At 36.7% G+C, this 64,494-nt stretch overlaps 4 protein-coding genes across 4 annotated transcripts; 1 reads left to right on the top strand and 3 right to left on the bottom strand.

Moving 5' to 3' along the window:
* Positions 1-1,086: 1,086 nt before the first annotated feature.
* LOC117345387 (general transcription factor IIH subunit 2-like) lies at positions 1,087-22,920 on the top strand. The gene is made up of 14 exons (XM_033908461.1): positions 1,087-1,196; positions 8,246-8,360; positions 9,283-9,369; positions 10,348-10,453; positions 13,242-13,347; positions 13,943-14,033; positions 14,603-14,690; positions 15,074-15,150; positions 16,017-16,047; positions 16,914-16,977; positions 17,303-17,406; positions 18,629-18,737; positions 19,276-19,315; positions 22,686-22,920. The coding sequence occupies exons 1-14, from the start codon at positions 1,141-1,143 to the stop codon at positions 22,824-22,826; spliced, it is 1,215 nt and encodes a 404-aa protein (XP_033764352.1). The 5' UTR covers positions 1,087-1,140; the 3' UTR covers positions 22,827-22,920.
* Positions 22,921-24,262: 1,342 nt separating this feature from the next.
* LOC117314654 lies at positions 24,263-29,445 on the bottom strand. The gene is made up of 4 exons (XM_033868730.1): positions 29,315-29,445; positions 28,668-28,796; positions 28,359-28,467; positions 24,263-24,644 (listed from the first exon to the last, which is right to left on the bottom strand). The coding sequence occupies exons 1-4, from the start codon at positions 29,379-29,381 to the stop codon at positions 24,542-24,544; spliced, it is 408 nt and encodes a 135-aa protein (XP_033724621.1). The 5' UTR covers positions 29,382-29,445; the 3' UTR covers positions 24,263-24,541.
* A 6,703-nt stretch (positions 29,446-36,148) lies between these two features.
* LOC117344639 lies at positions 36,149-37,319 on the bottom strand. Its single transcript, XM_033907466.1, has 3 exons — positions 37,116-37,319; positions 36,468-36,596; positions 36,149-36,267 (listed from the first exon to the last, which is right to left on the bottom strand). The coding sequence occupies exons 1-3, from the start codon at positions 37,180-37,182 to the stop codon at positions 36,149-36,151; spliced, it is 315 nt and encodes a 104-aa protein (XP_033763357.1). The 5' UTR covers positions 37,183-37,319.
* Positions 37,320-39,810: 2,491 nt separating this feature from the next.
* LOC117344640 (uncharacterized protein K02A2.6-like) lies at positions 39,811-41,256 on the bottom strand. The gene has a single exon (XM_033907467.1). It carries the CDS (start codon positions 41,254-41,256, stop codon positions 39,811-39,813), a length of 1,446 nt encoding a protein of 481 aa, XP_033763358.1.
* Between the last annotated feature and the right edge of the window lie 23,238 nt (positions 41,257-64,494).

Consider the following 64,494-nt stretch of genomic DNA (forward strand, 5'->3'; position numbering starts at 1 on the left):
AAATTCAAGGCCAATTTTGCTTGCAGATTGTCTAATTAAATGTTGACCCTACATATATATTCTCAAGTCTTAATTGTTTTATTTCAATATTAACTTAAGACAATATAATCATAATATGGTATTCAGAATTGTAAAGATGACTTAAATTTTCTCAGTGAGATATACAACACTGATCAGTCGATGTGACATTGATTGTCAAGAATTTCATCATAAAATTAAAAGTTGGTCCATCCTTTCTTATTAAACAATGTTGGTATTATTCCAGTTTCGGATCGCTTAGTTGTAAAAGCTAATCAATAATATATGCATTGGTTGTCTGAGTTTTAATATAATGTCAATGATACATTTCATCAACATGCATATATGTTGCATACTCCAACAATGTTAGAGGTTTTACACGGCGAGATACTTTTGACAGCTGGCGCCTTACTTTTCTACCGATTCAGGCGATTGCAATATTTTGGGGAACGAAGCATTTTTAAATTAAGCATTTGAAAACAAAGCCCTTGATAAATAGAAGTAGCAGCACAAGAGTTGAAACAATTAAAGCCATCAACTCATTTACTGACAGCACAACTTCGAAGCCAGGTGGCATGCTACAAGGTGATGAACTGCAAGTGAAAATAGAAGAATTATAAAATTGGCATAGGGAGAGACGAGGCGTCATTTCATCATATATTATATGTACCCGAAGTGTCCGTTGAGTACCAATCTCGCCTTCAACATCTTGACCTTGTTGCTTGTCTCAACATCTATTATAATATCACAAGCTTTCGTTTCTCCATTATCTTGAGTTTTATCCTCATGGAAGTTACTTTTCTTTCCTGTCGAAAAATTGCAAAATGACCTTCACATGTAGAGCCGGCAAATTATGTTGTTTGTTTATTTTCGTAAAAAAGATGTTTTGAATAATAACATAAAGATTAAATCATATGAAGTATTTTATCCGATATAAAATTACAAATAACCATTTTGAACTCATTTTCTCCAACAAGTCTCGCTATTTACAACACAAAACGTAAAATCTTTTCTTGATTTATGCGGAAGTGACGACTTCGGGGACATAACTCTAATTTATTCTAAAGCGCGAAGCAGCAAGTTGTTGAAACTGCATGTGTCAGGACTAACCTATAATAAATTATGGCAGAGGAAGACGAGAAGGGATACAGATGGGAAACCGAATATGAAAAGACTTGGTAATATGTTGTTACAGAATTTTCACAATTCTAAGTTGAATTCAATCATGTGTCATAAGCTATCACCTTTTGTGGGGCTTGACTTTTTACTCAAATACACTCAAATATACTCAAATACACTCAAATATACTCAAATACACTCAAATACACAAAATAAATACTCAAATACAAATAAAATTCACTTCTATAACATCAATTTGTATGTAATGTGATCATTAATTTGTAAATATTACGACATAAGGCCTGATAAAAACCAAAACCAAACAAACAACTTTGCAAGGGAGGTAACTCCTTTTCCTATACAACCTATCATACCTATTGAAAACGTCAGTCTGGTTTTCTTTAATGTTTTTTAAGGCCTGACTCTTTCCTACAAATATATTTGATTATTATTATTATTTATAAGGATGTTAGTCTGCCTGTCTCTTTCTACTAAATATATCGAATTACATGTAATATTGTTACTCAATCAAATACTCTAGATTTCAATACATAAACTATAAAATGCCATGTATGCAAAGAATATTTACTCATGCACAAATATTTTTTTAGTTGAGGAAATAGACTTTTTGTCAGGTTATAGTCACTTTCAGCATTAAACTTAACACCAGTGTGACACCCTTTCATTACCTGGACAGTTCAGTTATAGCCTTAGGGGGAATCTTTCAATACACTGGTCAATTAGTGTAAGTTACACAGGCGTGTCAATCATCTCCCAAGGTGTGAAAAATTGATCTACAAATATTTTAGAAATAACATCCATATCTGTGAAAGTGTTGAGGGGGTGGAGTGATTTATAAAATCTAACTAAAATGTGGCAAACTAATATTGTCCAGTAAATAAAACCAAACAATATATCACACAGAAACTTGATCATGTAAACCATGGCCATATTATAATGTTCATAATCTAATTACTCATCACCAAGTTAAGGTAATAACATAAATTGAAGTCATACAACACAACCAATATGACTTTCAACATTCTTACATATAATATTGGTTGTATTATATCACTTCAATTGTTTTTGCGTAACCACCCTAAAGAAGATTTTCATTTCCTTTCGACATTTAATAAATGGAAAGCAATGCAGTATACATGTATTATAAGGAAATCATTACAATAATGTGTTTTGGGATTAATTTTCAAATGTTTCTAACAATATCTGCATCATCCTACAGAGTACAAACACCTTTCTGAAAATGACAAGTAATAAATATTGAAGATCTTTACAACATGATTTAGGATTGCACAAAAGATACATGATATTAATATCTTTCAAAATAAATTAAGAGATGGATGCTGTATAGCAAAAACCAATAATAGTTGTTTTATCCTAGGATACGTGAATGATGCTCAGGGACTTAACACAGTGATCAAAGGACCAAAAAGCAACCAAAAAACTAATATCAGATCAGTTGATGTTAAAGGACTAGTTAATAGATTATATCCATAAATCATCATACTGTCACTATAGTAACGCACTTCGGTACAAGTAGTATTTCCTAAAACTTAAAGAAAGGTCAAATGTTTTAAGTATTTATTTATACAAAAAATGAAAATCTATATGGAATAAAGATTTTTTGCCATCATCAGATGGAAGTACATCAACAATTCCTATTTATCTTTTAGTCTGATCAGGAAAACAAAATGGCTCTAATGCAGTCTGCCCACCATAGGTTTCGACAATTAAATCTGTTATGATACATTTCCTAAAGTTTTTCTTAAGATCTATCTTAGACTTCATATGTAGGTTTCCAATATAATCAAATGAATTCAAGTAAGAGGGGAAAGAAGGGAAAAGTAGAAAAGAGATTAATCTCAATGGTGGACGCCAAGATCCCCTGGAATCTCTTGTTATACAGCTGATGGTTTATGATTATTTCTGATGCTTTTTTAAGTCTGATTTAAACAATGATGAAATCCTGCTAAAGATACACGGACATGTTGATTTCATTTGGAAGTCGATTCTAATAATCCACCTATTGCTCTTGAGATATAATCTAAATTTGATATAATTCATTCTAAAGTTGATCAAATATCTCTTCATACTACAGGTATTTTACAGTAATATTCATATGTAATGCTATCCACTCAGTGATTGAGATTTCAGTAGACTACACTCGCTTTGTGGATATTGACAACTTGGCTATCATATTAACAACATACTACATGTAATTTAATTTTAAAATTATAACTGAAATTTTATGACAGCATGCACTAAAAGTCGTCTGGAAAATTTTTAACAGTTTATCGAAAAATTATTACGGAAAATACTAATTCATTGCCTTGACTTTAATTTTCAATGAATTAATTACTCAAAGATTGAAATATGGATTTGTGAGGGGAAAAAATTCAATAAAAATGAATTGTTTTACAAAATACCACAAATTTGACAACAATTTTATACAGAGAATCAAACACAGTATAGAAATTCTTGTAATTAATATTAAGTATAACTATCTAGTATGAGTATTTTTGCATTTGTGAGTAGATAATCCGGATTTCAGTTTTCCTGCTCCTTTTTATTTTATTCGCGCCCAATGCGTAAACAAAAATTGAGTCGTGAATGGGGTATTTTGATTATCATTTTAAAATACTTCTTGAGAAAATAAATAAAAAATATTTTACATGTGACCTCTATATATACCAAAGAATAATATTTTGGGTCCATTATATAATAAAAATATTGATTTCAGGTCCGTTATCGACCATTTCTACAAATCAACTCTGACGGCAATGGGGTCGTAAATCGGATATTTTGGCAATTATTTCAAAATACTTCTAGTGAAAATTAATCTAAGATATTTTACATATGCCCTCTATAGAAACCAAAGAATACCATATTGAGTCCATTCTCTTATGAAAATATCGATTTCGGGTCCATTATCGGCCATTTCTGTAATTCAACTCTGACGACAATAGGGCCGCGAATCGCGAATGATTAAAACATTGATTTAAACTACTTCTCGGTCAAATAAACCCCTTATGTTTTGCATATGATACAGTTGAGCATTTCAGAACAAATATTTGGCTCTGTTCTCTGAAAAAAAATGCTAATTTAAGCCCCATTTCCCAACGTTTCGATAATTCCAAGTCAATTTCGGTAAAGCCTAAATATCCCAACCGACCTAGGTATCATAGTTCGTAAGAATCACCAAGATCGTATATTAACGACCATGTTACGCACAAAATAAGGTTATGTGTGTGAAATACATTTGTATTTGAGTATATTTTTGTGTATTTGAGTATATTTTATGTGTATTTGAGTGTATTTGAGTATATTTTAGTGTATTTGAGTAAAAAGTCAAGCCGCCTTTTGTGGCATCCCATTATCTACCAAAGCCAAGGCAACGTTCATAGTGCCGTCCAATATACCTATACACTACTATTGTCAATAGACCTACACAACTGCTTGTGGTATTTGCTTTGATAATTGGTAAATCTATTGATAAATATGGACATTAGCATTACAATCAAAATCAGTTATCATTGTAATAGATTTGAATGAAATGGATCCAGAAGTAGAGCAAACGCTGTTACTTTAATTAGGGTTTGAATGGTTTAATATATCCCTTCCTTGGGTATCATCCGGTATGTAGGGCGATTGCAGAATAAGTGGGGACATATTAAGTAAAGCACTTAATCACAACAAGCTTGGGATAATTAAGTTATAAGAGTATGTCAAGTGGTTTCGCCCAAACAGAGGGCTTCATATCACAAGATGATTTGTTACTTATTTAATAAACTAATTTTATTGACTAAATAATTTTCTCTTAAAAATCTAAAAAAAATAAATAAATAAATGACCCCTTTTTTTAACTATTTTTTTTGTAAGTTTCAAGAGAATTAAAGAACAGGCTTTTAAGTTCTTCATCTATCCACCTCTCTTGTGTAATACGGACAGAGTATAATGAAAAATAACATGCTCAGCCCATGCTGGGCCTCAGATTAGTGACTTTTTGCTCTTTAAGCAGACATTCTACAACTATAAAAGACTAAAGAAAAATTCCCATTAGCCTGAGCTGGTAAATTATCAGGTGACTTCCTCTCTCCACTTTTACACATGTCTTCTGTCTGAGACTCTCATCTAGACAGCGAAATTGAAAAAAAAGAAATTGGTACCATAATCATATCTATCAAGGACCGATATATATATACATGTGTATAATTAGAAAGTATAAGGTACCTAACTAATTAAAAATATAACTCAGACTTGCAGGAATTTCCCTAGCCTAGTGGTACTAGGATGTTTGCCTTGAGAGCAAGTGGTCACTAGTTCAAGGGCCGGCACAGGCAGGGTATTTTTCATTATTCCTCACTCCATGTGTAATCTATAGGAGATTGAGAGGCTTCTTGGAGCTAAAGAACCTTGGTTGTGGTTGTCTTTGGGATATTAAGACCTTGTAAAGGAGGGGGTAGCATAAAAGAAGATAGTATAATGTCACCTTAATTACTAACTCATGCTAGCAGGAATTTCCCTTTAGTTACAATGTTTGCCTTGAGAGCAAGAGGTTGCTTATTTGAGGCCTGGTGCATATGGACTGGGTTTTTTTAATTACAACTGTACATTACACTAATTATCCATTTTTAGCCCACCATCATCAGATGGTGGGCTATTCAAATCGCCCTGCGTCCGTGGTCCGTCGTCCGTCCGTCCCTCCGTCCGTCCGGCCGTCCGTCCCTCCGTCCGTCCGTCCGTCCGTCCCTCCGTCCGTAAACAATTCTTGTTATCGCTATTTCTCAGAAAGTGCTGAAGGGATCTTTCTCAAATTTCATATATAGGTTCCCCTTGGTTCCTAGTTATGCATATTGCATTTTGAGACCAATCGGAAAACAACATGGCCGACAGGCAGCCATCTTGGATTTTGACGAGTGAAGTTTGTTATCGCTATTTCTCAGAAAGCACCAAAGGGATCTTTCTCAAATTTCACATGTAGGTTCCTCTTGGAGCCTAGTTATGCATATTGCATTTTGAGACCAATCGGAAAACAACATGGCCGATAGGCAGCCATCTTGGATTTTGACAATTGAAGTTTGTTATCGCTATTTCTCAGAAAGTATTGAAGGGATCTTTCTCAAATTTCCTATGTAGGTTTCCCTAGGTGCCTAGTTATGCATATTGCATTTTGAGACCAATCGGAAAACAACATGGCCGACAGGCAGCCATCTTGGATTTTGACAATTGAAGTTTGTTATCGCTATTTCTCAGAAAGTACTGAAGGGATCTTTCTCAAATTTCCTATGTAGGTTTCCCTTGGTGCCTTAGTTATGCATATTGCATTTTGAGACCAATCGGAAAACAACATGGCCGACAGGCAGCCATCTTGGATTTTGACAATTGAAGTTTGTTATCGCTATTTCTCAGAAAGTACCGAAGGGATCTTTCTCAAATTTCATATGTAGGTTCCTCTTGGTGCCTAGTTATGCATATTGCATTTTGAGACCAATCGGAAAACAACATGGCCGACAGGCAGCCATCTTGGATTTTGACAATTGAAGTTTGTTATCGCTATTTCTCAGAAAGTACTGAAGGGATCTTTCTCAAATTTCATATGTAGGTTTCCCTTGGTGCCTAGTTATGCATATTGCATTTTGAGACCAATCGGAAAACAACATGGCCGACAGGCAGCCATCTTGGATTTTGACAATTGAAGTTTGTTATCACTATTTCTCAGAAAGCACTGAAGGGATCTTTCTCAAATTTCACATGTAGGTTTCTCTTGGTGCTTAGTTATGCATATTGCATTTTGAGACCGATTGGAAAACAAAATGGCCGACAGGCAGCCATCTTGGATTTTGACAATTGAAGTTTGTTATCGCTATTTCTCAAAGTACTGAAGGGATCTTTCTCAAATTTCATATGTAGGTTCCCCTCGGTGCCTAGTTATGCATATTGCATTTTGAGACTAATGGGAAAACAACATGGCCGACAGGCAGCCATCTTGGATTTTGACAATTGAAGTTTGTTATCGCTATTTCTCCGAAAGTAATGAAGGGATCATTCTCAAATTTCATATGTAGGTTCCCCCTCGGTGCCTGGTTATGCATATTGCATTTTGAGACCAATCGGAAAACAACATGGCCGACAGGCAGCCATCTTGGATTTTGACAATTGAAGTTTGTTATCGCTATTTCTCAGAAAGCACTGAAGGGATCTTTCTCAAATTTCACATGTAGGTTCCTCTTGGTGCTTAGTTATGCATATTGCATTTTGAGACCAATAGGAAAACAAAATGGCCGACAGGCAGCCATCTTTGATTTTGACAATTGAAGTTTGTTATCGCCATTTCTCAGAAAGTGCTGAAGGGATCTTTATCAAATTTCATATGTAGGTTCCCCTTGGTGCCTAGTTATGTATATTGCATTTTGGGACCAATAGGAAAACAACATGGCTGACAGGCAGCCATCTTGGCTTTTGACAATTGAAGTTTGTTATCGCTATTTCTCAGAAAATACTGAAGGGATCTTTCTCAAATTTCATTTGTAGGTTCCTCTTGGTTTCTTATTATGCATATTGCATTTTGGGACCGATCAGAAAACAACATGGCCGAGAGGCAGCCATCTTTGATTTTGACTATTGAAGTTTGTTATCGCTATTTCTCAGAAATTGCTGAAAGGATCTTCCTCAAATTTCATATGTAGGTTCCCCTTGGTTCCTGGTATTGCATTTTTGGACCAATCTGAAAACAACATGGCCGACAGACAGCCATTATCGCTAAATCTTCAATTTGTTATATAGGTTCCCTTTGTTTGAAAAGTACCAGAGGGCTATTAGTAAGACTTAGAGGAAGGGAAAAGTATAGAAAAGATCAATCTGACATGGAACCTATAAAGATCATTCAATGGTGGGCGCCAAGATCCCTCTGGGATCTCTTGTTTATTGTTCTCGTCTTCACAACCTCACATAATTTTGCTTTTTCTTCCCCTTTTACCCTGTTAACTGTTGTTCCACCACTTTATCTGAAAAACTTAATTGATTAAATTACAGTAATTTTTCTCTTTTTTTCTCTTTTTTCTTGATTTGATGTCATACAACATGTTTACAGGGAAGTTATCGAAGAAGATGATGATGGTACTATCCAGTCAAGTGTTGATGACATCATACACAAGGCCAAAAGGAGACGTCTCCTGGAAAAACTTGGCAATGTTAGACTTGGCATGGTATGTTTAGGGTATAGACATCTCTATTTCAAAACAGACATAGGCGAGACACAACACAGTAATTTATATCACCAACTTATTCAGGTTTGAATTTGGGATTTTACTTATTGTGGGTTAACTTCCTTTTCATTGGTGTATCTATTACCATATTTATCCTGTAATAAGCCCTGGTGGGGTTATTTGCAGAACAATAAAATATTGTTTGGCTGTATTTCATCTTTATAACTACTACTTCCAGACACCAGTAGGCGTATTAGCTGGATAAATATGATAATAAGTATCAAAATTCAATCAACACACTGTTCCATGTAACCTAAAAACCTCATCAAATTTAGATGGATCATCGATTGATATTTTTTAAATTCCTTGGATTTATGATGCTGTTCTTATTATTCCTTACCAACATGCATCAACACATTTCAAACTTGATTTAAAAAAGAATTGGTGTATCTACACTTGATACAAATATTCAGATACCTTTTTAGTGTTTAAATTTTAGAAAAATCATGGTAAAATTGTTATTTCATTAGTAAAGAACAAGACTAAATAAAATGCACATCAGATCGTTATTGAAGTGACTAAGTGAAAGACACTTTATCGTGACTTTATATCGGCAAAACTACACCAAATTACAAGGGACATAACGAAACATTACATATATATTTACATGTATTGACCAGTCTTCACACTAAACTGATGAGCGACAGAGCGAAGTTATAATGATTATATAATGTTGACAAATATTGACCAAACTTTTCACCAAAAACGATAACTCGCTTAATTCGAACACTCGGATAACTCAAAGCTTTTTCGTGGTCCCGTCGACTTCGAGTTAACAAAGTTCCACTGTAGTTCCTTCAGTATTTAATTTCTCTCTTTTCATGTGTTCAGAATTATGTTGCATTATAAGTCTTCTTTCTAGATGCGGCATATGTTCCTGGTGATAGATATTTCAGAGGCAATGAAAGATCAGGATCTCAAACCTACTCGCCTGGCATCAACACTCAAGGTAAAAAGGATATACATGTTAACTTGTCACATTCAATGCATACCTATATTAAGGACTTTATCTTCATTATTATAACACTTTTTTTGTTTGGACACTTTAACTACCCAATATCAGTGGCTTCCCCAAGGCCAAAAATGGTACATTGCTATGCATCCTGGTTCCATATTCCAGAAATGCTATATCTTCACATTGGAAAAGCCACAGGTGGCTGTAAAATAATGATAACAAAAACACTGCACTCAAAATAAATATTACAAAAACACTGTATCAAAATAAATGTAACAAAAACACTACTCAAAATGGTGGTACCAAAAATACTATACTCAAAATGATACTAAAGTTACAAAAACACTATACTCAAAATGATAGTAACAAAAACTCTATACTCAAAATGATAGTAACAAAAACTCTATACTCAAAATGATAGTAACAAAAACTCTATACTCAAAACTCTATACTCAAAATGATAGTAACAAAAACTGTATACTCAAAATGATAGTAACAAAAACTGTATACTCAAAATGATAGTAACAAAAACTGTATACTCAAAATTGAAATGATGGTAACAAAAACATGTGCACCTTGAATACTCAATATGATGGTAAAAAAAGTCTTTCCTCAAAATGATGGTAACAAAAGCACTAACTTTACTCAAAACGATGGTGCTAAAACAACTTTACTCAAAATGATGGTAAAAAAATACTACACTCAAAATGATGGTAAAAAAGCACTTTACTTAAAATGATGGTAAAAAAACAACTTTACTCAAAACGATGGTAGAAAAACACTTTACTCAAAAAACACTTTACTCAAAATGATGGTTACAAAAACACACAATATGAGTCTGAACTAAATCATCCAATCGTCATCATTACATTTGGTGATTGGAATGGTCCTTTGTTCTCTCACCACTCTATATCATGTGACATGTAGATGCATATTCAAGATAACCACTAGCATCATGTGCTTCTTTTACAGCTTCTGGAACATTTTGTGGAGGAATACTTCGATCAGAACCCTATCAGCCAGCTTGGTATCATAACAACTCGTAACAAGAGGGCAGAAAAGGTCGCAGAGCTAGGAGGTTAGTGTATACATCAGCTTCTTAATGAGCTAGTTTTAAACTAAACACCTGACTATGTTGTAGAGCATCAGTGAAAATGAATATAAAGTCATATAACAGCAGTGTGCGAAGTTAATGATAGACCGAGTCTATTAGATTTACCATCAGTCTATGTAAGATATAAACAGAAAACCGAATGTCTATAAGGATTTCTCATTGGTGCACTGTAAATGGCCCAAAATTATATGAACAGATGTTTTCAAAATAGTTCAATCGACCAACAGGCTACATTTTCCCGTAACAATGTGATTGAGTATCAAATTGTTTACTGATTATTCGGTGACTATTTCTCCATTTTTTTCAAACAATCGGGCGACTTTGATTTTTACCGGCCGTCAATAGTAGGGACATCAAGGGTCCAAAAGCCAAACTACAAAACCAATATTTCCCTCATTGTATCAATTGTATTCTTCTATCAAGACATTTGAATGTGATTATAAGTACAAGTAACAACATTATTTATAACATATTTTACTAGGGCTGGGACGATACAGTGATGCCCCGATCCGATACGTATCACGATACTAGAGCTACGATCCAATACATATCGCGATTCATAGAGAAACCATAGATTTTGATCTGAGAGGTGATTTCAAAGCTACCCAGTGTTCGCCATGATGTTTGGTTTGTTGTGAACGAGTATTTGTCAAACGCTTTCTGATTGACCTACTGCAGCTGGCCTCAACCAATCATTTAACTGATTTCATTTTCAGAGTAGCACTCCGATTTCCCGGAAATCGATAACACTTTCGTTTTTGACAATTGTCATTTAATTTGAATTCCAAGTCTTTCCGAAGAAAATGCATTTTATGTATTAAACAAATTAACAACAAGAGCAAGACACAGGATCGATATAGGTATCGTAAAATTGCATTTGGTTCGATATAGGTATTAGTAAAATTGCATTTGGATCCATATTGGTATCGTAGTGAAAGTGATCGCGGTGCACCGGTGTATCACCCCAGCCCTATATTTTATGTTACTGGTTTATAAATAAAGTTAATCTCAATCAACACGTCTTGTTAATATGGCTCTGTTTATCTAGAATGACAATTTGTCCACCTTGGTAAAAATTAAAGGTATTTCCGGTCTAAAAAGGGTCGTTCGCAAAGTTTCCCCTCATCTATATGATAGTTTGTTTCAACTTATTTTATTTAGTATTCATAATGTTACAAGAAAGCATCTGTATTCAAGTAAATGTAGTCATACATGATTCACATAACTAGTTTTGAATACACATATAATAATGTCATATGATGACAATACAAAAATAACATTGTACAGGGCCTACTACTTTAAATTCACTTTTGGTTTAAGGTTAGCATACATATAATTTCAAGTTTATTCAAATTGTTAACATGTAGTTTTAGCGAAAAAAGTAATAGGTCTATGAAGTTTTGAGAAGGTCTATGACATTTTATTCCATAGACCCATTGTCTATGAAGATGTAAATCTAAAGTTTGTTGACTGATAACAGGCATACAATCAATTGTCATATAAGTAATATACTTGTAACCCTGGTAAATACTAGCCGCAATATACCGCTCGGCTAGAGAGATCTTCTCTTTAGCTCGATCGGTTGAGTGTAAGACTAGTAAGCCAGAGGTCCCGGGTTCAATCCCTAGCGGAGGCAGTGATTTAAATTTAATTTATCATGCGCTCTGTTACATTGGCGCCCATGTAGGGACTCAGGAATGATACTCATTGCTGCTTGCGAAAGCATCGCTGTTACCCCTGGAAACTCGAGGACGAGCTCTTTCCTGGAGGGGGAGTATGTAACCCTGGTAAATACTAGCCGCAATATACCGCTCGGCTAGAGAGATCTTCTCTTTAGCTCGATCGGTTGACCGTAAGACTAGTAAGCCAGAGGTCCCGGGTTCGATCCCTAGCGGAGGCAGTGATTTAAATTTAATTTATCATGTGCTCTGTTACATTGGCGCCCATGTAGGGACTCGGGAATGATACTCATCGCTGCTTGCGAAAGCATCGCTGTTACCCCTGGAAACTCGAGGATGAGCTCTTTCCTGGAGGGGGAGTATGTAACCCTGGTAAATACTAGCCGCAATATACCGCTCGGCTAGAGAGATCTTCTCTTTAGCTCGATCGGTTGAGCGTAAGACTAGTAAGCCAGAGGTCCCGGGTTCGATCCCTAGCGGAGGCAGTGATTTAAATTTAATTTATCATGCGCTCTGTTACATACTTATAATCAGGTCTCTTCAACTTCTATTAATTAGTTGTACAGTGGCCTATCTTTCTCTATCTCACTTCTGATCAGTACAGACTGGCTGCCTTTCCAGCCTCAGTCCGTAATGTCTGTTTGCCTTTTCACTCGTCATTCAGCATACCGGGTAGATATTCTATGACGTTATGATTAGTTAGTATCAGTCATTCTTTCCAGCTTATCAGATCTTTGGTCACTAGAGACAGCAGTGTTATCAGACAAATCATATTTCCTCTATCAATTATAAACTTATTGGTCTTTAATGTTAATTTTGTACATTCAGGTCATTTTGTTCTATCAACACAATTTTCTCTTGAGTTTTACCTTAAAGATAATAAGCTTTGGTTATAATCTATGGTAGGTATGCTAATTGAAATAAAGTGACACTAATACAATTTATAACTTGAAATAGTCTTATTTGTCAAGTGAATTAAGACTCTAAATTTCATTCTTATGACTTATTTGTAATAAGACATCCTGCTTGGGGATCACTGAAGTAAGACTACCATTTGTTTTGTGTTGTCACAGGAAACCCGCGCCGTCACATCACTACACTGCAGTCTCTTGTCAATAAAACCTTCCAGGGAGAACCATCACTTCAGAATTCTCTTGATTTAGCCAATCAGACACTCAGGTTTGTGATTCTAGCCAATCAGACTCTTAAGCTTGTGATTCCATCCGATCAGACAGACACTCAGGTTTGTTATTCATGCCAATCAGATACTCCGGTTTGTGATTACTGTCAGATTCTCAGGTTGTGAATCTGGCCAATCAGATACTCAGTTTTGTAATTACATTCAGATTCTCAGGTTGTGAATCTAGCCTATCAGATACTCCGGTTTGTTATGCTAGCCAATCATACTCTCCACTTTATATGGTTATAACCAAAAAATGAATGTATGATCATAGCTGGTTGAACTTGCATTTTTTAATCATTCTAATTAATGGTACCACAAATATCAATGATTCTAGCCAATTTAATACTGTATGTAGTTTTGACTTTTAGACTTTATAAAAACTTAGTTTTATCATCCAAAACATCTGGCAACTTCATTCATACTTGACTATATTTTCTACACATACCTTGATATTTCTGGCTATTCAACGTTAACCATACTGATGAATGATATCGCCAAATTTGTGATTTTAACCAAAGGATTGTATTTAAAAAAATTTAATACCAGCACTTGTAAGAAAAATATGAAAATAATAATGTTTTATTATTTTAGACATATGCCTAGTCATGCAAGCCGTGAAGTGTTAATTGTCCTTGGCAGTCTCACGTCTTGTGACCCAGGAGATATATCGGAGACGATACAGGTATAGTATGTAGGCAGGCACTTCCTTTGACCTTGGGGATGGGTAACTGATCTTATCACTCTAGGATTCAGTAGACATTACATTACATATACAGCAAACTGAATTTGAATGTAGCAAGATGTGAATGCACAGAAAAATCATGTAGAAGCTGAATATTTAGTAAATTTTTGTTTTAGTCTTTCACTGAAGACTACGAAATGCATATATGATTCTCCCATAGTTCACCAATTTTTCTCCAGTTTTAGATGTGAGATTTCTCTGTCAACCCCGAGGATATAACAGATTGCATACGCTAACCTTCAGAACCCGATGTATTCTGGAACTATTTTTGAGTGACATCACTATAGTTCCCAGGTTGTTAAATATGTGTAAGAGACACTTTGGTCTTGTTCAATAGAACAGCGGTCGATTACCAGTACCTCGTGTCAAATATTCTGAACTATTGCACAGACACCCATGACCATATTGTATACTATATCTTAGTGTAAGACAAGAGTCTTTCTCCTAGGTCTATATTCCTAAGTCTATACAGTACCTGATCATGCATCAAATGTTTCAACTTTTTACAGACAATGAAAGAAAACAATGTGAGGTGCTCTATCATAGGTCTTGCTGCTGAAGTCCGCGTGTGTAAGAGGATTTGCCAAGAAACAAATGGTGAGCTATGACACTTTGTTGAATTTTTTTTCAGTTATTGTCTTCAGACAGGGTATAAGTAATGTTAGAAGACCATACATTTTATGTTCAACATTTTGTTAAATTTTTATTATTTTTTTTCTAATTGACACACTATGGTATTTTAGTATTTATGAATTACACATTGATTTTTAAGAGGTTAACAGATTTATCAATACATAATAAAAAACTTTTAAACATAGGAGAAGTGTAAAATGAAAATAAATGAATGTTAAAGTGAGAGTTAAAATGAATATTGTGTATTATACAGGGTCAAAAATGTTAAAGATGTTTAATAATAATGTTACTTTTGTATACAAATAAGGCATGCAAATAAAATATCTTAATTCTATGATCCTTTCCAGGTAAATATTTTGTGATACTGGACGAAGGTCACTTCCGAGATCTCCTCATCTCCCATGTAACACCACCCCCAGCAACAGTAAGTATTATAGGAGGGACATAATTTTTTATGAAATCAAAATAATGTAAACGATCCTGATTTCATTGAAGAAACTTATTTGTCTCCTCTCACAATGGGTCAAATCACAGTAGCTGTTCAGGTGAAATTCCGCTTTCAAAATAGGCATGTAAAATGCTTTTAGGATAGAGAGGATATTGACTGGTTTCTCGTTTGATATAACATATATTTCACGAGTATGATAGAATATCGATATTTTCATGAGTGCGAAGCACGTGTGAAAAATATCGAAAATATTCTGTCATACGAGTGAAATATATGTTATATTTAACGGGAAACCATTCAATTTTCTTTTTATTGCATTTCATCAACTTAAAAACAAAATTAAAAACATAAAAAAAATAATAGTCAAAAAGTGCTGGAATCAGTAATGACGTCATCTCTTTGTGACGTTACTCCACGTCAACTTGACGACGCCATTTTGAAAGGACTGATCAGCGCAATTTAAGCGTTTTCTGCTGTTATCGGAGAATTTGTGCATGAATAGCTAACGTCAAGTGAGTATTAAGTCAAAAACTAGTCAGAATATTTCAGAAATACAGCAAAATAACCAGATTCTCTATCTCCGCTTCGATTGGAAAAATTGGCAAGTTTCAACGAGGTGAATACAAAGGTCCGCTCTGATTGGTCAAAAATGGAAAACTTATATTTTCACTACAAAATCTTATATTTTCACTGCTCATCGCTGCAGTGAAAATATAAGTTTTATTAGTTTGATACATTTCTATATTTCACTGGCAAAAATGCAATAAATGATTATACCGTGTTGATTTTCCTTTTCTTTTAATTGGTTTTGGATTAACAAACATGTTATTTTATTTCACCAGAGCAACACAGAGTCTTCACTGATCAAGATGGGTATGTACAGTATGATGGTGTTGGGTCATTCAGAAAACTCTTCTCAAGTCTGTTTAAGATAATTGATAAAGATAGGTATGATACTGTTTGGTCAACTGTCTATAATCCTACCTGATAAAGATGTGCGTTAGAGATTGGTCAAGCTGGACATGTACATATTAATTAAGAGAACAAGGTCTGGATTAGCTTTGGTACGGAAGAAAATGACCTCTGTGCAAATACTTAATAGTTAACTAAAAGTGGCCAGGATGCTTACCCGGGAAGTGATCACACAGCTAACTGGTGCCTGGTAGATTTAGGCCTAAGTTTCATGAAAGCATAACTTCTTCACTTGCTTTACTCCACATATTGTGATAAACTTACCCAACAGGGCTTATACTTATTTGATAATAAAATTATGGCATCTATAAATATCAGATGAAACTTGGAAGACATAAATCAAATATTGATCTTTTAAAATTAAATCTTAAATTTAGTTAAATTTAATCAATACACCACTCTATAATTGTGCTAGGGTGCTGATATTTGGCAATAGAGTCCCTTTTGAGTTAAACTATCCCCTGCCGGAGTTAAACTAAAAGATTTTTTTGGGGGAAAAAATAGATTTTTTAAATTTCTGGTCTTAGAATATTTTTTGTTAAGTTTTTGGTGCAAGTGTTGAAAGCTATTAACACATCACTGTATAATTGTACTAGTGTGCTGATATTTGGTAATAGTGTCCCTCTGGAGTTACACTATCCCTTCTTTGTTGACATATGCAAGTTTCATTGTTTTGGGTCGCTGTTACAATTTTTAGTTGGGGCCAGTAGGGGACATGTATTGCTATAGTAATAACCAGTATGCTTTTACTGTAATTGTAATTGTAGGGTTTCCTCACCATAATTTGAGTGGAGATAAGAGAAAGGGAGAGAAGGCTTCCATGTGTATGTGGTAAGAACCCTGACTTGTTACTAATTGTTACTAATAACAATCAATAATAACAATAAAATGTCTTTACTTGGTATTAAAAAATGCTTTTGAGAACAGTGTTAAAAAGAACATACAAAACTCCAAGATATTTCATCATTCTACATTTGATGTCCTATACCTATCACGATGTTCAGCACTTCATAGCCATGTTATAATATGACAAGTATGGACCTGTAATGTGGCACTTCACCTTTGTCTTAAAATGTCTTACTCGATATTCATGTGAGTGATACAGGCACTCTGGTACTGTTATGGATGTGTTATCAGAACATTATTGGTGTTTCAGTCATCTGGACAGCAAGGTAAATCAGGGATTTAGTAGCAGTGGGTATTTCTGTCCCCAGTGTAAGAGTAAATACTGTGAGCTGCCCATCGAATGTAAATCATGTGGTAAGTATTGGCGGTTAATTGTCACTATTACCATACTTTACCATGCAGTATGATCTGTGTAAAATCACATTTCCAGCATCACCTCTACTGAATGGACATTATGTTAAACATAAAACAAGGTTACAAGGTGAGAGTGGAAAATATTGTTTTCAATATAAATATAAATAAAAAGTCTCTGGCATAATTAAATCTAGACTTACTATCACTTTATAAGTGTTTTGTGAGTCATATCTATGTGTCTGTGTAAAACATTATCTTTAACTAATGGTAACTTAATAGGTAAGTATTTGTAAAGATATATCAGGACTATGAGTTGGACCTTAGTATTTAATAGGTTTGTTTGTAACATTTGTCATGTTTTATGCCCCGTACGACTTAGTCTGGGTATTTACCTTGATTCCATCCGTCTATCCGCAGCTACAAGAGAGATTGAATTATTTTAGCCAGTTTTTGATGACGGGCTATTCAAATCGCCCTACATTCGTGGTCCATTTTCCTTCTTCCGTAAACAATCCTTGTTATCTCTCTTTTCTGAGAAGTACATGTAGGTTCCCCTTTGTCTCTTGTTGTGCCCAATTAATATCTGATTGGGAAAACAAGATGACCGACAGGTGGTCATCTTCGATTTTGACAGTTGAAGTTTCTTATGGTTATTTCTTGTACTTAAATCATGAAAGAGGAAATGGGGAAAGAAGGGAAAAATAAAGAACGAATCTACATAGAACCAGTAAAGATATTTTAATGGTGGGTGCCAAGATCCCTCTGGGATCTCTTGTTAATAGATAAAAATCTTTTGCTTTAAGTTTGATTTTCACAAACATTTTTCAATCAACTTTTAAGGGGCTGTTTGATATCATCGAAGTGAAATCAACCTGGCTCAGTATAATCTTTGCCAGTCCGTTAGACTTGCTCTGCTCACTACCTGTTGGTATGGAGTAAGCTGTTGGACTTTAGATTCAGTTTGTGAATCTGTTACTAACACAGCTTCTCTAATAGTTTCTTGATGGATATCCTGTACTTGCAAAAGATGCTCATACAGGTACAAACTGTCCGGACACATTTTATTTGTGGGGGTGGAAATAAAACTGGATGCCGGTACATTCACATTGCACTAATATATTTCTAGTTTTCTGCATATGAAAGGGCGGCTAATGTTTTGTTTAGTAAAGATCACATGGATTTTATGGTACAAATGATGTGATATTTTTTTGTCTTATTTAAGGTTTGACGTTGGTATCGGCACCACACCTGGCTCGGTCATATCACCACCTATTTCCACTCGACACATTTGTGGAGACTCCAGTATCCAGTATACCTACAGAGTCAACCATGTACGTACGAATATACACCTTATTATTATATCATCTTGTAAATGCTCATGTTTTGCCAATACTATATTTAACAGCAAATAAGCACCTGTCCACAAATAGATATAAGGCCCTTTTCCTTATTCACAGAATCATCGATTTTAAAATAGTTAGCAAAAAGTAGTTAACAAACAAGCCCTCCCCAAAGTGTCCTAGGCCGGTATAACTGGATATAGAATGTTAAGCCCCATAAAAAATTAATCTACCCTCCCCAAACTTTTACAATGGGAAGGAGTTTTGTGATAAATACAGTAAACATTTGACAGATTTTCATCCAAATCAAATAAAGCATTATTGATTTGTCATCTGATTTTTTTTTTAATTTTTTTTTCTACTTTTGAAAGCAAACACAAATAATTTTTCAGATTCAGGAAACAGACTGATATACACATATCTATATTTGGATAGATGAGAAGCCTTTCAAATACTCCCTTGAATACTGTTTTGTATATAAAACCGAGTTCTCTGTGTATTGTATCGGGGTTTTTTCTTTCTGTTTAAGATCCTGTTATTCGTGCCAAATAGCTGTGCAAGAACCAAATGTAAGTATAGGTGAAAATATAATTGAATATGACATTTCCTAGGAAATTATTGCTATTATACCCTGTATACTGGATCAGAATCTATACCCATCATAAGTCTCACCTTGCTATCTACATAGGGGTGGCGGTTGGGATGGGGTTTGGAGGGGGTCCCAGAAAAGTCATAGAGTGAAATTTTTGACTTCAGTTTACACCAATACGCTTGTTTCTGTAAAGTCAGATATCCTTCAAGCTTCTCTATGTTTTTGTTTTAATATCTATATATATATATCAAGCTAAACTTCATAATTCAATATTGCTTTATCTAAATTTAATTTCCGTCAAGTCCGCTCAGTTATGTCAACAATTCATAGGTAAAATATGTAATTAACATCTAAAAATAGAACATAAACCAAGTTATGTCCCTGGATGATGAACAGAAAAATATGGGTTTGTTTATCAAATACTGAGAAGTTTCACTGCCAATTCATGGTGGATTTTCACGCTAGTCTGTCTTCAATTCATGTCTAACAGACTCAACTTGACTCTGTAAGTCATAGATAATGTGATTTTGCCCAATCCTTTTTTTTGCCTTCGCCGCAGCAACCAGTATGATCAACTTTGGGCTTCCGAGTCGACATGTGGCTTTGACTGCCAGTCCGCCATTCTTTAAAACAAAGCAGTTTGAGCGTGCATGTATGACATATTTTCTGAGGCTTATTTACATAGAGTGGAGCTTCCGCATAATCAGTTGGTAGTTTCCTAGTTTTGATAGCAATAATCAAAAGCGACAGTATTGATTCTCACATGATATCATCATTATAGGGTATATATCCTACCATTTAACATATTTTTGTAATTTACCCTTGGACATTGTTCCCTAGTGGTGTCATGGTAAAGAGTTGAGGTATCTAGTAGGACACAAGTTACCCGTGGACATTGTTCCCTAGTGGTGTCATGGTAAAGAGGTGGTGTATCTAGTAGGATACAACAATTACCATTGGACATTGTTCCCTAGTGGTGTCATGGTAAAGAGTTGGTGTATCTAGTAGGATACAACAATTACCATTGGACATTGTTCCCTAGTGGTGTCATGGTAAAGAGTTGGTATATTTAGTAGGACACAAGTTACCCGTGGACATTGTTCCCTAGTGGTGTCATGGTAAAGAGTTGGTGTATCTAGTAGGACACAAGTTACCCATGGACATTGTTCCCTAGTGGTGTCATGGTAAAGAGTTGGTATATTTAGTAGGACACAAGTTACCCCTGGACATTGTTCCCTAGTGGTGTCATGGTAAAGAGTTGGTGTATCTAGTAGGATACAACAATTACCCCTGGACATTGTTCCCTAGTGGTGTCATGGTAAAGAGTTGGTGTATCTAGTAGGACACAAGTTACCCGTGGACATTGTTCCCTAGTGGTGTCATGGTAAAGAGGTGGTATATTTAGTAGGACACAAGTTACCCTTGGACATTGTTCACTAGTGGTGTCATGGTAAAGAGTTGGTGTATCTAGTAGGATACAACAGTTACCCTTGGACATTGTTCCCTAGTGGTGTCATGGTAAAGAGTTGGTGTATCTAGTAGGATACAACAATTACCCTTGGACATTGCTCCCTAGTGGTGTCATGGTAAAGAGTTGGTGTATCTAGTAGGATACAACAGTTACCCTTGGACATTGTTCCCTAGTGGTGTCATGGTAAAGAGTTGGTGTATCTAGTAGGATACAACAGTTACCCTTGGACATTGTTCCCTAGTGGTGTCATGGTAAAGAGGTGGTATATCTAGTAGGACAAAACAGTTGCCCTTGGACATTACTCCCTAGTGGTGTCATGGTAAAGAGTTGGTGTATCTAGTAGGATACAACAGTTACCCTTGGACATTGTTCACTAGTGGTGTCATGGTAAAGAGTTGGTGTATCTAGTAGGATACAACAATTACCCTTGGACATTACTCCCTAGTGGTGTCATTGTAAAGAGTTGGTGTATCTAGTAGGATACAACAATTACCCTTGGACATTACTCCCTAGTGGTGTCATGGTAAAGAGTTGGTGTATCTAGTAGGACACAAGTTACCCATGGACATTACTCCCTAGTGGTGTCATGGTAAAGAGTTGGTGTATCTAGTAGGATACAACAGTTACCCTTGGACATTGTTCCCTAGTGGTGTCATGGTAAAGAGTTGGTGTATCTAGTAGGATACAACAGTTACCCTTGGACATTGTTCCCTAGTGGTGTCATGGTAAAGAGTTGGTGTATCTAGTAGGATACTACAGTTACCCTTGGACATGTCTCCCTAGTTGTGTCATGGTAAAGAGTTGGTGTATCTAGTAGGACACAAGTTACCTGTGGACATTGTTCCCTATTGGTGTCATGGTAAAGAGGTGATGTATTCAGTAGTATTCTGATTGTTCCAGTTTGTAGTGTGACTGTGATTGGAAGTTGAAATGGAGTGCTTCTGGGCTGTCTCTTTGATGTTGTCTAATGTAGCAAGGATGTTCAAAGAAATGGAATCTAAGCAAATGGATTCTTAAGTTCAAGTTTAATTCCTCAACATATTATTTTCATTTGGAGCAGGGTATCAGGTAAACAAGGATTTGGAGAATGTAGCAATCTCAAAGTCAGCATATGTACAGATTGAGTATAGTTCCCTAGAGGGGTGGGGCTCAATGGGGTAAATTGAGGTAAATCATCTAAATCCCTACTAGTCCTGAATGACCAAATGGATTTTGATGAAATTTAGTCTGAAGCATTATTAGACAAAGGAGATCTTATGATGTTTAAATGGAAGGTATGGGTCCCTTGGGGCTTGAATGAGGGGGCCTTACAGGAGAATTATGAAAAAAAATATCTAAATTCCTTTTCCTTCAAGAATGTCTGGATTTGGTCCATATTTCGTTTAAACCATAGTTGGAATTTCAGTAAAAAAAAAAAGTAGATAAATAATGGTAATTTAACTTAAAATATTTTTGCCATGATTACTGAAATATCCAGATGAGCATTTTGCCATGATTACTGAAATTTCCAGATGAGTGATATATGCCCTCTGGGCATCTTGTTACGAGTGGTACGACATATTCCAATTTAGAGACCTTTCTACTATATATTCCAGTCAAGGCTCTCTATAACAACAATTCACCAGTATTAAACTGTATCTTGATCAGTATGCTTAGTAAACAGACTCGTGCTCCTTTATAGAGTGCCATAGCTTAAAGCTGGTCTATTTTGGTTTGGGAGGCACTGGTGGTCATCTTAAACTTTAAACTGTGTCTCATTTTTCTCGAAGTGGTTTTCAACTCTAGGTGGAGTCAATATAAAACATATATTCAAGTTAATCTTTAGATAACCTTATTTTGTTGATGTGTATACTACAGTACTGTACCTATGTTATAGGTGTACCAGTGTGGGAAGTGCCAGCAACTATACTGTCTTGACTGTGACTTGTATATCCATGAAACTCTTCATTCCTGTCCCGGCTGTGCCTGTTCTAGGGAAACACAACAATCCTCACAGCAGTTTGCTGGGTTATCCTGACGAGTCCAATTTAATTTTGTTATCCCTTTTATATTTTTGTATGTTGTTAACGAACAAATTAAACCTTTGTAAATAAAAAAAAAATAAAAAAATTCTTTTGCTTTTCTTGGTGAATATTGATATTTAAATTGTAAAATATATAATGTGTACTAGATAAACATTTCACCATAGAAATCTATAAAGATTCTGGTGATTTTCATGACATGTTTATAATGATTTATCCAAAAATGAAAATCTCATATTATACCAGGTTATACACAATGTCGCCATCCATAGATGTGTTCAATTATTGATAAAGATGTAGTCGAATCTGTCAAAATGACCATCTCAATTAAGCGACTCTCTGTTCTAAGCGACCATTTCAATTCCTCCTGAGTGTTTTCGCTATATATTTTAACTCTATTAAGCGACCCTCTTTTTACGCGACCAGCAACCGCAATTTTTCATTCCTGTGATAACAATAACTCTCTAATAAGCGACCAGAAGTCTCCAAAATGCCTTCCATTACCATTTTCGCCTTGATAACACCCAAGTAGTTTTACTTTTCGTGAATAAGGACAGGAGAGGAGGCGAAGAGACGGTCTAGAATTCTGATGATTGTCAGACGTTTTGACTCATAAACTACATAATGCATGAGATATATAATAATTAAGGAATGCATAAACACTCAACTTACACTCTTTGTGAAAAAGGAGATTATGATATTGAACATACAGAGTTGATAGTGTGACTTGAACATGACTGTTGGAAACTGACAAAAAATTATCTGTGTAGACTCTTAGAAAAAGGTTAAAGTGAGGTTTATACTTGGAAGTGAATTTATATTTAGGTTTTTTCCTGATGTCTACCCCATGTGTGGACTCCAGGTGTGTCGAACAGGGACCACCAATAGAGGTGATTTAATTCAAATATCATGTGAAAGGTTGCATTTTCTCTAGCACCCATCATGCCTAGAATTTATTTATTTCTGGAGTCCTCGAGTTGGATACATATTTTACTGGAATAGCCTTTGGGATTTACCCAAAGATTTATATTAAGAAAATATGTTCATCAAAATCAGCCTGTTTAACGTTCAGCATTTTGGGAGTATAATCATAATGTGACCAGTTGGGGTGTCCTGCTGGATGTCTTTGGCAGTATGCTTAGTGAAGTAGCCATATAATGTCAGCATCAGTTCTGCACTATCACAAGGAAACAAACACAAAAACACTGTGCTGCCCCTCAAACCACACACACACCATACACATTCATCTCGCACACGGGAAGGCGGTCCTTAAATGACAATAGCTGTTGATAAGACATTAAACAATACAAAACCAAACCAAACCTTTCGTTCACATGTATGATCATCTTTGGTGTTTAGTCTCACTAGAAGCATTATGCTACATTCTGGTGTTAATCACACTGGAACTACAATACATGGAGATGAAAACCCGTTTTGTAAATTGATTAGAACCATCTACCTTAAGTAGAAATAATGGATTTTTATTGTAAAAATTAACAAAATTTCGTGATATTTAAACAAGTTGTATATAGTTATTTTATAGATAATGGCATTCATTTGGTAGTAAATTCCAACACATGTTCATGTGCAAAATTAATCCATTACAAATGAGATAAAATGGTAATGTACTCGGTATTCTCTCTATATAAAGTTCATGTAGTATTTGACAATGTACGCTCAGTGGTCAATACACCACACAGGCCAAATACGCTTACTTCACCAGGAGAACGACCAGGGCAAGTCCTGACAGGATGAATGGTAGATACACCAAGCTTCTGTTCCCTACTCCGCCATTACATCGGGGAGTACTGCACCTAGGAAGAAACACAGGGAAAACATAGAACATATTTTTTAACTTTGATAGTCAACTATTTACCATAGTTGGGCTGTTCGATCTAAGGTGATTATGAGGATAAGCAACAACTAGTTACTGTCATGCTTCCAAATGGTGATGCAGGCGTAAATCAAATCTTGCTCCTTTAGTCAGACCCAAGGAAATTGATGGTTGAGCAATAGTCGACTGGTCATAAAATTAAATATTCATTGTTATCTCTTGTTTCTGTACACATGTGCATTATACATGTAACCAAATTGAGTTTTTACTACTGTCCTAATAGTTAGACAATAGTCTCTCACAGTTACTCTTTGAAGTAGGCCTGATTTGCTCATGTTTATATAGATTATAATTCAAAAATATTTACAATCTCCAGGACTATTTTTAGCCCACCATCATCAGATGGTGGGCTATTCAAATCGCCCTGCGTCCGTGGTCCGTCGTCCGTCCGTCCGTCCGTAAACAATTCTTGTTATCGCTATTTCTGAGAAAGTGCTGATGGGATCTTTCTCAAATTTCATATGTAGGTTCCCCTTGGTGCCTAGTTGTGCATATTGCATTTTGGGACCGATCGGAAAACAACATGGCCGACAGGCAGCCATCTTGGATTTTGACAATTGAAGTTTGTTATCTCTATTTCTGAGAAAGTATTGAAGGGATCTTTCTCAAATTTTATATGTAGGTTCCCCTTGGTGCCTAGTTATGCATATTGCATTTTGGGACCGATCAGAAAACAACATGGCCGACAGGCAGCCATCTTGGATTTTGACAATTGAAGTTTGTTATCTCTATTTCTGAGAAAGTATTGAAGGGATCTTTCTCAAATTTCATATGTAGGTTCCTCTTGGTGCCCAGATATGCATATTGCATTTTGGGACCGATCAGAAAACAACATGGCCGACAGGCAGCCATCTTGGATTTTGACAATTGGAGTTTGTTATCGCTATTTCTGTGGAAGTACTGAAGGGATCTTTCTCAAATTTCATATGTAGGTTCCCTTTGGTGCCTAGTTATGCATATTTCATTTTGGGACCAATCGGAAAAAAACATGGCCGACAGGCAGCCATCTTGGATTTTGACAATTGGAGTTTGTTAACGCTATTTCTGAGGAAGTACTGAAGGGATCTTTCTCAAATTTTATATGTAGGTTCCCTTTGGTGCCTAGTTATGCATATTGCATTTTGGGACCAATCAGAAAAAAAAATGGCCGACAGGCAGCCATCTTGGATTTTGACAATTGAAGTTTGTTATCGCTATTTCTGTGAAAGTACTGAAGGGATCTTTCTCAAATTTCATATGCAGGTTCCTCTTTGTGCCTGGTTATGCATATTGCATTTTGAGACTAATCAGAAAACAACATGGCTGACAGGCAGCCATCTTGGATTCTGACAATTAAAGTTTGTTATCACTATTTCTGTGAAAGTAATGAAGGGATCTTTCTGAAATTTCATATGCCGGTTCCCCTCAGTGCCTAGTTATGCATATTGCATTTTGAGACCAATCAGAAAACAACATGGCCAACAGGCAGCCATCTTGGATTTTGACAATTGAAATTTGTTATCGCTTTTTCTATGAAAGAACTGAAGGGATCTTTCTCAAATTTCATATGTAGGTTCCCCTTGATGCCTACTTATGCATATTGCATTTTGAGACCAATAGGAAAACAACATTGCTGACAGGCAGCCATCTTGGATTTCGACAATTAAAATTTGTTATCGCTATTTCTCAGAAAGTAATGAAGGGATCTTTCTGAAATTTCATATGCAGGTTCCCCTCAGTGCCTAGTTATGCATATTGCATTTTGAGACCAATCAGAAAACAACATGGCTGACAGGCAGCCATCTTGGATTTTGACAATTGAAGTTTGTTATCGCTATTTCTCAGAAAGTAATGAAGGGATCTTTCTAAAATTTCATATGCATGTTCCCATCGGTGCCTAGTTATGCATATTGCATTTTGAGACTAATCAGAAAACAACATGGCCGACAGGCAGCCATTTCGGATTTTGACAATTGAAGTTTGTTATCGCTATTTCTGTGAAAGTACTGAAGGGATCTTTTTCAAATTTCATATGTAGGTTCCCCTCAGTGCCTAGTTTTGCATATTGGGACCAATACGAAAACAACATGGCCGACAGACAGCCATTATAGCTAAATCTTAAATTCTGTATATAGGTTCCCCTTGTTTGAAAAGTACTAGAGGGCTGTTTCTGAATTTACACAGATAAGTAAGACTTAGAGGAAGGGAAAAGTAGGGAAAAGATCAATCTGACATGGAACCTATAAAGATCATTCAATGGTGGGCGCCAAGATCCCTCTGGGATCTCTTGTTTATCAAGAGGTTTTCTTTGGACTTGGAAATGATGACCTAGATTGGCCTTTGTACATATAGGTACAAAAACATGTTTTTATAATAATCTCTGTAGAGTTCAGAGACTTGGCACAAAATCCCAACTAACGGTCCATATTATATGTATAATTGTAGTATCAACTTACTATTAATATGGACTGTGGGATAATATGGACCATGGGCTTGGAATTCATGTCAAGTTCTTATGCTGTAGCATGTAAATGGGAGGATAGGAATGAGTGCATCAGTTAGGCTCTTATTTATTGCAACAACCAAAAAAAGTATGAAAATACACGTTTATGAATATTATATTGTAAACAATGTAAGAAATAGCATTGTTCTGATTGATAAATCTAAACAATGATACAATATTTTACCTCTGACTTTGACAAATTAATCATGATATTCTGTGATCAATCATGGTTTGACTATAACATGGATATCTATTGAAATGTACAGTACAGCAGGCCTCAAAAATTGATGAATGAACAAATATCAATATATCAAAATGCATTAAACAAGATTTTAAAAATTTAGATATAGCTAGATGCCTCAAAACATCCACAACAGTTTCCCCCATTTTTAGCTCACTGGGGCAAAGTCCAGGGGAGTTTGATACTATTGATGTTGGCATCAGTGTCCGCTTCAATGTTAATGAGGATACAGCTAAGATTTTTCATATGTGTATTCCTTGTGACAAGACCTTTTCATTGGTGCTATATTTGTGAACCTGCTGACCTTGACAGTGGCCTTTAATCTAATTTTAAAAAACTTTAACCTTGGCCACAGTATGTTTACCTTAAGAGATAGGACTTTCATATTTGACTTGCGTGTTCCTTGTCACAAATAATTTCCGTGAGTACTACATTTCTGGACCTCCTGACCCTATCTGTGACCTTTGACCTACTTTAAAAAAAAAGCTAATTCTGAATTTCAACCCATTCTGTAGGCGTTGTTGTTTTCTGACAACTCTTGTGATAATTGTTTTTCTTCTTTTCTTTTTTTTTTTTTAGATACATCCCTTTTTGTTCATGATCGATCAATAATAGTTCATCAATTGTTTGAGAATTGTGATGATTGCTCAGATTTTAAAGTAATTCCCAACACTATGAAACAAGTGTTTTTTCTTGGTCATCCACATATTATGATATATAGTGATTTAATACAATTATGGTAACACATGCACATTGTAATAAAACCCACAAGGACATTTCCTTGATTGAAGTAGTCTAGCATTCTAGAGTTTAAATTATCCTGTTTAAGAACTGACAAGGCAATGCTATATTATTAATTCATAAACCAAACAATTACAATATATATTCCTCATTATGACTTCTATACTGACCTGCATACAGTTGTCACACCTTTCATTGGGATGTATTGGGAGACACAGCCTGACCCACCTGGGCTGATCACGGGGAAAGGAGACTGATTGTTTAAACACCCTCGTTCAACTTCAAAATCAAAACAAAAATATATGGCAAGATTGAATCTGAGAAAAATCATGCATGTGAAATGTTGGCCAAGATGGTACATTTCCACTAGCCGGGTACAGGGGCTTGTAAGTCTGTTAAGGTTGTAAAACAATGGGTTAGAAAACAGTTTAAACAAAATATGTGAGGAAACAATTAATCAGAATGGGGATTTATTGTACCTGTCCCTTCAAACCTTATCTTCACACAAATTGTGGAACATTCTGTAGGGGAGTAGTCATGGTTACGGAATGGGTCATCACAATCCTTGTTCTCAACTGTACTACACTGGTAACACTGAAGACCAATGGCTGAAAACAATAGAATGAACATTTCTGCTTAATTGGCCTATAGGAAATAGTTAGATGATATCATAAATTGCAGTGTGCATAAAGATTGACTCTGGCCTAACATTTCTTCAACTAAGGACTATGACTCGACGTTCAATTCAAGTTTTATTTGACGTCACTGACTTTGACCAACAGTTATTTTGCGCGAAAATACAAATGTTCAAAGTAGTTATATCCAGTGACACGTTTAGTTCGCAAGTTAGATCGGTGATGGGATGGCAGTCTTCTCCCAACCCGAAACCAACACCTGTCAGGCTGTGAAGTTAGTAATCCGAAGGGTTCTGATGTTAATATCGCCTTTCAAGCTGCCTTGTGGGATATCTACGTAGTAAGATCGTCAGAAAATTCGGTCTAGATTCTATGAAGTTAGGTACACGAAGGTCCCTAATGTTTGCTGAACCTGTGCCAATTCCAACCTACTGGCCAGTAAATATGCATGTATTGTTAACTAAAATAAACCTGAAAACAAATAATCTTACCAATGGTCGGAACAAGAATGACGAAAACCAGACTTATTGTGGCAAAACATGACCATGGTAGATGCATATTTCCATCTTATCCATATCCTACATATGTGTATAATTGCGTTACGTCATTATTTGCTGTGTATATGGACGGGTTATCTGCCTTGGTAACACTTCTCTCCGCTAGGCTGCGCTCTATAATTAATATGTCCGATTACCGTGAACCCAACGCATATATTTAAGCATTGAACGGCTTTCAGTTGGCATTCATAGTCAATATGAATGCCAACTGGACAGAGGCAAATTCAACATGAAGCGCTAGCTAGCGCTTCATGTTGAATTTGCCTCTGTCCAGTTGGCATTCATATTGACTATGAATGCCAACTGAAAGCCGTTCAATGCTTATATTAACCATCTGCGATTTTTTTATTTGTCGTGCGATTTTTTTTTTTTAATTTTCAAATTCAAATTTCAGTTGGCAGTTCATAAGCTGGTGAACTCGCAACTGAATTGGTAGGGTTATATAGTGGCAGTGCCATACAATGGTAAATATATATATATATATATATATATAAGCACCAATTCAATTATGCTTTAATTATGGTGTTCCGTTAGGGCCAAATTTCCAATATCGCTCCTTCGCTCCTTCGACCTAAACGCGAAAGAGCGAAAACACGATGGAACTTCGCTCCTTCGCCATCGTGTTTTCGCTCATTCGCCATCGTATTTTCGCTCATTCGCTCCTTCGCGTTCGGAAGTACGTAGCTTCGAAAAGTGTCCGGTTTTTTCCCCATTCCCTGATTTATGTTCAGTGGTTTCAGAAATTAGAAAAATGTCTCAAGTACACTATATATTGATATACGACATTATTTTAATGAATTAAGTTGTACAAAATTGACCTACAAGGACTACCAATTCATGTGCATACATGTATTGAATGACGTACACAACTTTAAGGTTCAAAATTATTTTTGTGCTCGACTCTTTGACTCTAAATGAGAATAATATTGAAAAGAACAGGAACAAAATGTAATCGTTCACCACAATGAAATACATGTAACTTTCAAACATTCAGAAATATTACTTTTCTAACTTTGATTTGGTCCTTAATTAAAGATATTAATCTACCTGCATGTATAGTAATAACGACCATATATTATATTTAGAAACACTGACTTAGTCACGTGACGCCACCAGAAAGTTGGAAAACAATCATTTCAGAATATCGCCACCTATATAAGTATATATATCCCCTGCAACTATAACGAATTATTGATTATGTAGTGTAAGGTAACCTTCCAGCAGCTATTCCATGCTCCGGCATCCCAAAACCTGTCCACTCCCTTCGATTTCCTCCTTTTGATATGAAGATTGAATAGTGTTTATAAATAAAGCCTTCAATACCTTACCAGGCAACCAAATTGTTAGAGTTTTACATAAAAAATAATAATTACGCAAACACTAAATTTGAGTTAAATATTGCTGTTTTATCATATAAATTCTACAAGTTTCAAAAATGGTTAATCAACACTTTCAATTTAGTGAGTTTTAAGCCCTATTTTTCTGTCGACTTTCAGTACAGTTCCCCCAGACAAAAAAAAAGGTGTTTTCCAAAAAATTCAGTGGTACATGTATTTTCCCAAATGGAAAACAGCAATAAGATAACTAACTAAGTATATTAAACTGAAAGTTAAATGAAGTGTTGGCGGAGAGAAGTTTTCATAAATAGTTCGGTTCATTGAGCCACTTTTTTAACTTTAAGATGGATAAGATATGTATATCAATCTAATTAAAATTAGACTTGTAATTTCCGTTCCTCTACGATACACTGCAATACAAGATCTAACAACACCCCGTAGGAGGTCATCTCAGCATGACCTTTGAGTTTTTAACATAAGCCAATGATAACTGTTCAATGACGTCGTCAATCAACCAATGACAAACAGCCTTATTCGAGCCTTCGGTTGCGTCTCCTTAGTATTGAAGACTCAAATTAGCGCTTGATTTGAAATACGCAAAATTTGATAAATGTAACGTTTGTCTTAGCAACCTTTATAGCCTTCCCAACGTTAGACATATAACACAACTGATCAGCTTCAGGTCCATAATCTTGTATTCTGAGGATTCCATGTGCTCTACACCATACATCGTGACGTCACAACAACATGTGCACAATACACAATGCGGTGCGTTCGATTGAATATACATTAATGAGATATCGTTACATCCCCCTTTTTTGAGATTAGTTGAAATTGTAAAAATTACCATTAAAGTTCACAAATGATGTTGAATATTGGAGATGCACGATTGGAACTTAATATGGAATATGACTGTCCGTGTGTTTAAATTGTCCATATTAAACTTTGGAAACTTATATGATTATCAACAGAATTAAAAGTTCAAAACACATATGTACGCGTTTGTGTCATGTTGTTATTTCACTACAAAACTGTTATATATCATGGAGAATACAAGTCTGAGTCCTGAGCTATATGCTTTAACACTAAAATGTCTTGACTAGAATTAACTGAGTATAACTGATTTTAACAACACTATTTACACACTGATAGCATGACACTGTCTGTTTTCACCACCAATTTGAAACGTAGGACACAAAGTCCTCCAGATATTTTGGTCGATTTCTGGGTCTTCCTGAGGTTCTGATTCCTTGTGAGACTTTGGGTGAAGGAGGCATAATGTTTCTTACGGGTTGTTTAACAATAGTTTGTTCGATTTGTGATTGTTCGATTCGCGGTGCCTCTACTTCCGGTATGTTCACTTCCGGTACTTGTACTGGTGTTTGTAGTACATTTCTATCAACTGGAGGCTCTGATTCACTGAATGGTTGAAATTGTTCTTGTGTTTTTTTTTCAAAAATTTACGGTTCCTTCTGATGTTAGTTCCGTAACTTGTTTCAACCTCATATGAACGATGGGGAAGAATGTTAACAACTTTACCGAGTTTCCAGTTCTTTTCACGTCCACTTGGTTTAATTCTAACAGAATCTTGCTCATTAAGTGGTTTTAAGTCTCTCGCGTTTCTGTCGTAATATTTCCTTTGTTTCTCCTTTCGTTCCTTCAAAGCCTTTGAGATGGTCCTTTTAGGTGAAGTTAAGGACGGTGTCAAGAGAGAGTTCGACATCGGTAGGAGCGACTTTGTACGTCGTCCGAAGAGTCGCTGATTCGGAGATAGTCCGATTCCTTCAGTCGGTGTATTTCGCCACTCTAGAAGTGCCAAATACGGGTCGTTCGAGTCCTCATAAGACCTTTCGCAGTCTTGATTGAGTTTTCCACTTTTCCGTTCGCTTGCGCATGGTAGGGCGAACTCGTAATGTGTTGCATTTCGTACTTTTGAACGAAATCTTTAAATTCTGTGCTAGAGAATGGTGGACCGTTATCCGAAACTAGCACATCTGGTATGCCGTGTCGTGCAAAGTTCAGTTTCAGTTTCTGAATTATCTCCTTTGCTGTTTTGTTGTGTAATCCATGAATTTCGAAGTAGTCAGAGTAATAGTCAACGGTTGATAGATACGACTTCTGGTTGAATTCAAATATGTCACATGCGAAAGACACGTTCCCAGGGACGCGAGTGGATCTCATGACTCTGTAGTGTTTCCTTACATTGATTATTGTTGAATGTATTGTACACTTCACATCGCGCAATGTATTCAGTAACATCTTTGTTCATATTTGGCCAATAGAGACATTCACGCAGTCTGCGGAGACATCCTTGCAAGCCAATGTGCGATTGATGAGCAGTTTCGATAAGAGGAAACCTTTCGCTTTGCGGTATGACAACACGATCCGACTTGAATATTAGCCCGTTTTGTATTGTGAGCTCTTCACGGAACGGAAAGTACACTTGTACCTGCGGAGGTAATACATTCTTTCTATCCGGCCATCCTTTTCTGATGGTTGCAGTTAGCATGTTCATTGCTTCGTCCTCCTCAGTTCTGTCCTGTAGTCTTTTCAAGCGTTGGGGAGATATCGGTAGGTTTTGTACCATGTTGACCTGTTCAAATAGTTGCTCATTCGGCGATCGGTCACTATTATGTTTCAACGGTAGATACGCTCTACTCAATGTATCAGCGAGATAAATTTCCGATCCAGGTTTGTATAAGACAAGGTATTCGAATCTCTGCAGGCGCAGTAACATCCTTTGTAGACGTTTTGGCACGCTGGTGAGACTTTTCTTTGTAATGATCTCAAGAGGTTTATGATCTGATTCAACGAGTATTTCTCGGCTATATGTATAGTTCTCGAATCGTTCCATACCGAATACCACCGCCAGTAACTCCTTCTCAATTTGAGCATAGTTTTGTTCGGTGGGCGTCAAAGCTCTTGACGCATACGCAACAGGGTGGCCATCTTGGAGAAGGCAGACACCCAAACCATGCTGCGAAGCATCACACTGGAGTACGGTTGGTTTATTTTGGTCAAAGTATTGGAGAACTGGCGCATCCGTTAGCACAGATTTTATGTCATTTAGTGCTTTACCGTGAACAGTCTCATCCCAGACAAACTCATTTTCCTCGTGTGTCAGTTGTCTTAATGGAGCCGTTAACTCGGAGAGATTTGGCGCAAATTTCTGGACATAATTAACCATGCCCAAGAGCCTCTGTACGCCCTTTTTGTCAGTAGGTGTCGGCATTTCAACTATCGACTTCACCTTCGCGGGGTCTGCACGCAAACCATGTTTCGAAATTATGTGTCCCATGTACGTCACTTCACTCAATCGAAGCTTTATTTTCTCCTTGTTGATACAGATACCTTTTTCCTTGCATCGCTGTAGTAGGTTTACTAGCTTAATATCATGATCACGTAGTGCTTGCTCGTCGCTGCCTCCACAACCGTAGACAATGATGTCATCATGTATCGCTTTCACGCCATCCAATCCTTCAAGCGCTTGGTCGAGTCTTCTCTGAAACTCCTCGGGGGCTGGACTAATACCAAAGGGCATCCGATTCCATCTGTACCTTCCCCACGGCGTAGCAAATATTGTGAGTAGGCTAGTTTCGTGGTCTAATTCCACGTGCCAGAAACCATTTTTTGCATCCAATACGGTGAACAGTCGTGCTCCTTGTAAGTCGTGTAACATGTCTTCGATGGTGGGGGTCCGATAATGGTTTCGCTTAAGTGCTGCATTCAATGGCTGGGGGTCTATGCAAAGACGAATCTTGCCAGACGGTTTAGAAACTACAACCATTGCAGATATCCAATCTGTTGGATCGTGAACTTTTGACAGGATTTTTTGTTTCTCGTGCTTGTTGAGTTCAGACTTGACCTTGGGTTTCAGTGCTAAGGATATTTTACGAGTAGGTATTTTCGTAGGTTGAACCTTGTCATCAATCTCGAGGTGTAGCTTACCTGGTAGCTTGCCTACCCCACTGAAAACTTCAGGGAATTTCTCGAAAATGTTCTCTTTAGTGATTGGAACAGGTTCATTTTCACTGATTTGATTTACAAGTCCGGGACCGCGCTCGATTACATCATCATTCACTGTTATGAAGTTCATTTCCTGTATTGCTAACGATCCTAATATCGGGTGAACATCTGCGTCAACTATGTCAAACTCGTACTCATATTCTTTGTTGTTTTTTGGATTGACTACTCTCAGTCGACGTTTCCTCACTGGTTTTGTTACACTGTGATTGAACATTCTAAGTGGCTTTGACTTGTTGATAAGTTTTTAAAGTTTTCGATCACCATGTCAAGTTCTTATGCTGTAGCATGTAAATGGGAGGATAGGAATGAGTGCATCAGTTAGGCTCTTATTTATTGCAACAACCAAAAAAAGTATGAAAATACACGTTTATGAATATTATATTGTAAACAATGTAAGAAATAGCATTGTTCTGATTGATAAATCTAAACAATGATACAATATTTTACCTCTGACTTTGACAAATTAATCATGATATTCTGTGATCAATCATGGTTTGACTATAACATGGATATCTATTGAAATGTACAGTACAGCAGGCCTCAAAAATTGATGAATGAACAAATATCAATATATCAAAATGCATTAAACAAGATTTTAAAAATTTAGATATAGCTAGATGCCTCAAAACATCCACAACAGTTTCCCCCATCTTTAGCTCACTGGGGCAAAGTCCAGGGGAGTTTGATACCATTGATGTTGGCATCAGTGTCCGCTTCAATGTTAATGAGGATACAGCTAAGATTTTTCATATGTGTATTCCTTGTGACAAGACCTTTTCATTGGTGCTATATTTGTGAACCTGCTGACCTTGACAGTGGCCTTTAATCTAATTTTAAAAAACTTTAACCTTGGCCACAGTATGTTTACCTTAAGAGATAGGACTTTCATATTTGACTTGCGTGTTCCTTGTCACAAATAATTTCCGTGAGTACTACATTTCTGGACCTCCTGACCCTATCTGTGACCTTTGACCTACTTTAAAAAAAAAGCTAATTCTGAATTTCAACCCATTCTGTAGGCGTTGTTGTTTTCTGACAACTCTTGTGATAATTGTTTTTCTTCTTTTCTTTTTTTTTTTTTAGATACATCCCTTTTTGTTCATGATCGATCAATAATAGGTCATCAATTGTTTGAGAATTGTGATGATTGCTCAGATTTTAAAGTAATTCCCAACACTATGAAACAAGTGTTTTTTCTTGGTCATCCACATATTATGATATATAGTGATTTAATACAATTATGGTAACACATGCACATTGTAATAAAACCCACAAGGACATTTCCTTGATTGAAGTAGTCTAGCATTCTAGAGTTTAAATTATCCTGTTTAAGAACTGACAAGGCAATGCTATATTATTAATTCATAAACCAAACAATTACAATATATATTCCTCATTATGACTTCTATACTGACCTGCATACAGTTGTCACACCTTTCATTGGGATGTATTGGGAGACACAGCCTGACCCACCTGGGCTGATCACGGGGAAAGGAGACTGATTGTTTAAACACCCTCGTTCAACTTCAAAATCAAAACAAAAATATATGGCAAGATTGAATCTGAGAAAAATCATGCATGTGAAATGTTGGCCAAGATGGTACATTTCCACTAGCCGGGTACAGGGGCTTGTAAGTCTGTTAAGGTTGTAAAACAATGGGTTAGAAAACAGTTTAAACAAAATATGTGAGGAAACAATTAATCAGAATGGGGATTTATTGTACCTGTCCCTTCAAACCTTATCTTCACACAAATTGTGGAACATTCTGTAGGGGAGTAGTCATGGTTACGGAATGGGTCATCACAATCCTTGTTCTCAACTGTACTACACTGGTAACACTGAAGACCAATGGCTGAAAACAATAGAATGAACATTTCTGCTTAATTGGCCTATAGGAAATAGTTAGATGATATCATAAATTGCAGTGTGCATAAAGATTGACTCTGGCCTAACATTTCTTCAACTAAGGACTATGACTCGACGTTCAATTCAAGTTTTATTTGACGTCACTGACTTTGACCAACAGTTATTTTGCGCGAAAATACAAATGTTCAAAGTAGTTATATCCAGTGACACGTTTAGTTCGCAAGTTAGATCGGTGATGGGATGGCAGTCTTCTCCCTAACCCGAAACCAACACCTGTCAGGCTGTGAAGTTAGTAATCCGAAGGGTTCTGATGTTAATATCGCCTTTCAAGCTGCCTTGTGGGATATCTACGTAGTAAGATCGTCAGAAAATTCGGTCTAGATTCTATGAAGTTAGGTACACGAAGGTCCCTAATGTTTGCTGAACCTGTGCCAATTCCAACCTACTGGCCAGTAAATATGCATGTATTGTTAACTAAAATAAACCTGAAAACAAATAATCTTACCAATGGTCGGAACAAGAATGACGAAAACCAGACTTATTGTGGCAAAACATGACCATGGTAGATGCATATTTCCATCTTATCCATATCCTACATATGTGTATAATTGCGTTACGTCATTATTTGCTGTGTATATGGACGGGTTATCTGCCTTGGTAACACTTCTCTCCGCTAGGCTGCGCTCTATAATTTATATGTCCGATTACCGTGAATCCAACGCATATATTTAAGCATTGAACGGCTTTCAGTTGGCATTCATAGTCAATATGAATGCCAACTGGACAGAGGCAAATTCAATGAAGCGCGCTAGCGCTTCATGTTGAATTTGCCTCTGTCCAGTTGGCATTCATATTGACTATGAATGCCAACTGAAAGCCGTTCAATGCTTATATTAACCATCTGCGATTTTTTTATTTGTCGTGCGATTTTTTTTTTTTAATTTTCAAATTCAAATTTCAGTTGGCAGTTCATAAGCTGGTGAACTCGCAACTGAATTGGTAGGGTTATATAGTGGCAGTGCCATACAATGGTAAATATATATATATATATATATATAAGCACCAATTCAATTATGCTTTAATTATGGTGTTCCGTTAGGGCCAAATTTCCAATATCGCTCCTTCGCTCCTTCGACCTAAACGCGAAAGAGCGAAAACACGATGGAACTTCGCTCCTTCGCCATCGTGTTTTCGCTCATTCGCCATCGTATTTCGCTCCTTCGCTCCATCGCGTTCGGAAGTTCGATGGAGGTATACGTAGCTTCGAAAAGTGTCCGGTTTTTTTTCCCATTCCCTGATTTATGTTCAGTGGTTTCAGAAATTAGAAAAATGTCTCAAGTACATGTATACACTATATATTGATATACGACATTATTTTAATGAATTAAGTTGTACAAAATTGACCTACAAGGACTACCAATTCATGTGCATACATGTATTGAATGACGTACACAACTTTAAGGTTCAAAATTATTTTTGTGCTCGACTCTTTGACTCTGAATGAGAATAATATTGAAAAGAACAGGAACAAAATGTAATCGTTCACCACAATGAAATACATGTAACTTTCAAACATTCAGAAATATTACTTTTCTAACTTTGATTTGTTCCTTAATTAAAGATATTAATCTACTTGCATGTATAGTAATAACGACCATATATTATATTTAGAAACACTGACTTAGTCACGTGACGCCACCAGAAAGTTGGAAAACAATCATTTCAGAATAACGCCACCTATATAAGTATATATATCCCCTGCAACTATAACGAATTATTGATTATGTAGTGTAAGGTAACCTTCCAGCAGCTATGCCATGCTCCGGCATCCCAAAACCTGTCCACTCCCTTCGATTTCCTCCTTTTGATATGAAGATTGAATAGTGTTTATAAATGAAGCCTTAAATACCTTACCAGGCAACCAAATTGTTAGAGTTTTACATAAAAAATAATAATTACGCAAACACTAAATTTGAGTTAAATATTGCTGTTTTATCATATAAATTCTACAATTTTCAAAAATGGTTAATCAACACTTTCAATTTAGTGAGTTTTAAGCCCTATTTTTCTGTCGACTTTCAGTACAGTTCCCCCAGACAAAAAAAAAAGGTGTTTTCCAAAAAATTCAGTGGTAGCTCTACATGTATTTTCCCAAATGGAAAACAGCAATAACGTGCAACCATCCCCACCTATCTATTTCGGTTTGGGTGAAAGAAAATTCAATATTATGCACACCAGACTAAGACACCAGTGTAGTCCACTTAAGTACGATTTGTATCGTGTAAATCTTGTTGATGATCCAGCTTGCTCATGTGGATATCCATGTGAGAATGCCTTTCACTTTTTATTTGAATGTCGCCTTTATGCTCAGGAAAGACGTATTATGCTACAACATATAAATGCCTTTGGAACAGAACCTAGTTTAAAACTTCTATTGTATGGTAATACTCAATTTTCCGTAGATCTAAATTGTCGTATTTTTAGACTTGTGCATTTATTCATAAAATCCAGCAACAGATTTTAAAATATTTATAAAGTTCTTGTGAACTATTGTGTTTGTATTAAATTTTCATAGTCATTCAAACTTTATGCCTATTTCTATATGTAATATACATGTGTTTATATGTGTAATGGGAGAAGGCCTTAGTAAGTTGCAATAACTTGTGCCTAATCCCTTTTCCTTAATTGAAATAAAATATGTTTAAAGTAAAGTAAAGCAATAAGATAACTAACTAAGTATATTAAACTGAAAGTTAAATGAAGTGTTGGCGGAGAGAAGTTTTCATAAATAGTTCGGTTCATTGAGCCACTTTTTCAACTTTAAGATGGATAAGATATGTATATCAATCTAATTAAAATTAGACTTGTAATTTTGTTCCTCTACGATACACTGCAATACAAGATCTAACAACACCCCGTAGGAGGTCATCTCAGCATGACCTTTGAGTTTTTAACATAAGCCAATGATAACTGTTCAATGACGTCGTCAATCAACCAATGACAAACAGGGTCTTCCTGAGGTTCTGATTCCTTGTGATACTTTGGGTGAAGGAGGCATAATGTTTCTTACGGGTTGTTTAACAATAGTTTGTTCGCTTTGTGATTGTTCGATTCGCGGTGCCTCTACTTCCGGTATGTTCACTTCCGGTACTTGTACTTCCGGTGTTTGTAGTACATTTCTATCAACTGGAGGCTCTGATTCACTGAATGGTTGAAATTGTTCTTGTGTTTTTTTTCAAAAATTTACGGTTCCTTCTGATGTTAGTTCCGTAACTTGTTTCAACCTCATATGAACGATGGGGAAGAATGTTAACAACTTTACCGAGTTTCCAGTTCTTTTCACGTCCACTTGGTTTAATTCTAACAGAATCTTGCTCATTAAGTGGTTTTAAGTCTCTCGCGTTTCTGTCGTAATATTTCCTTTGTTTCTCCTTTCGTTCCTTCAAAGCCTTTGAGATGGTCCTTTTAGGTGAAGTTAGGGACGGTGTCAAGAGAGAGTTCGACATCGGTAGGAGAGACTGTGTACGTCGTCCGAAGAGTCGCTGATTCGGAGATAGTCCGATTCCTTCAGTCGGTGTATTTCGCCACTCTAGAAGTGCCAAATACGGGTCGTTCGAGTCCTCAAATGCTTTCCTCATAAGACCTTTCGCAGTCTTGATTGAGTTTTCCACTTTTTCGTTCGCTTGCGCATGGAAGGGCGAACTCGTAATGTGTTGCATTTCGTACTTTTGAACGAAATCTTTAAATTCTGTGCTAGAGAATGGTGGACCGTTATCCGAAACTAGCACATCTGGTATGCCGTGTCGTGCAAAGTTCAGTTTCAGTTTCGGAATTATCTTCTTTGCTGTTTTGTTGTGTAATCCATCAATTTCGAAGTAGTCAGAGTAATAGTCAACGGTTGATAGATACGACTTCTGGTTGAATTCAAATATGTCACATGCGACACGTTCCCAGGGACGCGATGGGATCTCATGACTCTGTAGTGTTTCCTTACATTGATTATTGTTGAATGTATTGCACACTTCACATCGCGCAATGTATTCAGTAACATCTTTGTTCATATTTGGCCAATAGAGACATTCACGCAGTCTGCGGAGACATCCTTGCAAGCCAATGTGCGATTGATGAGCAGTTTCGATAAGAGGAAACCTTTCGCTTTGCGGTATGACAACACGATCCGACTTGAATATTAGCCCGTTTTGTATTGTGAGCTCTTCACGGAACGGAAAGTACACTTGTACCTGCGGAGGTAATACATTCTTTCTATCCGGCCATCCTTTTCTGATGGTTGCAGTTAGCATGTTCATTGCTTCGTCCTCCTCAGTTCCGTCCTGTAGTCTTTTCAAGCGTTGGGGAGATATCGGTAGGTTTTGTACCATGTTGACCTGTTCAAATAGTTGCTCATTCGGCGATCGGTCACTATTATGTTTCAACGGTAGATACGCTCTACTCAATGTATCAGCGAGATACATTTCCGATCCAGGTTTGTATAAGACAAGGTATTCGAATCTCTGCAGGCGCAGTAACATCCTTTGTAGACGTTTTGGCGCGCTGGTGAGACTTTTCTTTGTGATGATCTCAAGGGGTTTATGATCTGATTCAACGAGTATTTCTCGGCCATATGTATAGTTCTCGAATCGTTCCATACCGAATACCACCGCCAGTAACTCCTTCTCAATTTGAGCATAGTTTTGTTCGGTGGGCGTCAAAGGTCTTTACGCATACGCAACAGGGTGGCCATCTTGGAGAAGGCAGACACCCAAACCATGCTGCGAAGCATCACACTGGAGTACGGTTGGTTTATTTTGGTCAAAGTATTGGAGAACTGGCGCATCCGTTAGCACAGATTTTATGTCATTTAGTGCTTTACCGTGAACAGTCTCATCCCAGACAAACTCATTTTCCTCGTGTGTCAGTTGTCTTAATGGAGCCGTTAACTCGGAGAGATTTGGCGCAAATTTCTGGACATAATTAACCATGCCCAAGAGCCTCTGTACACCCTTTTTGTCAGTAGGTGTCGGCATTTCAACTATCGACTTCATCTTCGCGGGGTCTGCACGGAAACCATGTTTCGAAATTATGTGTCCCATGTACGTCACTTCACTCAATCGAAGCTTTATTTTCTCCTTGTTGATACAGATACCTTTTTCCTTGCATCGCTGTAGAAGGTTTACTAGCTTAATATCATGATCACGTAGAGCTCTTTCTCGTCGCTGCCTCCACAACCGTAGACAATGATGTCATCATGTTCGCTTTCACGCCATCCAATCCTTCAAGCGCTTGGTCGAGTTTTCTCTGAAACTCCTCGGGGGCTGGACTAATGCCAAAGGGCATCCGATTCCATCTGTACCTTCCCCACGGTGAGCAAATATTGTGAGTAGGCTAGTTTCGTGGTCTAATTCCACGTGCCAGAACCATTTTTTGCGTCCAATACGGTGAACAGTCGTGCTCCTTGTAAGTCGTGTAACATGTCTTCGATGGTGGGGGTCGGATAATGGTTTCGCTTAAGTGCTGCATTCAACGGCTGGGGGTCTATGCAAAGACGAATCTTGCCAGACGGTTTAGAAACTACAACCATTGCAGATATCCAATCTGTTGGATCGTGAACTTTTGACAGGATTTTTTGTTTCTCGAGCTTGTTGAGTTCAGACTTGACCTTGGGTTTCAGTGCTAAGGATATTTTACGAGTAGGTATAGGTTGAACCTTGTCATCAATCTCGAGGTGTAGCTTACCTGGTAGCTTGCCTACCCCACTGAAAACTTCAGGGAATTTCTCGAAAATGTTCTCTTTAGTGATTGGAACAGGTTCATTTTCACTGATTTGATTTACAAGTCCGGGACCGCGCTCGATTACATCATCATTCACTGTTATGAAGTTCATTTCCTGTTTTGCTAACGATCCTAATATCGGGTGAACATCTGCGTCAACTATGTCAAACTCGTACTCATATTCTTTGTTGTTTTTTGGATTGACTGCTCTCAGTCGACGTTTCCCCACTGGTTTTGTTACACTGTGATTGGAAATTCTAAGTGGCTTTGACTTGTTGATAAGTTTTTAAAGTTTTCGATCACCACATAAATGTTTGTATAAAGATGCTGGTAGCCCGTTCACTGTAGCTCCTGAGTCTAATTGACATTTTTTCCATTCACTTTGCCGAGCGCGTAGATTTTTTTCTCTCCTTTTTGAGTATCAGTACTATCAGTCTCAACACTGAACAAGAAATCATCACTGCTGTCAGTGTCATAATCGACCATAAAGTTCACAGACCGCTTTTTCTTGGACGGTTTACGCTTGGGCCTTTCATTCCGACATTTAGACTCAAAGTGATTACTTTTGTGGCATTTGGAGCATTTTTTACCCCATGCGGGACATGACTCTTTACGGAATACATGATTTGTTCCACAGTATCTGCATTCTTTCGGTTCTGGTCTATGTTGTGATCTTCGAGCACTTTCTTTTCTCTCTTTATATTGAACCATTTGTATTTCTTCTTGCGAAATAGCTTTCATTTGTTTGGATGTTTTCTCGGCTGCTCGACAAATATCGATACACGAGTTCAAAGTTAGTTTTGAGTCCTGTAGGAGTTTTTTACGCGTGTGATTATCGCGTATTCCAATCACAATACGGTCTCGTATCAATGCATCCTCAAGGGTCGTGTAATTGCATGTTTTAGCGAGAGTTCTCAATGCTGACACATAAGCATCAATACTTTCCCCTGCTTCCTGTTCACGCTTATTAAAACAATAACGTTCATATGTTTCATTGGTTGACCCTATACAGAACTTTTCAAACTTTTCTATTATTTTTTTCAACATCTTTTCCATCGTCCTCGTTTTCGAATTCGAAACCCTCAAAAACCTCCAGGGCCTCGGGCCCCACACACGTTAGTAATGTGGCAGCTCTGTACTTATTGTCTCTAACATCGAGGCCTGTTGCTATTTCATAATTATTCCAGACCCTCTTAAATCGTTTCCACGATTGTGAAAGATTAGATCTCATGTCCAGTATAGGTGGGAATGGAATATTATTTGAGACGACCTGGGGAACCTGAGCGGTAGCAGCAGCACCGGCCGCTGGATCATCATGTTGATTTTCATCGCCAGGCATGACGATTTTGTTGTGTGATTTCTGTTTGTCAAGAATTTATCGTACTTCGTATCATCTGACACCATGTAACGTTTGTCTTAGCAACCTTCGTAGCGAACTTAATGGTAGAGATGTCTCGGAACCCCCCCCCCCCCCCCCCCCCCCCCCCCAATATACTTAGAGTTCAAAAACTTTCTCAGTAACCGGAAACAGGAAGTCACGACAAGATCCAGTGTTGCGCAAGACTGTATTCAAAGTCACATTCTCGGGAGATAACAAAATATCAACATTTTAAAAATATGCAAATGTTTGACTTCACACTAGACTCTAGTTAGAATTTGTTAATAAAATTTTCTCGAACAATTTCTTATTTTTTTATATTCAAAACGTAACGGTATAATTTTCAACGAAAATATTTCCGGTGTTTTACGAGTGCAGCTCCGGTCCGTTCGAGTTGCATACAAGTTTACCAAATATAGCACATAAAATAAAGAGGACTTCCGATTTTTTTGATTTTTTTTTTGTCGTCTGCTGCTCATCCCGTCACCTTGTCATCACTTAATCAGTCTATTTTAAGACTTATTCTACGATTAGTTTTTGTAGTAAGTTATCTAAATCATAATTCTTGTTGATATATACTTTATTACAAACCAGTGTATAGATCTGTTGGCAATATATTCATTTTGTAACGTGGGATTTACTATTCTAGCTAGTACACTAGATTATGTGTGCTTGTTTCTCGAATTCCATGGGCACCGGGATTGCTGCGCTCTCACATAGGCCATGCCTAAAATTATATTAGCCTTACCAACGTTAGACATATAACACAACTGATCAGCTTCAGGTCCATAATTTTGTATTCTGAGGATTCCATGTGCTCTACACAATACATCGTGACGTCACAACAACATGTACACCAATACATAATGCGGCGCGTTCGATTGAATATACATTAATTAGATATCGTTACACAGAGAACAGCTTGCGCCCAGTGAAAACTGCAGCCCTTCAGGTCGACATCTGGGAATACGGCTCGGACAGCTCGCCAACATCCTACAACAATAAATGAATATATTGATAAAAACAAACAACACAAATAATTCATAAAAAATGGACAATTACGTAAGAAACTCTCCCGTTAATATACATACCGGCCTCAAAATCATAAAAAAGATGGACAATTAAGTATTATTCTAAGAACGTTTGTTGGCGAAGGACCCGTTTGGTAGTCTGCAGAGTGGTCTGGGGGGTGTACATGCGATGCTCCGCCGATCCGGGGGGTGAACGTGGTTCATCTCTGCTTAATCGCTGCACGGCACCATGACGTACGGTTCCTAACGGAACATCTCCACTGCGTGGAAGTGCTGCTGGAGCTCTGCAAAAAAAAAAAAAAAGGGGGGGGGGGGGGGGGGGGGGGGGGGGGTAAAAATAAGTTATGACAACTAGACGACTTTTTTCCTTTTGCATGTAAAAAAAAGCGTTAAAGTATCTGCAAAAACAAACAAATCATCAGTTATAATTTGAGATTTAAGCACATAATTGTCAAATATTTTAGAATGAAATGTTCTACTACTACTACTTGATTTATGTAAATGTTGATAAAGGTTCTTCTGTTATTGACAATCTCGATGGAACAATTCACATTTCATTTTTATTTCCACATACGTCTCAGATATACAGACGGGGTCGTCTTCTTTCTATACCATCAGGTCGAATGACTCGTTGAGGGACCGCTCTGGAGGGTGTGGCACGATGAAGGTCGAGTTCATGGAACGGACTGGAGAGAGCTCTAAGCTCTAAACAGAGAGTTCAATATTACTTGTAATTAATACAGTATTTTTTTCATAAATTACCAATTAATAAATATAATCTTACTTCTGGTGTTTCATTTACATTACATACACATTTTACTAAAATTCAATATACGAAAGCAATTTTCTCATGTAACTTACCTGGACAAAGGCATACTGGGAACGACAAACGTCGACTCTGTCGGGATGTCGGACATCTCTAGCATGGGGGGGGGGGGGGGGGGGGGGGGGGGGGGGGGGGGGGGGGGGGTTCGTCTAAACGTCTAAACACTTGGAAGATGGACATCTCCATGGGGGGGGGGGGGGGGGGGGGGTCTCCTCGTCTAAACACTCGGAAGATGTCAACTCTGTCGGAATGGCGGACATCTCCAGCATGGGGGGCTCGATGATAGGAGGCAAGTCCTGAAATCAAAAGCAATATTCAATAAAATTCATATTCATGGATTCAATGTTTTCGGCTTTATCATTTCATGGAGATATTATTGACGAAAGTAAATATTTTTAATAATTTTATGTAGATTTTTATGTTGTCAGAATAAATATATGTAAATATTCAAAAATTATGTATCATATCTAATGTATCTTGTCTACAACTTGCCATGGCAATCGATGGCTCTAGTACGTGCGTGATGTCGCTAGGGTCAAGAACTGGAACCACGGGTACGGCGGACAACTCCAAGACCGGCGGTGCGGCGTCGTCCGCGTACACCATCGTCGACTCCATAGCAGCGTCGGCGGACTCGTCAATCGAGATGATCTATAACAAGAAAAAATAATAATAAACCATACGAACAGTAGACATCAAGGGAATACTTACTAACATCAGATTATTTCATAGAAACTATCATATAATAGTTCGTTTTAATGTACATTGATATTATTATAGGAAAATTACTTATCGGAATATCGCATCCAGCGCAGGACCATGTGATCATGGCACCCTCATCACCGACTTATACCTGCAGGGCCGAGGTGTCCAGTGCCTACACATACGCACATAACACCGCATAACAGTACACCTGGCAGTATATTGCTGAAATATTCAAACGTTCCCATCGGTATATATATGTAGTCAATCTGATTAAATCAATTGGATATTTTCATATTATGTTCCCAATGAAATATTTACTAAATTTCAAGTCACAGAAAAAGCACATTTAGGAAGGAATGGATGCAATGTATGACGCTTGTAAACTGCACACCCCGATCGGACTTACTACAAGTACACAAACAAAGAAGAAATCTTGTCGAATAACCTATGCAGGTATTACGTCCGCTATTACGGCCTGTGGCCTTTCAGACGTCGCAGTGGGTGTTGTAGCTTTTACAATTGATTTGTATCAATAAGACATGTACTATGAACGGCAGTTGTTTTAGACCCGCGAGGCTCAATATTCCATGTTACTAGCAATGGCTATACCATAGACACGAGCGAATATGTCAGTCATTACAACAAGAGGGATGGAGCTAAACCCGATTAAGCGAAGCGCCCATCGGGTCCCTGTGCCAGTTTATTTAGGTGAATGCAGTGCGTTTTTCGTCTGACAGGCTGTTACAAGGTCTATAAACACCTGTAAGCTACATGATACCTGGATTAGCCTTCCAAAGCGATATTTCATCAGTATTTTCTTTTCTACATCTAAAACCCATAAAGTGATAAAACATATTCAAAGTAATGAATGCTCCCTTACATATACGTCCCAATATACGTATGCGTATACGTTAGCGGCTTATTTTTGATAACTCTAATTGCAGCTTCTGAATTTATGTCAAAATCTCCGTGCGTTGTTCGTCCTCTTCCCAATGTGTGCATTTTGTTTGCAGAATACTACCAAGTATGTGCGCTCGGAAAGTGTATCCTAGGTAAAATGTAAAGGCAGTTTACAAAATCACCGAACTCGTAGGGCCTACCCGTCGACAACACTTCAAGTTTTACTTCCAGTTCCGACTTGGTCCCGCATTCCACAGCTTATTTGTTGACAGTAACGGACGAGTGGACTTAATATATGTCAGCTGCAGATGGCTGTACTCCTTTCTTTTATACTTTTTAAAATATCGAACCATTTTAATTGTGTTTTTATCGCTTTCTCTTGGCCTTGACTGAGGCGGTTCGTCTGCTATCGTGGCAAGCTGTCAAATTTTCAATCACGGTCACAAATGCGTTTTTGTGATCAGGAACGGTAACTCCTAGCCTCGCCTGTCAATACATCCAATATATAATCAAGGTCAATAACTCGATCGGCATAGATAAACCACCTAATTTCAGGAAAATTGTAGTTTTAGACAAACCGTTGACAATGTGCCGCTGGTAATGGTCTCAATTGACATACAGATGTTTTTCCTTTGATTTGGTATAGAGTATATAACTATCACTAGACTTGACAAAACATCGGGAAATAGTCAGATTTCATTTAGTCGGACACTCATCTGTCCAGCGAATAACACGAAATGTCTCTAGAGAGTAGCTTCAAAAGTCAACACTACAGTCTATAAGCGATGAAACTTAGGCAGGAAACAAACTTACTTGCACATGTGTTCCTATCTAAACGTTACCCTGTTGCTCGCCCATGGCCTTTGTTGATAACGCATCACTGATCTTAAACCTCACACGAAGTCATTGAAATACCATAAATACTTCCCCAATGATTTTTGAAATAAAACCACAGTTGGAACTAAGGATGTGATTAAATTTAATATGTAAATGTCAATTTGGAGCTCTGTAAAGCAGACATCTGCTGTGTATTAACACACGATTTTCATATACACAATGCCACTATGAAACTACAGATACATCTCCCAATCATATCATACTGATCAAGATACGCCAAAACAGTTTGGCACCTGATAGACCATGACCACAAAAACTTCATATCAACTTAAATCATAGCAGTAGATCTAAATGCAAATATGAGTATGTACGATAAGCATAGCGCCGGATCTTACATGCCGTTTTCAGATGAACACGTTTAATAATTTCCAGTAACATTATCAAAGATATAATGTGTATTTCTTGCGATGATACATTATTGTATGTGCATAAAAGCTACCTACCTGTACCATTATTTAAGAAATAATTAACGATGATTCGTGTATTATTGCAGGATATACAACGAGGACGAGGATATTTTGCAATTCAATTAATAACGAAGGCCGCAGGCCTGAGTTATTAATTAAAATTGCAAAATATCCGAGTCCGAGTTGTATATCCTGCAACAATACACAGTCAAAGTTGATTATTTCTATTCTACAATGTACTGTTTAGTTCTGAGATCTAATAGAAAAACAGCAAAGAAACCCCGGGAAAACCTTGTAATTTATTTCTTGAGTATTGCATTATTTGTTGATGAAATATACAGGCAATACAGTACTACGATCAAGAGCATCTATCATATGGCATTGATTTTGAAAATTAAAAAAAAAGGATAAAAAAGAAAAGAAAAAAAGTGGGGGCCTCCGTAGGATTCGAACTCGCGTCGTGATAAAAATATATTGAAAGACTAACCCCTTAGCCCACTCGGCTATAGTAACCTTTTATGAAATAGGTGAATATTAGATATTTAAAATTGTAACAGCCGTGACTCACGAGCGTGTATTATTGGCACGAGCGCGGGTTATTGGAAAATAATACATGGTTTTTAACCAATCAAAACTGGCGTTACATAGCAAACATGGTAGAATTACCAATAATCCATCTCGATCCCTCGATGACTTAGTCTATGATCGGTCGTTTTGGTAAATAGTTCTATTGTGACAACTACAATTAGGCGACTCACCAATAAAGTCGCTGGTTAACGGTCAAGGTAAGGTTCACAGGTTATCACTAGATATAGGAGTCTCTGTGGAAACGAATGAGTTTTTGATATTGTCCTCAGGTGTCTAGGGTATGTCAGACGCTTGACAGACAAGCCATATATAAGTTCACAGCACTCCAACGTCATATTTAGATGGTGACAATTACTTAACTGACCGTCCTAAGTCAGCATCAGTATCAAGGAAAGTAAAGCCTCCTCAGTCGTCTCTCCCAAATGGGGTCTGGTCGTTTTCAGCCAGGGATGAAGTAAGAAAGGCTAGAAGAGGTTCCTCCCGTTCGTTTCTGTGAGCTCTAGAACCGCAGTGAGGTCTCCACGTATTTGAGATACATGGCGAGCTGTATGGTCTACCAGATGGGGAGCAATGCAAGGGAACTCAGGGCTGACTGGCAAATAAGGGGCATCTGTTTCCAGGAGGAGACGGTTAGCAGGGATACTTTTAACTGCCCTGCGTTGAGCATTGGTGAACTTAGCCACCATCCCTGACAGGCTGAAATAGGCGTTGGGGAAGCGCTCCACCCAGCCAGTTACTTCCTCTGTCCCGCCGAAGCAATGTAATTGTATTTGTTGCTCCGGGGTACCCATTCCCTCACTACATCGAGGCACCTCATGTAGGCTTCATGTCCAGTGGTGTCATCCCTGCCAATGTGGAGGATCAACACTTGGCGTGGTAGAATGTGGGGTAACAGACTCCTCAGTTGTTCCTCTTGGTCATACCACATGTGGGAGTGCGGACGGTGCTGTCAATCCCAACTTCTCCGAAGCCGGCAATCTCAGGGGCACGCAGCAGCTCCAAGAAAGCCTTTCTCTGGGGCGGGGTCAAGATGTGTTTAGGATGCACGCCGATCCTCACCAGATTTAGTAGATCCTATATGTCCTGGGGTGGGGTGGGGGGGGGGGGGGGGGGGGGGGGGGTCTCCTGGTCACAGAAACCTACCACCCCTGACATCTTCAGTACAAATCCTTCTGGGGGACAGGTACTGCCTCCATCAGATCGCTCACAGATGCCTTGAGGTAGCCGGAGTTTCCGTCGTGTCCGATCCAAGTGTAAGTGGCTGTCAAAAGCGTGGATCATGGGTAGAATGTCCTCCTCAGGCAACTCGACCTCGAGTTCCTCCGCGGGTTCAGGAGCCCTTTCGGAGGCCACCTCATGGTATCTGCTGTGGAATCTCCTCCGCATAGGTAGATCTCAAAATCCTGCCAAGATAGTAGATGGTAGAGCCTCCGCCATATCTTCAGGCACCGCCAATGTAAAAGGACAGCCGTGGATTTCAGTAAATCCAAGTCGAACGTCTTGGGGACCGACCAACTTATCACCCTGCTGAGATGATTCATGGCCTCCTGTTGGCTATCAGTAATCTGCATCCTTCCGCTATCAGCTGGTACCGGCGAATATGGCCACAGAGATCCTGGAGGTTGGCCCGAGGTCCCAACATGCATTTTGCCATTGACACCAGACAGGAATACCGTGTGAGTGATCCTCCGACAATTCCTTCCGCTCACAAAATACTTCAGGAATGTGTTCCTCGATGAGATGGAGCTTGGGGAATGATGTGATTTTTCCCACAGTCCTGGATATTGCAGGACTGAATCCGAAGGCCATCCGTTTTACCCAGGCTAGGAGATTTGGCTACCCGTGCCTTCAGATGCCCCTCGTGATGTCGAAGATATCTTCCTGTTCATTTCCCGTCCTCGAGGGATATCCGGGTTGCGCTCACGCCTCCATGGGGCCACAGAGCGAAAGGCGACACGCTCCTTTCCCTTTCGTGGTTTTAGAGGGCTACTGACCCGAGCCTTCTTCTGCCTGGAGGGGGTGTATGTTACAGACCATCACCTTGCGTTCCACGACCTGTTTGGGGGATCCCTCCTCTTCTGTAGATGACGAAAACCGGGTTCTTCCAGCTATTCTTGAAGGCCACCATCCCTGAAATCTGACGACGGCCTCGTCGCTCGGGTAACTCTAAAAGGTTTCACTTACCCACCGATCCGGAAACAATGTTGTCGCTGCTGCAGTAGCCCTATGAAGCCATTGGCGATTGCTTCTCCGTCTTGCAATAGCCACCTGGTCCAAGACGATACTCCCCAATGTGGCTGATGACAACTTGTCATTTTTTAAGAGATCCAAAAATATCTGCTTTGCATCCACAAGCAGCCCATCAGAGGTAGCGTTCCTCACTTGCTCGAATAAACGCCGATTAGCAGCGATCTGAGTGGAGTTCATGATCCTGTAAAGATATAAAATATATAAAGACCATGATAGATATACCATACTGCCATCTTACCACACACTGTACACTCGTATTGGTTGATATTCAACATGGTACCATTCGTCACAGTAATCGCACTAAATCATTAACTGTCCGCCCCACGGCCGTCCTACAGATACAATGCATCCAAATCGTCAGTGCCGTTACATATGAGTTTACGACTCACCAAAATAGTCGTTTGTTAACGGTCAAGGTAAGGTCCACAGGGTTATCACTAGATATATGAGTCTCTGTCGAAACGAATGAGTTATTGATGTTGTCCTCAGATGTCCAGCGGCACATGCACACGTCCAAATATCTCAGTTCAGTCTGTCTAGCCGGCTCTAGTCTAGGTCGCTCACCTGTTTGTCAGAGTCAGACGATTGACAGACAAGCCCTTCACAACAGTTCACTTATTATATTCTACAGGACGTACGCTTTTGACCTTGACGTAACCTTGGTTTATTTGCCTGTACAATGAATTTACCTATTCTATTGCAGTTCCTTTATTTTATTTGAATTCAGTAAATTTTAAACTTTAAAGACTGATGGTTTATACCAATAATATTTTTTAATAAATCTCTTCCTTAAATCTGAATACTTAGAACATATAAGTAAAAAGTGAATTTCATTCTCAACTTCGTTTTGAGTACAGTTGTTACAAAGTCTATTATTCCTAACAATGTTTCTACTTCTACCAACTTCTATAGGAAGATTATGTGCAGACAAACGTAGCTTAGTTATTGCAATTATATGTTGTTTATGTAATGACTTGGTTAAATAATATTGTAAAGTGATATTGTCTGTTAGATACTTATATAAATCACATTTACTAGAAATATTTAAAGAATTAAATATGGTCTGCTTAGCCTGATCCTCTAAACGCTGTTGGATCAAAGGTAAGAAACTGATGTCGGAAGGAGTATGTCTCATCCGTATAAAACCAAATCCCAGTTCAAAAAGTTTCTGTTTTACAAACACTAACCAGTTAGATTTCGGATAAACTTTTTAGTGTCTAGTAACAAAAATCTATAAACTTCATTCAAGATACAATTATCATGACTTCATAACTTAAACCAATATTTTATCATCCTAAGTATGGCTCATTTGCCAATGGATATCGATCTAATTCAACACAAACCATAACATTGCAGGTAGATTTCTTGACACCAAGTATATTTTTACAAAATTCCAAATGAATCCTTTCTATTATTCACAAGAATTATTTAAAACACTTCCAACAAATGTATCAAAACGATCTAACAAAGTCTTGATATTTAATTGAAAGCGGCTGCATTTGGACCGTAAAGCAAATAGTGCTTTACGACCCTGATCAGCTACATGCTTAACCATATGGGTAAACTTATTATTAAATCTAAACAGGGCGCCAATGTAACAAAACTTGTCTACTATATCCATGTTACGATCATTATATTTCCAGAATTCGTTGTCTTTTATACGGCCACCATTTCTGAAAACAACTATTTTGGTTTTATCCGTATTCACTTCTATTTTCCATTTATTGGGGTATTCATATAAGTTATCTAAAAGATTTTGAAGACCATCTATTGTTTCAGAAATCAATACTTAATCATCTGCATACAACAGTAGAAATACACTAAGTTCTCCAAAATCGTAATTAGTGGCACCATTTCAATTAAACTATTTTCAAAATCATTAACAAATAAAGAAAAAAAGTAAAGGGGACAATATTTCTCCTTGCATCAATCCGACATTGTTTGTGAAATAATTTGAGCATCTGCCGTTAATTAATACACACGACTTGACTAAAGAATAAAGGGACTTAAATGTTTTTAGAAATTTACCTCTGATACCCAACTTTGATAATTTATACCACAATACTTACCCTGTCAACGTAATCAAATGCCTTTCGGAAATCAACAAAACAGCAATATAATCTCTTCTTTTCTGACAAAATTTTTGAAATACAGTGGAACTTCGTTAACTCGAACTCGGAAAACTCGAATACCCCGCTTAACTCGAAGTACCTCGTCAGTCCCGGCCGAATTCTCTCTTTATCTTAGTAAAGAAAACTAGGAAAACTCGAACTCGGAAAACTCGAAAAACTCGGATAATACGAAGTGAAAATTTGGTCCTAACAATAAAAATCCTACCTGAAATGATCGAATAACTCGAAGTATAATGTTCGTGTCCAACAACGATCGGTGGTAAATGCTGACATTTTTTAACAGCTAAATTCCGTTTGTAATACTGAATATATCGGCACTACAAATCTACATGCTATTATAAGTGTTGCATAAATTCATTAAAGAAATTGTCGGTGGAATCTTATAAAAACAACTCTTGGTGATAAAAGTACTGCTTTACTTACATCAGGTAATTTCCTAAGGCGGTCACCGATATTAGTACACGCGATAGTCAACAACTCATCTACCCGCTCGCTCAAGCGGAACTAATCTCTGACACACCGGTAGATCTACTCGGCTGATGTTTTTACAGGTGTAGAAATGAAACAGTCACCGGTGCCTACTAAATCTTTAAACTACTGAAGCAATAGTGTAATTACTGCCGAGGTGTTCAGAGTACGACGGTAACGGTCAGCGCTGTCTATTAATCGGATAACATGCCAACTCAGTAACAGTAACATTTTATACGCACATGCGCAGCCCAACTTCCGGTGCTAATACACATGGAAATTGCGTGGTTATCAATAAAACGTAAGTAGGCCTATCAAACAGCATTTTATATTTCCAATATAAGGTAATGGTTCTGTTACGTTTTACATACGATCTGTGTTAAACTTAAACGGTTATTTGATTTGACATGAATAAATTGTTATTCTGTCGAATTCCGTTTTATCGTTATTCCTTTTGCAAACATGACTTGCACATCAGATCGTTATTGAAGTGACTAAGTGAAAGAAATGTTATCGTGACTGTATATCGGCAAAACTACACCAAACTACAAGTGACAGAACGAAACATTACATATATATTTACATGTATTGACTAGTCTTCACACTAAACTGATGAGCGACAGAGCGGAGTTATAATGATTATATAATGTTGACAAATATTGACCAAACTTTTCACCAAAAATGATAACTCGCTTAATTCGTGGTCCCGTCGACTTCGAGTTAACGAAGTTCCACTGTAATTGATTGAAAAGCAAAAAGAACGTCCACAGTACTAACTCCAGGACGAAATCCAAATTGAGCGTCTGTTAAAATATGATGTTTTGTACATACGTCTAAAAGACGTTTATTTAGTATAGAGGTAAAAGGTTTACATAGACTAGTTATCAAACTTATGCCTCTAAAGTTAAACTCAAACATCTTCGACGCTAAGGACCCCCACGACGGCTAACTTCGCGATAGCTTGGCAACCTAATTTTAAACTGGATAACGCCATCTAACGTGGTTTCGCCTCTCCCAATGGCATGTATGGTAGGCCCGTCGACAACGCCAATTACATCCAATCCTCAAATAATGCACGTGCCCGTTTAACTTCAAATTAAAAATCCGTTTATGAAACTAACATATGTCTTTTAATATTATCGCCTGCGAGTGAGGCTATTTCTGTTTAATTTCTCTACACTTAAATACTTTTCATCATTAAACGTTTGATAAAACTAGTGTCGTTTGTTTGTTAAAACGGGTAATTTTGGGATTGTTTTAGTTTTAAAATTTATTCGATTTTCAATTTATATATTTAGCACGTTTTTGTAACACGTAGGCAAATGTAGATATACACATGTATACCCTACAATGATGTAATATAATTTCTTTGTTCAATGTAGAGAAATAATTTTTGTCATCATTTGTATACCGAAAATGCAAGATTTAACCGTTTGTTTAAATGTATTGTTGTACGGAAATATTTCAGTTCAGCATTTAGTTTCTGCTGAATTATTGCTTTTTTATATATATATTTTTTTCAAATACCATGGATATATATTAACAAACTTGATTATACATTATAAAAGACTTACAGTGAGGGATATACGTGTAGCATATATTTACGTTTAACCAACAACATCTTTTTGTAATTATGAATGTGCTAAATATGAGAAAGTTGAAAACAGTATATCCCGAAATTGAACTACTGTTGCTAGTACATTTCAATTACTGTGTTCCTTTGATTCTGTCAAGGACGTATTATTAGAATATTCTAATATACAAGTCCTTGATTATGTGCTTCATTCATTCATCGTGTCAATAGTAACTATCCACTCTGATTGGCCAGTTACTACGATAGGATCAATGGGACAGTAATGAATCGTGTCAATAGTAACTATCCACTCTGATTGGCCAGTTACTACGATAGGATCAATGGGACAGTAATGAATCGTGTCAATAGTAACTATCCACTCTGATTGGCCAGTTACTACGATAGGATCAATGGGACAGTAATGAATCGTGTCAATAGTAACTATCCATTCTGATTGGCCAGTTACTACGATAGGATCAATGGGACAGTAATGAATCATGTCAATAGTAACTATCCACCCTGATTGGCCAGTTACTACGATAGGATCAATGTGACAGTAATGAATCGTGTCAATAGTAACTATCCACTCTGATTGGCCTGTTACTACGATAAGATCAATGGGACAGTAATGACTCGCTTGGCCTGTGATTCCGCTGCGACGCTGAAGGAATCACTGGAAGACACGAACGCCCTCGCCTTTTTCATATTTTCTACTAATTTAGAATTTTTCACCAATTTTAAAAAATAAGCAATAATTTAGCACATCACAGACATTTTTTTTCAGAAACATACCAAATTATGAAATTCAAGCACTAGTATTTTGCCATCAACCTAATTTTGGAAACATACCTTCAACTTTTGTGATAGGCACTGATATTGTTTTTAGTGCCTTAATTGTTGTAACAGGCACTAGTAAAAACAGATGAATTATCTCTTATTATGTCTTTGTTGCCTAAAATTCGGTGATGTGTTTAATTATTCTGCAATTTTCTCTAGTTTAGCTGGCCGATACTAGAAATATAGGACAGTGTCTAAAATTGAAGAAAAGGTAAAGGCGCTAATTTTGAGAGATTTGCCTCGGGTTTTAGAATCTCACGGCAACACCAGCACTGGTAGAATACCAATATGATTGAGAAATTACATGTACAGTTTTGTTAAAAATAGTGTTAAGCATACGTAGATCTATATCAAATATGTTGATTTTTGGTGAAACCGGCATGTATCCTCTAAATAGTGAAATTAAATCAAGGATGCTAATGTTTTGGTATAAACTAATTACAAATTACAAGTGAAAATAAATTGTCTAGTTTAATGTACAAGCTTATGCTTAATTTACATGAAAACGATTTCGTTGATTTTAAATGGATTTCCTATATCAAGAATCTACTCAATTGCACGGGACTAAGTTATGTATGGTTACAGCAAAAAACTTGCAATATGAATAAATATTACCTTAGAGTAAGTTTAAAGCTATTCTGCATGACCAATTTATACAACAATGGTATACCGACATTGAAAATTCCTCTAGGGGGCAAACATATATCATATTTAAAAATCAATTTCAGTTTGAAAAATACTTAATTAGGCTCAAAAGTTCAGAACCAGTAATATATATCTGCCCATGAAAATTCGATGGACTAGAACACCACGTGAAGACAGAATATGTCCGCTATGTTTAAATGGAGTTGGAAGCGAATATCATTATCTATTATTTATTTACATGTTTAAATTATTGCCTTTTTATATCATTTTTTTAAGTCCATGGATATATATTGACAAACGAGGCAAATCCGTCCGTAGAAAATATATACCTCTTTATCATACCTCCAACCCATCTGTTCACAAAATGAAAGCATTGATATCAGTATGCATCATTTAAAATATTATCAAATTTGTCCCGGTTCATACATCAACTAGAAAGACATTTAAAAAATGATATGTGAATTCACTCATCAAATTGTGAACTTTTTTATGCATATATTACTGATCATTTTTGTTAAATATAACATTATTGTAGTGTATATCATGGTTTGATTGTTATATCCTGATTGAAGTTATATGCATGTTAGTTGTATTTGTATGTTACAATATGGTATGATCGCTCTATAAGACGAGATTGTACTAGGGTAATAGTATATCGTATGTTGAGTATGATACTCATGATATGTGCAATGGTATGACTACATTGTATAGTGTGGTATACTAGACTACATTGTATATTGTGGTATACTAGACTACATTGTATAGTGTAGTATACTAGACTGCATTGTATAGTGTGGTATACTATCTATGATACATGCATTATGTAGCACGAGTGATATACTGTGTAATACTGTAATAATATCACTTTAGGATTGTAATAGTATATGGTATGTTGAGTATGATTGGTGCTTTGTGCAATGGTATGACTACATTGTATAGTGTGGTATACTATCTATGATACATGCATTATGTAGCACGAGTGATATACTGTGTAATACTGTAATAATATCACTTTAGGATTGTAATAGTATATCGTATGTTGAGTATGATTGGTGCTATGTGCAATGGTATGACTACATTGTATAGTGTGGTATACTATCTATGATACATGCATTATGTAGCACGAGTGATATACTGTGTAATACTGTAATAATATCACTTTAGGATTGTAATAGTATATCGTATGTTGAGTATGATAGTCGCTATGTGCAATGGTATGACTACATTGTATAGTGTGGTATACTATCTATGATACATGCATTATGTAGCACGAGTGATATACTGTGTAATACTGTAATAATATCACTTTAGGATTGTAATAGTATATCGTATGTTGAGTATGATAGTCGCTATGTGCAATGGTATGACTACATTGTATAGTGTGGTATACTATCTATGATACATCCATCATGTAGCACGAGTGATATACTGTGTAATACTGTAATAACATCACTTTAGGATTGTACCGTAAGACGGGTGCAAACGTGCCGGCTGAGTGAATGTATCATACCAACGTAATAGCATTGTTAAATGTAAAACAGTAACTGTATATCACTTGAGGATGATTGTTTTAATTTGAACAGTGTATGGATACTGGCTTTGAATAGTGAAATGTCGCGTCTATCGTTGTATGACGAGTAAAGATGAAGATGTGTGCTTTACTGTCAATCCTATCATTGGAGTATTGTATTTCATATTAACCTCTTGTCGCGCACAATATAAAGTGCGCCTGAATAAATAAATTGAAATTGAATTGAATGGCTAGCTGTGTACTACCTTACCTGGACAGCAGTAATTCCTGACCACCAAGTGACTAGCCCTGGCCTGAAGCGCTCATCCGCGAAGTTGTCTTATATAATTACAAGATTGATGGATATCAGGTCTTTGAAATGATTATGATACAATAATTAAAACGCATACGTCTAAAGTTTTGTGATGTGAAAAGGACTACCCAAAAGGCTGATGAACATTTCATCAATTAAAGGATTTATTAAGAACAAGAAATATCTTTAAAAAAGATAAACGGCATAGTTTTAATGCTGGTGGTTATAATGTAAAACTACTGGTGAAATAAATCAACGAACTAATGCGTTTCGGCAAGGATAACAAAATTATATCAGTTTGAATCATTTTTGGTGATAATAGAACTGCATTTGAATCAGGAATTTAATTTCATTAATGTGTCATTTGAAAAGATACATGCACTTATTCAGCTTGCATTCAATCTTAATTTTGTTTCGTTTTTAATTTGATATCTGCATTTTACATTTACCGCTACATTGACCAATCACACACTTCATCTTGACCAGTAACGCCACCTGTCGCGTCATATCCGGGACCAAAAGAATATTATACGGCTATGCCGAAAAATGGAGCACAAACTGTTATATTGAAATATATACATATAATCATAGACGTATATATCACAATGCTTTATGTGTTTTAGTGCCTAAATGTTATATTTATCTTTGATAACACAATAGTTTAGCAGATAACGACAATTAGTCAGCGACAGTTGTACACGTATATGTATATAATACAATGATACAACCCACGACAGAAGTGAATATTTTACACTTTTCAAGTTAGCATTGTGACATTGTATTTCATTGCATCGTAAACAAACTGTCAACAAACTTCAAAGTATAAATAGTAACATAATAGCAAATAGTTATGTTATAATACAAGTAGTATTTTATTAATAATCGTCGATTACATGGTGCCATCAGGTTCGATGGCAATATGTAATCACTAGTTTCGAGTGTATCTTATAGCTGGGTATGGGTATCTTTAAAAGACTATTGGACTTAATTAATCAGTAATATAGGCTACTTTATCATAGGATAATATTAAAAGTTATAACTTCTTGTATTCCATGTAAAGGACTTGGTATAAAGGTTATGGTATGTAGTAATTATCATAAATAGAATAGTAGAAATTCTCAAGTGTACAGCTTGATAATACATACATAGAAATAGACATAAAAGATATATAATCAAAATGTTCCCCATAAAAATAAAGAAGCAGATTTTGATAACCTAAAAGTAGGATGAAGATATACTTTTTAGTTCGATACAAACTACGCTTCAGCCATTTGTTGTTAGCTAACCTCTTAGAGAAGTTAAATATTCACTCATTTCCACAATCTTCAATTTAGTTTTCGACAAAACACTCACTTGACAATAGATTTTTATACAGAGGTCATCGGGTATCAGGAGAAAACGCTAAAATTGCGTAGATCAGACCTTTGAAAATGGCGCCATCTAGTTGATATTCCAGTAACCCCACAAAGAGACAAAGTCATTTTGATGTTACCGATTCCAGCGCTTATTAATCCGCTGAACCCATTTTTAATGCTTTACGCTAATTTTAACGCAGTCTCAGTTTACTTAGCTGAAGAAGGGAGAGATGTAAATATAATATGTGTTTGAAAATTCAAGATGCCAGTCATGTCACTATTTGGCTAATTTGTTTTTTGACGTATCTTTGTTACACTTACAAAATGAAAACCAGTCGCAGTCAATAGCTGAATGACATTATCACTTGAAAAAGCACAATTTCAACCACATTTTAATGACTTTTAGAACATGATACATGTAAAACAAAAGGAAGATTTCAATCACATTTTAATTTGAATGTGGTATGTCGTATGTCGCGCTACACAACATTCAAAATTTGAATGTTGAATGTCGAATGACGAGCTGCACAACATTCAAAATCTGAATGTCGTATGTCGAACCTCTGAACATTCAAAATTTGAATGCCGTATGTCGCGTTACACAACATTCCAAATCTGAATGTCGTATGTTGTATGCCGAGCCGCTGAACATTCAAAAGCTCCCTCATTGGCCAGTGAAAACACACAAGATAATTTTTTGGAATGTTGAATGTCGTGTGTTGAGCTAACTTCTCACAACCTTCCTTTAATGATATTGTGCATGAAAGTTCCAGATGCTCTCACGATACGAATTTCCCGTAAGGAAAGAATTTTTAACTAAACTACTTGATTTAGATAATATATTTTATTTCAAGAAAACCAGCAAAAAGACAAAAAAGGGGCTATTTCAAAGATTAGCATATATGTATGGTAACATTGGTCTCAAAAAGTAACAAAGTGATATACAATCTACGATTTAGTTAGTAATCTGTAAATAAAAAAGATCATATTGTGTATCATTCTACTGATAAATATGTTATGTCTTTAGTTTGTGTAAGAAAACTACGTCGTTTTCTCCAAAATACGTTGCTCTCGCAAACAAATGACATAACAATCACTACTTTCTCGAAAGGGCAGATAACTCTGCATTACGAAAAGACGGAATAAGTTGAACATAAAAAAGGTTGACAAAACGTGGTGCATGTTACATTTTTTTTTTAATTTTTCCTGTCACCAAACTCATTATAATGAAGGTTATAGCTTATCAAAATCTATATAAAAAATGCACAAAAAAAGTAAAATGAAGTCATTACCATATTTTAGACAAGTTAGAAGTAAAATGACAATTTTCGCATCCGAAAATCCGTAGTTTAAAGTTGAAAAAATCAATCGTGATTGTATATTACTTTTATTGACAGACTAGGCGAGTGGGTGTGCCGTACTTCACACTTTTGACAGCCTAACATAGAATTTGGATATCTGCGTTAAATTGCTTCGGAAAAAATAACAAAGAACGTAGAATATCTGTTGTAAAACGTTTTAAATCTGATTCATCTTTTGTAGCTAGTGGAAAGTGTCAAGTGAACATGTAAATTTGACACTCATCATATCAATACAATATACATATAAGGTTAATACTGTCGATAGACAAATCTTGATAAATATTTATAGAGTGTATTCACCAATAACAACAATGTCCATATAGTTTGGTTGTTAAGAATACACGAAAAGAAAAAAAAAGAAAATATGTATCATTTAAAAACAGAGAAACGAAAAAATGTAACATTTTGGTAGTAGAAACCCTTCGTTGGCAAGAAATATCATTCTACTTAAATACACCTGAATGTTTTGTCATTATCCAATGAATAGGACGTGTCAAATACTCTTCTGGTGTACAATTTTCTTGTAGATCAAGTTTGCCCGTAGAAATGTTCAAATGTTACAAATCAGCTACATTAAGTAGCGGAAAACGACACATGCCAAAGCGACTGTTGTGGTGAGTAGTTTACCATTAAAGGCCAGTATACTACCTCCTTGAGTGGGAGACTGGCTGGGTATTATGGTAGAACTGGATCCCCCTTGAGTCGAGTTTGTGGATGACACATTTTGGGCAGTAGTGGAATCCAAAATAGCGGAACTCGTTTCCGAAATAGAGGAACTCCCTTCCGTGGTTAAATGTCCATGTCCATGGTTTGCTGACGACTGATGGAATACTGGAAAACAACAGACTTTATTCACACACAACAAAATCAGCTACACATATCTAACAGTTGCATAATTATTACCAATATTTAATCATAGAAAATTGCAGATATTCTGCAAAAAAACCAAAACCAATCAAATCTATACTGAAATGAAAAGATACTCAAAGTAACGTTACGTATGTGTATATGCAACTTGTCGATAACGGATAATAAGAATAAGATGAAGGTCAATATAGTCGTAGGCTTCCCATTTGGTTCGGTGATCGTGAGTTAAATATTTTGCACGCTAGGCTAAAAAACCAAGGTAGTTCTTTTTTCCTGTGTGAGAATATCTTTTATTTCTTTTTTAGAATGTCAAATTTTAATAGTCATGAATCAAATCAAGAAATGCTATTGTTGAAAAGTTAAGCTGCTTAAATATAGAATTCATTTTAGAAATATGTATGTTTTCATTGTATTATTACTATATAAAACGTAGTAACAAAATTGACGAAGGAACACAACTTCATGACTCGTGCCCTGACCGGGCCTCGAACTCACGATCTACGGCACGCTACTGCCTAGCCAGAAATACTCGCAGCTTATACCGCTGCGCCACATCGGCGTTCTTAAAAAGAACGTTTCAATGGCGCAGTGATAGTCAGCCCGATATTCTGATATGATCATAGTGGAAGTCGTCTATTAGATGATATGAATACCTGGATCGCAATGCAATACAAACATGGATGCGCATTGTATACATATTACAAATATTCATCGAGCAAAACTACGAATATTTAAGATGACATACACATTCATTCCTACTACACACACATATATATATTTAAAATTTAAGAATATGAAATATAACTGAAATCGGGTCATTTAGTACAGACAGGGCAATGAGGTATTTTCAATGTTCCATTTTATAAATTTTCAATATACAAATGTACCATTTTTATTGAAAATAATTTGAAAGAGCCAATTCTTTGTTGTGATAATCTGTTATAATTTGGAATTGCGCGAAAATATGAGTGCTTAAAATTAGTGTGGTAATATCAAGTACGGTACATATATACAATCATACCTGCCAACAGCACTAGAAGAATAGTTCCAATCACAATGACGGATTGCTGAAAAACTGCCATCTGAAACGAAGAGTATCAGAATATTTTTTAGAGATGGCAATAGTTTGCCTTCATTGGATAAACTTTGTAATGTGATTCGTTTTTAAATTAATTGGATGCATCACTTCTGTTTTAAGCTACCTGAACATAAAAGCAAAACACATACCTTTGAGATGATCTTCAACTAGGACTTCTGAAAGTACGACTGTTGTTGGTACAGGGATTACGAGCCCAATATGGCGAGGTGTCGAAATGAGCTTATTTTATACCGAACTATAGGCGTAATTACAGGGTACCAAAGCCTTAATGATTGGTCTATCTTGTCATCACTAAGCAACAAACTTTATTTGCAAGTCAAAACAAACACTCAATATACCCACATGTTGTTTGTTGTTTCTTGAACCATGATGTCCGTTTCCCTTGAATAGTTCACGTAACCAAGTACGATCATGTCAAATACTCATATATTTAAGGACGGAATAATATTAACTTCAGACACAAAAAATGCTGATTGGATATTAAAATTGGTTAAAAAAATAATAACAAAACGAAGCAGGTGAAGACAGGTTATTTATTAAAAAGAAGAAGAAGAAAAAAAAAGAAAAAAAAGAACGTACACACTTGTAAAGTCAAAAGTACAAACTATCTAACACACGGCTGTAAAGTAAGCATTACGGGTAAAAATGGAAATAAAAAGTTATATTTGTATGGAAACTCATGAAAAAGTACAAGAGGAGTAAGACCAGATGTTCCAGACGAGTAAGTGTCTTCTGCTTCATTGATATCTTTCTGTGGATTTTTTTCTGCTTCTAATGTAATTTCTTTCTCTGTTCACATTTACGTATGAATCATTTATCATACCGTATAGCGGGAAATTTTAGCGGTCATAAAATTTGACGATTTGGTCATGAAAACTGAAAGTTAAATTTTGGCGGGTTAAAATTTAGCGATTTCCCTTAAATCTAGGGTTTTAATTTGGCGTTGAGCATATATATTACCTACCGATATATA

The sequence above is a fragment of the Pecten maximus genome, chromosome 16, assembly GCF_902652985.1.
Source record: "Pecten maximus chromosome 16, xPecMax1.1, whole genome shotgun sequence".
In the NCBI taxonomy this organism is placed as follows: domain Eukaryota; kingdom Metazoa; phylum Mollusca; class Bivalvia; order Pectinida; family Pectinidae; genus Pecten; species Pecten maximus.

Coding starts and splice junctions, on each gene's coding strand:
- LOC117345387 (XM_033908461.1), top strand. CDS start 1,141: ATGGCAGAGGAAGACGAGAAGGGATACAGATGGGAAACCGAATATGAA. Junction 14,691..15,073: donor GATTTGCCAAGAAACAAATG/GTGAGCTATGAC, acceptor GATCCTTTCCAG/GTAAATATTTTGTGATACTG. Junction 16,978..17,302: donor AAGGCTTCCATGTGTATGTG/GTAAGAACCCTG, acceptor TTGGTGTTTCAG/TCATCTGGACAGCAAGGTAA.
- LOC117314654 (XM_033868730.1), bottom strand. CDS start 29,381: ATGCATCTACCATGGTCATGTTTTGCCACAATAAGTCTGGTTTTCGTC. Junction 28,468..28,667: donor GATAAGGTTTGAAGGGACAG/GTACAATAAATC, acceptor TTGATTTTGAAG/TTGAACGAGGGTGTTTAAAC. Junction 24,645..28,358: donor GGTGTGACAACTGTATGCAG/GTCAGTATAGAA, acceptor GTTTCTTCCTAG/GTGCAGTACTCCCCGATGTA.
- LOC117344639 (XM_033907466.1), bottom strand. CDS start 37,182: ATGCATCTACCATGGTCATGTTTTGCCACAATAAGTCTGGTTTTCGTC. Junction 36,597..37,115: donor CATTCTTGTTCCGACCATTG/GTAAGATTATTT, acceptor TATTGTTTTCAG/CCATTGGTCTTCAGTGTTAC. Junction 36,268..36,467: donor GATAAGGTTTGAAGGGACAG/GTACAATAAATC, acceptor TTGATTTTGAAG/TTGAACGAGGGTGTTTAAAC.
- LOC117344640 (XM_033907467.1), bottom strand. CDS start 41,256: ATGGAACGATTCGAGAACTATACATATGGCCGAGAAATACTCGTTGAA.